Below are 72,089 nucleotides of genomic sequence, written 5' to 3'. Positions count from 1 at the left end.
AGGTAGGCCCATTCATTATCTTGCTATTCGGCTGAATTTCCCTATAAATAAACGACAGAATTATCCTGTAAAGTACTTATTATTGATGATAGCTGGGTAAATAGATTGCGCTTTATAATTAATACGAGTAATTAAGGTAGCAGGATTGAACAGGATATTAGAGGACTCTTCTTTAACAGATATCTAGCTGTTTGTACGTTTTTCTATCTGGAATTGTGACAATAGGAAGCATCATAAAATTGATAATTTAAGCATTATAAAGTATTTAACTAATTCAATTTTTGAGGTAAGTTTCGGATAGTTTATTGCTGATGTGAACTATTAGAGTCAATTTTGCAGCTTAAGGAATAGCTAGCTACATACTCCCAACAGAGTAAATGAGCATTTCCTTCTTGCTTCTTAACGCTTAGGCGATATCTCCCAGCCGATCTTCTATTCTCGACTGGAAAGTAAAAGAAATTCAAATATGCTAAATTTCCGGAGTCATGTTTTCTGGAATCATGCATTATTCGTTTATCCGTAGTGTAATAACAAATAAGAATGACCATTTTAGGTTCTTGTTGATTGCTCAATCCTTAGTGATGGAGATAGATCTTAGTTATATAGCAGGTCAAGATCGATTGATTATACTTGCACTTACATTGTAAAATTATCCCATTAGATATGGTTATGGCGGAGATATATACATGCAGTCCTTGGTTGAAGAATAAGTTTATGTCGTAAGGTGAAGTGGAACAAGAAATCATTTCTCGCTATTTAATTTTAGTGACGTCCACGTCTATAGTACAAAGCCAACCAATGCCGATAGATTATCTACTTTCACTTTACTGATATTAGCGGTTGTATATTTTAATTCCTTTAAATTGCCATAGGGTCGCCACTAAAGGCATAATTACTGGCTAGATTTTATCTAAACTATCACCTATCTTAATGTTATATCTCAAGTCTAAAGTCTAATCAAAACTTTTGAGCTCTATTTCTATAAAATTGAACTGGGAAGAGTTTACATGTTGTCTTGGCTAGATTAAGGGTATAGTTGCAATATAGAACTAATCTAAAGTAATACATTTCTTAATGATATCACAAGCGTAAAATCTGGCCAAGATCTCATCCTGAATTTCCATAGCAGTCAAAGAGATATTTTACATGTTGGCAGATCTGGTTTAAGGGATCTAATCTAAATTATTGCACGCTTTAATGCTTTTGCGAATGTAAAAATCCAGCTAAGATATCCGTCTGTATATCCATTAAAAGTAAAGAGGAGATAGCTTAAATACCGTTATACCGGAAATAAAGGCTTGACTAAATTTAGAAAAATCGAAATTATTACATGCGCCAATACTATTACAAAGGTGAAATCTAAGCAAGATATCAGCCTACATGGCTGGATTAAGGGCTTGATCGCTACCATATTTAGACGAGTCTAAATTATTATACTAGTACATACTAATACTGTAAAATCCACCCTAGATATTGGTCTTACGTAGATAGGAGTGAGTATATAATGGGCTATTATTCTACAAGTTGGAACAGATATTAATTGTAGAGCTCAAGTAAGTAATGAGATTAACACCGGATCTTTAGAGAAGTTTGCCGATTAAATAGTATCTTATGCAATACTATGGAATCTAATTTGTGCTATAATTCTAGCAAATTGATCATATATAAGTGAAGTAAGAGAGATCTTACAGTATCTAATCTAAGTTAAAAAAATGAAACCTCTGATCTTAGGAAAATAATTCTCTTAATTCACTTTATATTACATGGTGTGCTCACTCACCAACTGAGATAAAATCTCCGGTTTATATACATTTGCATTTTTACACATAATCAACCTTGTTAATTATTCCAGCACGCTTTGCACCCTTCATTGGTGTTATAACACCTTAACAAGATATTTCTAAGCAGAGCTAAAATACTTACTGTAACTGGTTAGTCTTAATAAACTCATTTACCTAATTAGAACCTTATTACTCTACAATCTCACAACCTATCGTTTGCTACTCACAATTTTCACAATCTATTTAGCTATATTTGGGGCTACGCCACAGGATGCAATCGAAAGCCTTTACGGTACTACCCATCTCAGTCAAGTCAGATATTGATATCATAATGGATAAGAATATTAGCAGCTCTTTTTTTACGGTTACATTGTTCAATCTCATTGGATCTAAGCGTAATCAAATTCTATTCTTTTTCTACATTATCAGGTAATAGGTATCATAGGATAAGTGTTTTTGGGGTAACGACATCATCAGCACTATCCTTTTGGAGGTCTTGTCCAGATAAATAGCCATTGTCTTTATTACCTTTATTTCTTACGTCAAAGTTAAAAATCAATCATAGTCGATTTAATTGTGATCATTTCTGTTCCTTACAATCATCATAACCAATTGTCATGCAAAAATCTTCTATGTACTGATAATTATTTTATATTTGCAACATACAATTATTGAATTCTATTTTGATGCCTTCTATCTATTGATAGTTCGTACAATCGAAAAATAGTTATATAACCACCGTTACTTTTCAATTTTTTAATCACTCATAAAAATTTCGCTAATAGAATCGCCATCTATATTTTCATCTTAATCATTCACTTAAATCATTTGATATTTCTGTCTTCCTTGTCTTGAAGAAGAAATCTCTCGTTCCATATCAGGTAAAAATAGTTGGATTGTAAAAAGTACGGATAGGATGATTTTGAAATTATTACCTTTAAATCAACGGATGAATGATATGTCTAATACTGCGTGAATGAAGTAAACGATTTATTACGTTTCCATTTCTTTACATGAACGATTTCAACAAAAATTTCTATCCGTGTAATGATATTCTCAATTTCAAATAGCAAGAATAACTTAAATACGTCATTAATCAGAGTTTTAACTTTAAATTAGCTTGTACGGGAATATATTCTAATATGTATATTGATCACGATAAATTTTATATTACTAAAGCACTTCGAAGATTAATATTTATTTCATAGAATCGCAGATTTATGCCAACTTCTTCGTAATTTGATATAACGACTGTGTAAACCACCTTTACCTTAGGCAAAATTCATATTAATATACGTTCATTATATACTCTGAAAGAAGTATAACTAAATTTCTGCCAATAATGCAATAAGCAGAAGTTAATTAAAATTTCTTAAATTAAACTACTATCATGTAAACAATGCTATAACACTTGTTTACAGGTGTGTTCTCTTACATTTACCCCATTTATTTACGTTAAATTTATTTATGTCAAATTTATTGCCATGTAGTGAATGTAACTTGTAACTGGAAGCTAAGTCTTTCCGTCTAGTAGATTCATTCCTTATCGAAGATAAATTCTAATACAAGACATTTCATAATCATTCATACGACAGAAGTCACAGATTACAGTTAAAATTAAAATCAGAAAATCTACGGAAGTGGATATATTAGTAGATTGGATCAGATTTATAAATTATAGCTTACAATCTTTCGTGATTCTTGTCCCTATATAAGTAAAATAAAAACTATCCTTTATGAATTATAAAATGGTATATCATTAGTATATGAATCGTAATACTGGTGATACTATAAATTTATCTAAAGTATGATAAATTAATAACAATTCGTATCCGGTTTTTGGAGATCAGTTGGAATAATCATAATTGGTTATCGGTCAAATTTTAAATATTTACATAACCTCAGAGGCTCTACATCATTCAAATTTACTGCTTAGTTTAATCTCTATTCGGCTTGTAACAGAAAATTTTTGCACTGATTTGGACAATTTCATACTTAACTGCTACCAAAGTTGTATTTTAATCCCATATGAAGTAAATTAATACTGTGTGTGAGTGTGTGTACTTATCACTAAAGTTGTTTAAGCGCTTCATGAAACAGGTATCGAGCTTTAAAACTATTCTTTATCTCACTTATAGGAATTTATTACTGTAAATTAAAGTTGAAATTAAGCTTGAGCTTCATCTTGAAAGCATACTGGTATAAAATGAAAAGACTCAGATTGAATAGTACTACTACATTACTACTAGAAGCAGCTGAACGCGGTAATTCTGCTGTTGTTTATAGCCTACTGAAGACTGTTGCGAATGTTAACGACACTGATGGTAAAAAAAATACGCCATTATTGTTGGCTGCCGCACGAGGCCGTACTAAAGTAGTGCAAGTAATTATTAATTATAAAAATAGCCACCCCAATATTGATCTTGCAATGAATAATCTCAATGGCGATACGGCCCTTCATGTAGCATGCGAAAATGGACATGCAGCTATAGTCCAGCTACTACTGAGTTGTAGTGATTTTATTCGTGATATTAATGCTCAGAATGTTAAAGGAGACACTGCTCTCCATTTAGCTGCTCGTAACGGAAATCGGGATATCGTTCAAGAAATCTTAAAGATTGATACCCTCGATTGTAAAATCAAGAACTATGATGCAAAATCACCTGCTCGGACTGCTCGTCTTCAAGGTTATCTCTCTGTCTATGAACTCATAAAGCAACGGCAAGATAATAAATGTATCATCATGTAACAGCTATATAGCAACATGGAAGATGTATCGAATTAAAATTTTCTCTTTAGCATGGATAAATTAGATTACAATTAGTAAATATTGTATTAAAAATGTCGAAGTCAAAAGGTTCATTGCGTATACTGGCAATGTATCTAATTCATGGCAAAATCATAGGATGATAGCTTTCTATAAATGAAATTTGAAAGACAGTTATGTGATCTATTTCAGTTAGAATGATATCTTCACTCCCGCTAGTCTAATTTTATTGGTATAGATCAGAAGGATAGAGAATAAGCGCAACTATAGTTGATTTACCATGTAACGTGAAAAATTTAATCATATTACCTAAGTTAGTATTACAAAATTCTTATAAAGTATTTACGAAAAATTGGTATAATAACAATAAGTTTTTTATAAATGTAGTAAACAGCCATTTGAAGCTGTAAGTTAACACTATAATTTGTACTACATTGATAGTGATAAATTACAATACAATTCCTGTAAGTCATTTCGATTCATCAGTAACATAATATTTAGCAATTTTGTGTAATTGTATAAGATTGAAAGTATTTCTATGAGGCTATAATAGATAAGCCTTGATAAGTTATATGGAAAGTAGATATAACATTTCTATAGTTTGTGTTACTGATGCTTTTTAAATTTTCTTCATCGAAATATCCAAAAACCAAGAATGAAATCGCCAGTTAAGGTGATAATTGGTGTAATTTGCATTTACAACAAAGACTAAAATTTCGATGTATTAATGCGATACAGTTATCAGTTTATATGCATCATTGACATGGTGTTTAGTATTTTTTGCCTGTGTGGTAAATCATTACATTGCGTATCCTAATCCTTTTCGAATCTCAGATACGTCAATTTTGCTTTTAACGTTAATGGCACAGGTACTCGTAAGGAGTTAATAAATGCATTGTTACTCTATTTTGGTGTTAATAATTAATAAAGCTCTTATGCCATTGTCACGGTACGAACTACCGTGAAGAAATAGCCATCTAAATTTGGTTAATATAATATAGTGATAATATATTACAACTAGTTACTTACAGTAGGAATTACTCTAATTATAAATGTGTTACAGTAAATTTAATGCTGTGCTGTAATGTGTACTGAAATGATTCTGTGAATGGACATATTGTAGCCCGACTGTGAAAAATTAGTTAGTAGATGTTCTTACATAAGAATTTTTATAAGATGACTCATGAATGTTAGCTGCTGTAGAAGGGTATATAAGCCCGTCAGATAGTTGAATAAAGCAGTTCTCAATTGTCTAGTTGAGTTTAACGTAGAATCAAAGAGGTCTAAATTCTTGTGAGGTAGTTAAGGGATACTGAATCCCGGAGACTATAGTAATTTAGAGATTTGTTTTACGTTATCCTTATCACGAAGCTGGTTTGTGACAGCCATTCATTTTTTAGAAATAATATTAAGGTTGAGTTGCTTATAAGTATATGTCTATCTGAATTTGATTATAACTAGATTCATAATTTAGTACAAAATCATACATATTAGATAATAACGTAACCCTTAAGCCCCTTCATGATCGTTGTGAAATATTCCTTCCGTAATTGGGTATCTACTGAGCAATTTCTTAATAACGATGATTCTAATTGTGTCTAATTATGTTAAAATAAAAGGAAACTCTTGTTATCCCTTATATTATCCGGAAGATATTTTGATGACGGATATGTTGATTACCCTATTTATATCAGTATCATTTCACTATCACGGAAACGATTTTGCGTGGCATATTCTATTAACTATCAGTAGTATGTATTAGCTACCGCGTCTACAAATTTAGCCTCACCTTTAGATACTGTATCGGTCTAATCAGTCATGACGACTATTCGAAAGATGACTAAATTTTAAATCCAGTACAGTATAAACGGTAAGGTAATAGTATAACTAGGTCGCCTTTGAATTGTTTACTAAAAAAATTTATAGCGAGATGTGATATATACCAATCACGAAATTCCAAATTTTAGAAAAATAAGGGCTTTATTGAATCTTATACAAAGATCAACTACACACAGCTCTACTTTAGCCGAATACTGTTACCGTGCAAGTACGAAATCCAGTGATTTCGCGAATTGCCTAGTCAGTTCGCGAAATACTAAAGACTTCTAGAACAAACTAACAGAATAATCTAAAGTTGCATGCTTTTATACTTTTCGTAGCATTCGCAGCTACAATCCGCATGGCAACCTTTTACCTTATTTTATACATAGTTAAATTATTCTTAGTAAGACTATTCTACTGCGGACCATCATTAATCCAATATGGATACGATTACAGTATTTACGTAGACATTATTCACACCAGCCAAAGTACGATGAATTAACCATATTATAATATATGATTTACAGTTCTGTTTTTACCTATAGCCTTATTAGTAACTCAACACCTTACTGTATATAGTCATCTGTACTCTAGCATAGAGTCTCTACCACTACAGTCTATAGTTATAGCTACCAAATATCTCTTAGAATAATATCTACCGTACATTATACTAAACATGGCTAGCAGTCTACAATCACAATACTAGTTACATTACACGAACTATACCTTACACTATTTTAAAGTAGCTACATTATTTTTCTACTAGCTGGTACTATTACTATATCATATCTTCCTGTTTGAAATTATGGTCGGACTCTTATTTAGCGCAATTTTTGTTATTTCATATGTAGTAATAGTAAAAGACTATTACTCGATCATTACAATAGTTGAAATAAATCGACACAGTATTATCTACCAGTTGATATGACTATAATCCTAATATCTTTCTGCTTGAATTAAGAAGAAAACTTCATTTGGTTTTAGCCTCTGTTGCACTCTATAGAAGACGATAATAAAAATATTTATACTAATTTGCTTAATGTCTGAGAGTTTTCTACGTGGAAATTTTACGTTAAAATCTATCTTGAATTGTTCAATACTTATGTATAAGTAATAGAACCATTGCAGCTCACCGATAAAAGTCTTCACCTTGAATTTTAATATTGTCTATGTAGTTTTATGTGATTCGATTTACTAATGTAATTAATGAGATCATTTATATTAGAATTAAAATTTGTTTTCAAAGTGTATAGAATACACCGTAGATATTACTTATTGTTTAACCCTAACTAGTAAGTCAGTGAAATTGACGAGTAACATGCACTAAAATTGCTGGCAGCGTTTATTGGATAATTTTATTTCAAGATTGACAGTTTAGTAATGTATCTCCACGTAGTGCTTGCTCTAAAAAATATTCTTTATACTATTGATTAATTGCATATAATGTAGAAGTTCCTTAAAGATGAAAGAGAGTCAGCTAATTACTATAACCTACAAATTTTATTAGCTAATTTCAAAGTTGATAAGGAATATCTACGCTGAGTTAAGTAATATTTACTTACTTATGAAAGTAGTGGCTACATCAAAATCCAATCTTCGAATTTTAAAGCGATCAATATCGATTTTGTTTATTTTTAAGTGGAGAGTAATACCATATCATATTTTAAACGCAAAGTGAATTATCCAGAATATCTAATTTTCAGCTTAGGAAAGATTATGCTAGTAAATTGAAGGATAAGGAGAATATAGATAAATAGGATTCAATTATTAATATCTGATTAAACTAAATTGATTGATAGTAAGTACAATATGAAGTAATAAAAGGAGCTTAAATTGCACTAACTAGCAAAACCTAGAGCTAACCGTAATATTGATATCATGAAATAGATAATTAGACGGCTACTAGCTAAATTAGTTTCATGAACTTCTCTTATACTAGCAGGGAACTAATATCTTAGCGTAACGGAAATTAGTACATTTTTAATGGATACCTATTAATGATATAAATTTATTCCAAAATATATTGTTTTATAAATGAAGCGTTTAATACAGCCTTTGAATAAGATTTTTCATTTAAAAAATAAGATTTAAGGTCAAAATACTGGGGCACTGCAATATATAAATTAATGAGATAAATGCATCTGATATCAGTAATGAAATAAGAAAAGAAATTTTGTCTATTTCGTCAAATTGTAGGAAAGGATTGCTAAGTAATAGTCTTTATATGATTTAAGAGTGAGTTGTGTTAATCCATTTGGCAGATAGAGCTTAGAATAGTACTCTTATTATAATATGCAATTTAGCTAAATTTGATTGTTTAGGTATACCACAGACTACTAGAAATTATAGACAATTGTAATTTCTAGTAGTCGATGGATATACGTACTAAGGCTAAGAAATAGCAGAATTTTTACGCTATTTATTTACAAACAAGATGTAAAGTGAAGAATAAACTAATTACTGCTATTTATTTATTTACATCATTAAATCGTAAACATATACTGTACTTGACCTTAAGTGATGTTTAAGACAAGTCATATCTCCGTAATATTATATTCCTACTACTGTAGGTAAAATAGAAGTAGAAAAGAATCATTTTTCTACTGTAGATTACATTCTAACTAGACTTATAGTCGATTTGGTCATTATCTTTTCTAAATCCATGATTATCTTAAATGGATGTAGATAGAGAAAATCGAAACCTTATTCCTTTAATTTTACTCATAAAATCCAATGATTATAGTCGCATAAAATTCGCTTGACTATTTTTTCTTAAGAATTGATATTTATATTCTCCAAGGCTAGGTTATTAATTTTTATCCGTTTATATTATTTTCATCAATATATATATATATATATGTCAAAGAGATATCAAAGATATTTCTCGGTCTTCTTTAATCTCGAACTATTTATCAAGATTAGTTCGCCGCGATAACTATAAAGTTCTTCCTTAAATTTTACAGCAGAAACGATATAAAACTTCTCTTTACGCGTAAACGATAAAATAACCAACTCTTTCTATTATAGAATTTAATTCGCTTTTATACCTTTTATCTACATTTGCGAGCAGCTACAGAGCTTATACCTGGAAATTAATACTAATAAACGACACGGCTGACATTCATCGTTAGACTTAAATTTGTACAATTTCATGCTCTAATTTAATTACGTTAGAGCACCCATATAACACGACTACAACACGAGACGATCATGATCAGAACACAAACTAACCTTTGAGCTCTCTTGAAAATTAGGTATCTAACTAATCCACTTACTCTTATAGAGAAATGAATTAGCTTTACAATCTATAACTTAATGGCAAGCTAGCAAGTGTATAACAATCAATACAACATATTTATGCTTGATGGTAGTCTTTAGCATCGTGACAATTACTGTACTGTATATCCAATCTACTACTAGCTAAAAAGGTTGTAATCATAATCGTAGTCGTCTCATATATCCTTAATTCATGCTGATGGAGAGATAGGATGATAAAGCTAATCACGTGAAAATCGCTAGACTCATTTTTCTCCTGATTTAAGATCTATACTCTCCATGTCTTGGATTTTAAATCTTATCCGTTTATATTATATCTAATCTGCCAGTAGCTTAAAAGTTTTGATCATAATCGCAGTAGTCTCGAATAACTTTAATTCCTATTAATGGAAAGATAGAACAATGATGATTCGACCAATGAACTGCCAATTTCTAAATTTAATCATACACAAATAAACGATAGCTGTGTAGATTCTTCTTCCTTATTTCCCGTACGATGTTTACTTTGCATTTGCAACATCTTTGCATTTATAATTAATTACAAGGAGAAATAGCACAAGGACTGAGAATCAATTGGCAAGCAGTATCAACAGCATGCGTAATAAAATTTCAAATTTTGACACATTATTAATTAATAAAATTGTATCCCACTCTAATTTTATTAAATGTGCGGCGAAAATGGCATTAAGGAAGCAATAATCAACTTTATTTTTTTCTATGCTAATGTCAATACTTTATAACAATATAAAATGGAAAAGGTGGCATTGCTTGAAAATTTAATATAATGGTAATACTGTTTTCACATTCGATTTTATTACCATTCAATAGCATTATGAAATTGGCGAAAAAAGTATTATCATAGGTATTATAGAATAAAGTAGTCTATCATGACTATTCTAGTTGTCTAGTACATGATGTTGATATTGATTCTACACTAGGGTATCGAAATAGTTTGATAGCCGAAAATAAATCAAATCATTAGCTCCTAATAAAATTGTTAAACAGAACACAACTAATATCGAGAAAGTGAAAGCTACCATTAAGCTAGAAATAGTGAATGAATCAAGATGGTAGTTATAAGAGAAGAATAAAATTAAAATGTAAATAGGCTATAAGAAAATAGTTATGGTACATTATCCATCTAATGGAACCCAATCGTAGCATTAACGCAATCTTGTATTATTTGATATTAAAAATCGCCTGAAATTGAATTACATTGATCACTGATCCATCTATTACATCATGGATGAAATGAAGCAAGGGCTACCTCAATTATAATGACTAGATTACTTAGCATGGATCTAAATCAACGTTATAGAAAAATGTACATGATAAATGGGTCTAACACCTTTTCATTTTTCTTAAATTCCATAACATGGATATTGGTGAAGGGTAACTTGACAACAGATAGAAATAATTGAAAGTCGGTTGGATAATCTTGGGGATAGTAATACTATTCTAAGATTCGAAAGAGATTTTTGAAATACCTAGAGAGAAAATTATTGGATAGCGATAACTGCTCTATAGTCAACTCTTTTTATCCCATGATAAAGTGTAAGAATAAAATTTTCTCTCTTTATAATAAAGAATCAATAAAAATAGAAACAATCAATATTGACAAGCAATAATATACTAATTAAAGTAGAATCAATAGATGATGATATAATTAGGAAAATAAATGGAGGGAGAATATAATCAAGAGATCATTTTCAATCCAATACCGGTACTGTAAGAAATAATGTCAAGATAAAGGATAAAATAGAATATTATTCTTATCAAATATTAATCGCTTCACATCATGCACCTGTTTTTTTTATCTTCTATTATCGAATGGATATTTATTTTCATTTGTAATACTATTAGTTTTAGGACGGACATCATATTGTTGCCATCGTTATTGATAGAGTATCTTTTTTATTCTTTCACTTGAAGACACTCAAATAGCGGATGGAATCGATTCTCATCGTTTGCTTCTTGTATTCAATTTTCAATCAATTAATATTATTCTATCTACAGTAACGATGTCAATGTACACATTAAGTCTAAATTGCAATTTAATTTAATGGAGGTAAATTAAATACAATAAAAATATCTTGTGTTGCCTTGTATTTTCCTCTCTATTCTCTGCTCTGGAGTATTTGTTGTAGCTTTAGTCTTACTTAATGAAACACCGGATGAACAGTAGAAAGTAGAATTGAATGAATGCAATACTGTTCCACTTTATAACTTTTATTGAGTTTGACTTCATTATAATGATATCCGAAACATCAAAGTAAGTTATACTTTTTCACATCGTAATCAATCATCTCTATCCATTTGTAAATGAAAATTATGTAATTATCTGGATCATTTGTCTATAAAAACGATAGCAATATCATTTCGGTCATAATAGACCTGAAAATCTTGCAATACGGTAGTTTAACTTAATTTTGTTCCTGATATTTATTCCGATTATGATTCATGCTTCACCGCTGATGACACAATTTAGTTCAATGACGACTAATTACTTCTAGGTCTCTTTTCTAGGAGTAGAAGGGAATGAAACAGCCAAGATTAGTAGATTGTTTAGGCCTTAAAGATACCGAGGAAAAGTTTAAATTGAATAATTATTGATAAGATTGATTGATAATTCTGCTCTTGCAAGTATCAAAGTAAATCACTATTGATTAAGAATACCATGAGTTTAAATCGAAGACAGAAGTTACTGAATTGTCCATTCGTGACTCAATTTCGTGGCAAGACCAAATTAACTTCAGTTGAATTTATGCATATTTGGAGGCAATATGATCAAGATCGTAAGTAGATAAAATGATCCATCATTCCTATTTTTTATTTTTTTTTGGATTAGAATCGTTATTTTACCTTTCCTTCGTAGAATAATGACGCTTTAATTTAGGTATTACCGTTAAAACTGATCTATATTTCTGACTATGTACAAACAATCCTTCTCTATCATCGTAGTCGTTGATACATATATTTTAATCCAGGCCTAACCTTTAAAGTTGATTCATATTTCTGAGTATTTATAAATCATAAAGCCATTGAAAACCTCATCTAAAAACTTAAAAACAGTAACAAGAATATCCCTTTCTGTCATCATAACCGTTATGGAATCGTTATTTTATACTTTCTTAGTGAAATAGTGACGCTTTAATCCAGGCATTACCGTTAAAATTATCCATATTTCCGAATATTTATAAATGATAAAGCCTTTAAAATCCTCATTTTAATACTTAAAAATAGCAACAAGGGTCCTTCTTTGTCATTGTAGCCGTTGACACAGAGTTGAAGATATTTAAACTAGGCATTACCTTTAAAGTTCACTTCTATTTTCGAAAATTTAGAAATGATAAAGCTATTGAAGGCCTTATTTTAATACTTAATAATAGCAAAAAGAATCCTTCTCTATTATCGTAGGCGTTGATATATAGTTGAAGGTAGTTTAATCTAGGTATTACCTTTAAAGTTGATTTATATTTCTGAATGGTTATAAATGATAAAGTCATTGAAAAGCTCAATTTAATACTTAAAAACAGCAGCAAGAACCCTTCTTTGTCGTCATAGTTGTTGATACTGAATTGAAGATATTTTAAATAAGATGAAATTTGATATTACATACTACATGTAACTATACTGTGTTTGGATACTAATCAACCCTAAAATAAACTATCCAGTCCTGTATTTGGTGTGGTAATCATTGATGAAATAGAATAGGCAACGTGACTTACCGTGGCAGAAAATTGCAATTTTATTTCTTACTCGATGTTAAATTAGCTTATTGTAAGCGGACTTGTATAGTTCTACAATACAAATACAAAGTATTACCTCTCAACATGATTTTGTCCAAGCAAAGAGCTTTGGATTTACCCTAATTTGTACCCGCACCGCTTTCCAAAGCTATAGCTAGAATACAAAGACTTAATAATAATACATTTAGGTTCGATTTTCACTACTCTTCATTCTTTTATTCTTCCATATTTGACAGTGATCCCCGATCTTATCATAACAATCAAGTCGTTAAAAACTTATTTTAGGAAAGGCGATGGTAGTTCAAGTTGTTTCATAGTAATTAATTCAACAAAGGTGTTATGTGCTAGTTTACCGTATTTATGATCGAATTTAGAAAAGCTAATTTCCTCTGGCTATAATGCCTTTCCTGTTCAATATCTTAAACGATTTCTTGATCAACAAACAATCATAATGATGGCAATCAACTATCGTAATTTTAATCTTAAGTTGGACCAGCTAGCTATGTTTTCAAAATAGACTTGATACGGCTAGACTATTCTATTTAAGACTCTAGCTTAGGCCATGCTATGAAATCGGGTAAGGAGAATAAACTTCTAGGTAGGATGGATTTAGTCAAGGAACACGGTTCAGTAGTAGATCGATACTACTATATTTTAGTCGTAGTTTCCCCTTTTATATATACAATCCTTGAGTCTGTAGGGAACTATTTCAATAATTAAGAAGAGAGATTTAATTTCTAATAGATGAAACGAAAGTTGCCATGGGCATGATCATGATCAGTGTTATAACTAGTACTTGATCATTGCTGCTATATTCTAATCAAAATATTTCAATTCTACGGCAATCCTTGAGTCTATAGAGAACTAATATTATAGTTTAGACTATGCTGTTAAATCTAAAACTGACAATCAATTTCGAGTTATTAGATATTTGACAATGGCCATGATCTTAATCACTTTTTTATAGCTGGAAATACTAAGTTGTGTTGTTATGATTAAAAATTTTCACTCCTTATTTGATCATAACAGATGGGCTGTGATCACTAGCGACAATGCTATACATTGAAATTTCTAGAGTAAATAATGAAAGTCTGCGACCTCATTATAATCGCTAAACTTGAATTTCTTGTTTCTAGCCTACTTACAAGTCGATTGACTACATTTGATCCATCATACATTAAAATTAAAGTGGGATTGGTTCAAACACATTATTTTTTTCTCTATAAGTTTGCATTAAATCCCTTCTTATATATTATTCATTGATTCCAAGCTGAAATCTTCAATTGAAATTTACTGCTGTTTATCTTATTAAATGCAGTAATAAAATGAATAAAAATGCAATCATCCTTTCGATTGGTAAATTGAAATATGTAATTTTTAATGGAATACGCTATAGTATAGTATACAGTGTCGTCCCCATTTTTAAATTTACAAATTATTCGCATATCACAGAGAACTGTGTCCCTTGTGATTGTAATATAATTGGATCATTTATTCTTAGTTAAACTGAATTATCTTATTTCCAAGAGAATATTTATATAGTAGAGTATAGTCCCCATTTTGAAACTTAGAAATGTCATCATTTACCCTTTATGATTATCATGAAAAATTGCATCATTCATTCATTCTGTTACCAACCTAAAATATCTAATTTCTAACCGAATATCTAAACTTTAGTCCCTTATTCAGTTACAGTCTACGTTTAATTCTTAACCTATCCACTGAAATTCTTCAACGGGATCAGTGAAAGGTTTGCCTTTATGATCATAATTGGATATTAGACGATTCATTATTACCGAATTGAAATAAGTTATTTTCAATGGAATACAGCAGAATTCCCCTTTTGCTAGTAATCTATTAACTACGTTATTACATTCTTCAACTACCTAAATAAAATTTAATCAATTACAACTTTACCTTGATGATTATCATCGATATTAGATTAGCTCAAGAAATCATTTTTATGATACACGATAATAATGGCAGTTAATGGATAAAGGCACTTTAGAAAAGCATTATCTAACAATATGATTGTTGGAGAAGATAATTTTTGTAAAGTTATTGTTCGGTAGTTCATCACTCAATTAGAAGGTTATAAACTCTCAAGACTGATTCCAGTTCATTTTACAACTGGCGAGACTGATAAATTAATGAACAATACTAGTATTACCCTTGAACATAGAAAATGATCAAAATGATCAGTCATGATGGGCTGTAGTTGATCAACTCTGTTGTCATGAAATGACAGAATAGATCCCATCTGAAGTACACCTGGAATCATGACGACTATTCACATCATGAGACTAATTGACATCAATTAAAATACTGTCAAACTTTGAAAAATAGATTGGATCCAATATTAAACAGAGACAGAATGTCATGCTAGGATTATTTATCTGTCACAATCATTCTTTCACGCTATTGAATTTCTTCTGCTGTAGAAATGGTTTAGTAAGCCACAACCCAATCATTCGTGACTGATTCAAGAGTTAGGATTATAATATCCGGTAAATGGCAATAATGCTATGTCATTAGAAGCGTATGACCATATTCAATTTTAAAAATATGATTTAGAGTGGTTTAAAATTCAGGCAATTTCAAATTCAAGATACTGGATACAGCACTTAAAGAGTATACTATAAGCCATTCTAGGGGCTATTACTCTTTCTAGAATAACATAATGACAGTTTTAATGTATTAAATAATAGCAATAGCAACATGACGATATCATGAATCGATCTTAAAACAGATGAACAGTCTTAAATTTTGCCTTAGAAAGATCTAATTTCTATAGTAGAATCATGAATTGCTATCTAAACTTATTCCGTTGCTATGATGAAGATTTCATCTTTCTCTTTATGGTATATCAGTATGGATAAGATCATTTATCAATGAAGTAAAACGGTGATCAGTAATTTCTACATGGTATTTTTATGAACATAAAGAACTGATTTATTTGATGCCTAACCCTTAGTTACGTAATGCAATTAAGAACAGAATTATTTTAATTAAATCAAGCATCTTACGGCTAAATATGGGTACTTTTCCCCCTCAATTGACCCCAACTATAAAGTAATAACGTCAACATTGCTTTCATCTTTTATAGATTTATTTTCGTAGACACTTTACTATTTGATCTGTCTCCGTATTCTATGTTATTATATCATGATATAGGATTATAAAAATCAACTATTGATAAAACGATATTACTGCTGATAGATCTACACTATTGCCTAAAGTAGACTCCATAATAAATAGATCTATCTGAATAATTCTTCAAGAGACCAGCTTTCTCCGATGACTTTAGTCAGATATAAAAATGATTTCTATATCGTCTGCTCTATTCTCAGTAGATTATTTTGTTCTTTGCCGTATCTATTGCAGTTAAATTTATAGTAATTTTGGCTATATTTAATAATAATCTATATATCGCCTGCTAACTGCTATTCCTATGCAGTAATTAATGAGATATATATCTTAAATTACGCTTTCATCTGTTACGTATAAGCACAACTTTATTGAAATAGTTAAGCATCAAAGTCCTATCTAACTTCTTGAATCTAACTCCTTTCTGTATAACGAATATACACCTTATATATGCTCTTTATAAATACATATTGGTCTCCTCAATACCATGTTAAGCTACAATACTGCATCTTAATATGACAGTAGCAATATTTCTTAATTATGTATAAATGTGTGGGTATATATGGATATACGTCCAATTAGTTATACCATGTCAGCATATCTACTGTACATATCAATTACATATTTATGGATTTGATAGCGTTACTCACTACAATATCACACGTAACTAATATTTACTGCCAGTATAAGATATACAAACAGAAAATACTAATCAAGTCAGTAAAAATTGACTAACATATAATTAAAATATTCATAATGATTTTAAGACAGAAGATAGTATCATAAATGAGCATTATGTTAAATCTTTCAACGTTTTCATAAATTTTGGATGAATATTCTAATATGTTTTTATGCTGTTGGAGGGATTTTATTTTTATCTAAATTGATAAAGGAATTATTATTCATTTACTTTGAGTTCTAAAATCTTACTTAACCACAGAAATAATGTTAATTATTACAAAATAGTTCCCTAAGATAGTTTTCCAACATTAAAATCTATATTAGCGTACCCATATTTTTAAAATTTCTGCAGCTTTACTGTCTAATAACATATGGGTATGAAATTTGACGATTTCTAGCCAATTTATTCAGTTTTTTAATTCTTAACAATTTTAGATAATGGATATATCGAAAGCCAAGAATTGCAACAGTTTTTAAAAGATCTTATTAAAGAGGGAATCAACAAAGTAAGACACTCTTGCCATAATGTGATTATTACATCACATTAAGAAGACTAACTTCTAAGAAATACATCGAATAATGCTATAGTAATAATATGAGTCAAAAGGATAATTTAATAAATAAGTTATGACTTTAAATATCAATTCTGTAAAATTTTGCTAAATCAATAGGAAGTCAACGATAATGATAAGGAATTCAAACGCTATAAGAATGATCTATTAGAATTTTGTGATTCAAATAATGACGGAAGAATTGAAATGGAAGAGGTATGATAAGATAAGCCAGTAAAATTAGAGCTGGCAATAGTCCATTCTCGGATGGTCTAAATTAATTTACTTCTATGGCAATTTTTTTATCAGCTTGCCTTAGTCTTACCTGTTGAGGAAAATTTCTTACGTCAATTTCGAAGATCAAGCGAATTATCTGCGAGTGATTTCATGAAGGTAAAGTTGATATTAAAACCCTATTAGCGCTTTAACATAAAGCGTTTAATATTCAGTTTAAATTAAGTTGAAACAGTCATCAAAACGGAAATTGACCATAGTAACAGAATATTTATTCTGAATAAGCTAGATTATTGAACAGCAATATTAACATCTACCTACCTGATCTATTTTCATCCTTTTAAGTTAAAAATCGCCTCTTTCTAGTAGCGACAGCTGTTCGAGACTGCATTTGATTTCCTTGATACTCTAATTATTAGCAAATTTATCATTGCGGCTGTTCACTGCCGCTTATGATTGATACAGTGCATTAGTTTAACATTGCTTACTCTTGGAAATATTAGCTAGTTAAATAGCGACTATAGGAGAGCTTGGCATTTCTTATACGGATATAATATTAATTTTCATATTATATATGGTTGTAGCTTAAAGTAAAGGCACAGAATGCCTTACGGACTTACGTCATTAGCTACCAAATTTATATGAATCTTACAGTACTGGATCCTCACTTGCGAGGATTAAAGTTAGACTTTTTTAACCGTTCATTAAATCAGTTGAATATCGATTACAGGTTTGGCACCACTATGATGCGGATAACAGTGGATATCTTGAAGAAGATGAAATGAAAGTGAGTCAATTTTGCTATTTAGCCAACCTTAATCTTGCGCTAATGAAGTATCTATTGGTATACTTGTATTTCATTTAGGGATTAGTTCGAGACGTCTTACGCCGTGGTAAAGATTCTGTAAGCTTAACTGATGTTGAAAACTATACCCGAGGAGCCGTAAGTACCTGATGTAGATACTATTGCTGTAGTAGTTGAGTAAATTAGATGCTGTATAATTCACTAATCTATTTCGATATAGAAGTGTAATATATTGACTAATTACATTGATCATTACCAAATTTGAATCGAAACTGATGTAGTGTTAAACAAGAAGGCTTAATGGGAAATTTTCTTGTCCTTTTCTTCACAGCTAGAAGTGTTCGATCTTAATAATGATGGCAAATTAGATTTGAAGGAAACACAGATGTACAAAATAATTTGTCGACATTAACTGAAGATGTTGTCATTTACTTTACCCAATCGTGATGTCGATTAAAAGTGCTGATTTCTAATATTTTCTCCTTTTCAGGATGCTGCCTGTTGAGGATAACTTTTTTCTGCAATTTGGGGTATATATAGCTAGTAGATAAATGATTTTATTTTGATTAAAATGTACGTCTGATCCAAATATCCACAATACAGCATTTGTTATAATTAGAGCTCGACTAAATCAAACATATTAAGCAATTAATATTTAAATATATGTTATAATTTAAAAAAATTTTATGTTAATATGTAGCTGTTAGATAAATGATTCTATTTTGATTAAATGGACATCTAATCTAAATACCTACAATATGGTATAATATGTTATAATTAGACCAAGACTAAACTAAGCAGGAAAGAATTTCAAAGTGTTTTCAATCATTATGACAAGGTCAGAATTAAAATGCCACATTAACTGTAGTCGATTTGGTAATTTTGTAAATTATAATTCATTTTCTTTGCTAATGGTCATAACTTCATCTTTGAAAAGGATAATAATGGTTACATTGAAGATTACGAATTGGAGGGATTATTAAAGGATTTAGTTCAAGTTGATGGAAAGGTAATTGAGCAACGCATGGGAGCAATGAAAGCAAATTAGTTTCGCTCCTAAATTTAAATCTGATATCTAGTTTTACAGTATTTCCTATATATTTTCCACGTGATAGTTATCATCTTAGTTGACTCTATCAATTCCATTGCAGGATATGACTGTTCGAGTAATAGAAAGGCTGAAAAAGGATTTATTAAGTCTATGTGATAGAAATAAAGATGGTCGCTTACAAATGGACGAACTAGCCTCATTTTTCTGTTATGATAGATCTAAATCACTACCAGGTCGCAAATAGAGTTGCACGATATGAAGTCTCTCTTATCTTCATTATTTTGGGCAAAACGTTTGCAATTATGGATATATATTGGAACTTTATACTAAATAGCAATTATTGGTGATGAATTGGATCCATATTATGGAGAGATTTTTTATTCTATTACACATCTATAGCAAGCTTTAGGTCATTGATCTACCATAGCAGAGTAATACATATAGATACGCAATTCTAAGTAATGATAAAAATTCAGATACTTTTCCAATCGCATGGACCAATAGTCTGATCTATACCAAAGAATAACAAGATGCATGAGTTTGATACTACTATATTAATGATACCGATGTTCCTATTTAAGCTATATCTCAGCTAGATATTAAGACTATCAGTACAAATACTAAAAACTTGAATTCTAATTATTTATGAACATTGAGATACATAGATATATGTACTGAAGGATATTACTCTGAACTATTTTAATTCCTATAAAATTCGTAAATTTTTGAATGATATTTCATCCTATTATTTTCAGTTTGGCTTGTAAAGTTGAGAAGATTAAATTGGCAATCTTATGATTAGGCTTAGTTAATTATTATTATTTAAACTTGATACTGACTGTAAGATTTATAGATTATATAATTTTATCCTGATAATTTTTGGTAAGATAAAAAATGATTAAAGTTACAGTGGCTGCATATAAATCAGGAATTCCTGTAATTACTGAAAGATTGTATTTTGAGTTAATTCTATAAGCGATTGTAACGGTACTTATTAATAAACGATCAGGAGTGATATTTAATTCCCAGAAGTAGTTTGTTGTCACGATTGTGTAAAAAATTATTTATTACAATATGACCTTGTATACTATTAATATGTAGGTGTTCATTAGCAGCACTTGAAGGTTACATTTTGCATGTTGTTCATCTGATTAAATGAGTGATTCTAACTTATTATAATTTAGTACAATCAAGTTATGTAATATACGCCGAAGCTGGTATTATGGGCCTTTAAAATTTTGACTCATTGTCATACTCTGATCAGAACAAATAGGTTATTGCAGAATAGAACGCAATGCAGAAAAACTGAGAATTTATTTCTTTCATGTTATTTGCTTCTGCATTTACCTAAGAGGTTGACGTATTTATTCACCAGAAGCAACTTCAGCTATGTAAAGACTTTTTGGATCAATCTAAGTTCGAAAATTTACTTTTAATGACATTGTTTCGTCTCCTAATAGATCTCTTATTTAAGCAGCTCTAGCATATATTACCAAGAGCATAGTCTGTCCGAAAGTACATCATTATGTGATAATGGGAATAATTTTGGATTTCTTCATGGCGCTCTATTTAGCTCATAATGCTATCTACCCAAGCCAATGTAAATGATGTTATGGATGCATATATTTTTGACGTAATTTAACTCTCTTGATTGACATCATGATTGCAATAGTAGACATTTACATCATACTTCCTCGCATAAATTACTCATTATCCTATCGTATGTAATATGGTGATAATAACGATAGCTATAAATGTTATTACAGGAGCCTATTAGCATAATTTTTGTAAAGAATTAGTTGCTGATTGGCATAGTATTATTTCGTCGCATTGGTAAATGATTCTATATTCAACGCGCTGAAAGTTGCTATGGCAACATTCTATTCTTGATTAAATATAAAACATAACTACAACATGTCCGACCTTAGTTAAATTGTATTAGTGGCAGGTTCTGTTATTTACACTACTAGAAGCTATTAACGTAGTATTAATTAAAATTGATACAGGTTCTACTAGATTAAAGTTACATCCACTTATTGTGAAGTAATTCGTATACGCATAAAGAGATAAAGGACAAGATAGACTACCACTAGATGAGATATCGAATAAAAGATAGAAAGCAATGATAATGGAATCATGCAATTGAGATGATTTGCTAGTAGTACAATAAAATAGTATTAGATAAGTATTTTTTTTGCGGTATAAACGACTTTGAAATTGATTGGCAAAATGGGTAAGTACGCTATATTAACAGAATGTTGATAGTATCTAAACCATTTTTTTATAGTAAACTTTTCGAGAGTAGTAAACTACTGTAGAGTGGAGTATTATTTGTAAGCAATGAGTAATATACAATTTCACATGACATCAGAAATAAAAGCTCGTTGGCGATTGTTTTAATTTTAGCTAATAAAGTGATGAAAATAGATTTTAAAATTATATAGTAATGTCAAGTCGAATAGGTAGAAATATGTTCTAGACCTTAATTTTAACGATGCTATGGTGGTGTTACTTAGAGTATGTTTACATATATTATCGTATGCTAGCTTTTGTAAGTGATTAAATTGGTTGCTACATCATGCTGTGTTCTATTGTAGTTGATTATCAGACTAAGCCAAGACCGCAGACTGTATCCCACACGACGCAGTTATATTATGGGCCACATCAACTTAAAAACATCAAGAGACAAGTAGAAAGACAGTTTACTAGGAGAAGGCCAAAATCGGAACCTGCTCGAAGAGTATTTATAACACAATCAAACGGCGATCCCGAATTGGAGATACCAGATGCATCGATGGTTCATAAAAGCTTGCCATATACAACATATTCTGCCCGACTTGAAATGTCCAGACGATATGCTTCAAGTTCCAGCCATAAAAGAACAGCTTCTGCATCTACTGTGCCTATGAAGGTACCAGTATCGCCACAATCCACCATTACTTCCCTTCCAACATTCCAAACAAAACCAATAGAAAGAGAAGAACCAACGCTTTGCCCAGTGAGTGAATTAATGCGTAAAGGATGCTTATCACCGTCAATTTCAAGAAACTTTTCATATTTTTAATTCTATTTCGATTTTCAACATCACGATTATAGTGTAATATTGTCAGTAGAAAAATGCGAAATTTCTCATAATTATAATTTGACAAATTATGGTTTTAGCTACCATTTGCTACTCCTAAAAGTCCAATCCAATTCAAACCAGATACATTGCCAGGATATTACAAGTACGCTAAATTGAATTTTCTTAAGCTTGATTATCATTGAAATCATGATTTTTATCCAATCTTGAAAGAAAGAATACTTCTATAACGTTCTAATATTAAGTGTTAACGAAATGTGTTAGTGAACCGTGGCTAATTGTGGTCTATCTCTAAATTATCATTTATTAATAACAACGGTGTAAAATTTCAATATGGGAAATTGATAAAATTGTTTATTTCTGTAGATCTTCTCCTGTGAGAACTCCAAATTATGACATTCCGGATAAGGTAACCATTAAACCAGAGCCTCATCCTTCCTTCACTAAAATCCAACAAAAAGTTAAAATTAATTATGTGGTATGTTTATTGTTGATACTAACTTGTATAGCTTAAAACGATTAAGGTGTTGATGAGGTTGTTCATTTCGTTATGGTGAGAAAAAATTTCGTCTGGTACAAATTTTTTATTTACGCTGAAGTTATTACTTGTGTTACTATAAATTAATGCCAGAATAGTGGATTTTGTAATGTAGAACTCCTTCTAATATACAATCAAGAAAGAAAAACTAGCTGATATATTCTTTATAAGGAAAATTCTGACTTAATGTACTTGGCATCTGCAATTATGTATAAGCTAGTATTCAAGTATCGGCAAAATCAAAGTGATAATTTTACTAATAATTTTAACCCTATACACTAGTCATCTTTCATAGTCGCTAAGTAGAATTGAAAAATTTTTTCGCCTATTATAAATTATTTTATTTACGTTGAAGTTATTACTTCCATTACATTAAATCAATGTCAGAACAGCAGATTTTGCAATATGGAACTGCTTTTGATGTTCAATCAAGGGAGAAAAGCTATCTGATATATTCTTTAGAAGAATGATTTTGCCTTATCTTGTAGAAAATCAGAGGTCAATTTATTAATAGTCGTAATTTTCAATTTGCATGTTTCAAAACTCCTGATCCAATTGATTAGTCAAATTATGCCTCAAATATAGCGTGGAAAATAATAAATTTGATTGCTTTTGGCAGCTTCAGTTATTTATAAGCTAGCAATTAAGTACCGGTAAAATCTAAGTGATAATTTCACTAATAACTTTAGCCTATACGCTAGCCATCTTTCGTTGTCGATAATCTGATATTAAAGTGCTAGCTCAATGATGGAATTGTTGTAAGATATAAAATAAGCTTCTTCGTTAAGCTACGTAGTAGGATAAAATGAACTTCATGTAAGCATCTAATGAATTTAGTAGTCCATGACTGCCCTCAATCTAACGGTAGCAGTAGGTTAAGCTTAGTTTCACATCGATTCGTGACTATTTCGTTTATTCCCCCGGCTTAATTCAGTCTTTCTGTCTTTGTAGCAAAATTTAGAAGACTGTAAAGACGATAAAGTCCCAAGGTAAGACTGAAGAAGAAAAATAGTAGGCTTTGAGCTTAATCAACGTTAACTTTAATCAGTAGGTCATTCAATTTCAATTTACCTTGCTTTCAATCTATATGATTATAGCTATGAATTGTTACCTACTGAAGTTGTCAGGAAGAAACCAACGGTTGCACAGCCCGAACGATTTCTTGCTCGATATTCTGAATTTAATAATAGTCGAATGAGGCAAAAACTAATGTTTGTAAGTTCAAGAGTTAATTTCAGACAGAAAATATTCCCCTGAACTTACCTTATTATTATGTCATCCATTTTAACATCTTGATTATTATGATAGGTTAAATCGCATCGAGTTGATCGGTCATATTATATGGCAGGTACCGGACTTGAATTAAAGGCTAGGTAATTCATCCTCTAAATAATATTTTATTTTAGCTCCTTTCGCTCTATTAGACAAAATTTCTTACTGATTGCTATACCTTACTTAATTTAATTTAGAGCTTATAAACCAGCTGTTTGTGAGTCGGAAATTTTAACTTGCACTCCAGTTTCTACTATAGGTAAGTAGGATTAAAGCAGCTCAAGGTTTTAAAAATTTGGAGATATTTCTATAGCTAACGCTACCTGTCAAGAAATACATATCGTTGTAACTTGGAGAATCTTTCTCTTCTTTTCGTCATCTGTATGTAATCGTAACCAAATTTCATTTCTTTTAATCCTATTTGTGATCCCTTAGAATCTCTTGAATTTGATCTAACTACAGAAGATGGCGAGGTAAATCGAATTGCTCTTGGATATTTTATAGCGAAAATTTAGGAATGATTAATTTTACGAATTATTGTCCTATAACAGTCTCTGCTAATTTAAATGATGCGTATAGACAGTCATTTCTCACCAAATAAGGCCAAGTACCAACATAGTGGTTATAATTATAGTATATAGCCGTGACATATATAATAAATTGTAGAGAGCGAAGAAAATTAAATTACTTCTAGATATTCTATCGGCAAAATTTAAAAATAATCAATTTCTCAAATTATCAATCTAAACAGTCTCAGCTAATTTAAATACGCCTATACAGTAATTTCTCACAAAATAGAATAAAGTACTAGGTCAAGTGGTTACCTTAATTTACTTATTCTTAACGCCGCTTCCGTGTAATAATTATACACATATAATTTAGGAATTACAATATCATGTTATAGTGAGTATTAACTCTCTATGTAATTTGGATTCAACTATTTTAGAGTACATTGAATGAGTCTAAGGATGAACGATTGCGAGAAGGTGCCATAGGCCGGCTATCAGAAGGAACAGAGGAGTCTGATGTCGAAGATCAAGAAAATGAAATTGAAAATTTGGCGGAAAGTCTTGCTTTACATACTTCTCCCAGGAATCAGTATGATAAAAGAGAAAATTTAATCTATCTCGATATCAAAAGAAGGGGTGGGAAACCATTAAGAAAAGGTCTACAGAGTGTTGAGTACGGACAGTTTGTACCCGAAGATCCAAGTAATACAAAGTTAAATCAAGTAGAAACCAAAATTGTTACTGAAAGCTATCCTGAGCCCCAAATCATAGAACAAGAACCTTCTAGTTCGCTACCAGTAGATGAAAAAGAGATTGAACCCATTAATGTACTGCATTCATTAGGTATTCAAGGTAGAGCAGCTAAGTTTGTTACCTCCAGAAGAAAACCTACCATTCCAAGAAAGTCAAGAACACAAAAACTGAAACAAAAATCGAAAAATCAACAGCACAATCTATCATCGGTTGCACCGGTTGTTGATCAGCATGAAATGGATCAAGATGGAATGCCAGCGATATCACCATCTAAACCAGAAAAATCCATTCTAAGAAAACGTACTTTTAAAAAATCAATTACTTCGTCTGCTATTCAAATTAAGAAAGGTCTACGATGGACTCTTGATGAAGATGAAGACAACAATCCACATAGTTCTAAGGAAGAAAAAGAGCCAGTACTGCCCAATTACAATCATGATGTTTTTCTCTTTTCCAAGAGGGCTGAGTTTCTTCGAAATTTACGCAAAGATACGGTAACCTCTGATAGTAGTAGTAAACTACCGAAATGGAGTCTTGCTAGCGACGATGAAGGGAGCGCATCGAGATTGATTTTGAAGAGTGCTCAACGGCATAGCGATAGCTCTTTGAACAAACTGACTCAAAACCTTGCTACATCATCAGCAAAATCCAAGCGAGAATTAAGAAAATCGGTTAGCCCTTCTAGCTTAAGGGCAATTGATGAATTGAGTATCAGTAAAAAGAGTAGTTCCGATGGAGAATACCATCGAATTTATGATGGTGAAATTGAAGTAGGCAAAAAGAGTCCTTTGAAGAAAACTGGGCATAGAAAGAGTAAAAGTGGTCGAAGTTCTTCACCAACCCATATTTTAAGTGGTACCATCGTTAGCAAGCATAAAAAAGAAGATACTACAAGACGTCGCCATCTTTCTAGTACTAAAAAGTAAGAGGAGGATGATGATCATCATGAAAGTATTAAGAGAGCGAGATCTGATCATTACTTTAAATATTGATTACTTTCAATTTTTCTTCCTATCATCTCTATTAAATGTCATTTCAACAAAGGTAACAAAGAAACGATCAAGAATTTTATACTAAAATTTTTTCTTTAATTAGTATTCGCATAAGAAGTATTGGAGAATTAAGTAGTGCTGGTTATGATCCAATTAAATTATTACACGACAATCCCAGCGGACTCAATAAATTAGAGTGAGTAATTCAGCCAGAAGAACTTTTATTATCAGATGATTCATTGATAGCTATAATACCGATGGATAGCATCGAGATAGACATTTATGAATTAAACTAAATGGCCTATTTGACTAAAAATGAATTTACTAAAGCTGTCATCATCATGTTGATTTATTTCCAGGTCCTTCCTTCGTTTGCAATCCAATAGCGGTTTATACGATGATACTGCTTCCACTATTAGCGATCTTAGAAGTGAACTAAGCTTGATGATGCAAAGCGACGATGATGATGATGAGAATTTCCAAGTAGGGCTATTGGCCTTTAGTGTTAAGGAAGACGGCTATCTCTTCCATATTCGTTCTACTTGCTAATAAAGCGTTATTATCATCCAAATTGAATATCATTCTCACAATTATGAATTATTATTTCCAAACGTTGTAGTTGCCAGCCATGTATACCTTTACTAGCGAACCGCAGCGCAAGGCATTTGAAGCTAAATTTGAGCAATTGGATGTTAATGGTGATCATCGCGTTTCAATAGAGGAATTAAGGCGGAAAATGTTTGCCTCTGTCGATGATCATGCGGTTAAAAATTTGATGAATGTAAGTTAGAGAGTCTGTAATTAAAAATATTCCTATATAAGCAACGGCAATATTTTACTTTCTGATTTTATGCTTGATATTATGATCAGGGAATACCATTTCAGTCTGCAGTTTTTTCCACTACCGTAGTTTCATGCTTTAAGTATCAATTTTAGCTTTTAAATCGTTTTGAAGTAAAACAGTATTGAAAGAGAGGCATCGACATGCAAAATTGAAACTAAAATTTTGTATTAAATTTATTTTATATAACGACAAAAATTTTTCTCCTTAGTTATTTGATCTTGACGGGGATGGTGAGATTGATGTGCGGGAATTTATCGTTATTGCGTCTTTAAACGATAAGCTTTCGGGCTCCAGGTTAGTTCAATCTAGTCTATGATAACCAAATATCGTCATCGTCGATTGCTGATACGAAACACACAGAAGCATACTGCCCATATTATGATTTAGAATATATAAATAAATTTAAAGAGTGGGTACAGTCTGATCCAATTTTCTAACAAGATCATCACTTTCTTTGACCAGAACTATCAACGAAGAGGCGCTACTAGAATTCGACTTGGATCGATTAGCTCATTTATTACGTAGTTATAGGGTAAGTTGTCATTAAGTAAACCATCGCCTTAGGGTTGCTATTGATATCTATAAATCATCATGTCTGTATATACCTCATAAACTTGGAAGCCTTAAAATAGTAATGAATACACTTGAAAATATACAAGTAACAAATCGATATCAAAGTTAAAACAATCTGACAAGAGCGTGCCCGGATCATAACTGATTTTCCGTGTCATTTTCGAAATTTATCATTAGGAAATGTTCTCCTTAATTGATCACGACGAAGATGGCTACTTGTTAACATCTGAATTATCCATTATGATTTCTGCTGCTATTGGTATCAAATTAGGAACCAACAGAAATTTTGTTCGCAAATTAGTCCATTTAATTGACAAGGATCATAGTGGTGAGATATGAAATACTTGGACAAAGCGACATTGATATCGCAATCGATCTAGATTCAGTTTCTCAGCGCTATGATGTAGTAGTTATGACTATCAAATCGAAGCAGTATCTATTAACTGTTAGCTTATCCTTATTGTTAAAATTATAATTAAGAAATAATTAAATGAGTACAGATAAAATTGGGATCGAACTTCATTTCTTGGCATTTTCTGAACCAAATTTTATCTTTCTCGATAGGAACGATCGATTTTGTGGAGTTTATGACCTACATACCATTTTTTGTTCAGCTTCACGAAGCTGTCGTCAATAAACCAGTATTCGATGAATCTACAGGAAAGGATCAAAAAGCATTAGAAAGAGAGTTCAAGAAAAGCATTAAAAAGCACCATCATTAAATTTCTCGTCAAACAATATTTTGAATATTTTTATTTACGACAGATTTATATTATTATCTATCCGATTAAGAGCTAAAAAGTAATAAATTTTTGTATCATATCTCCTCAAAATAGTTCTATCATTGGTTCAATCTTGATGGATCACATTTTCCTTCATGAAATTGGTATTACTAACTTTAATGGACAGCAGAAAATAAAATTGATAAATTTGATTCTATACTGAATAAGATTTGTATGATGGATTTTAGATGCTGTAGTTGTGGCTGAAAAATGAATAAAATTATTAACCTGTAGATTTTAAGTTGTATGATATTATTTTGACGGCAATATACAAACACCGGTGCTGTATTTAGTTTGAATCAAGGATAATTAATCTTGGATGGAGAAGAATGACTTAAAAATTTAATTATGACAGAGAAAGATTGAATATACTGTAATCTGTTAGTACCTTTAAAGAATCATGATTAGATTGATACGCAATACCAAATTTCTAAAAAAACGGATAAATTTGCCAAGAATGAGTATGCTGTATTCTGGATATAATCATAAATTATTGAAATTTTAATATTGCTATTTTGCTTATAATAATTATAATTACAATATTTGAATAGAAGCTTTAGTAGTTAATTTTATAATTACTATTGGAGATTTTCCTTTTAAATATACTGATAAGCTGCATATAAGGCACAAATTACCTGTGCAACGTTAATTTAACTACTGCAGACTATATAGCTTCCGTTAGGCCTCAAATTCGCTAAAATAGTGTACCCTGATTCTAATTCGCTTATGATAACTGCAATCAATTTATTTAGATAAGGATTAGTAATAAGTTTTGTAGTCGTAATTCGAACAGGCTCATAAATTAGAAGCAGAGCACAAACTACCAATATAACTCAATTTAACTACTGGAGAGTAGGTATCTTCTGTTAGGGCTCAAATTTGATATATAGGGTACCTTGATTATAGCAAAATTGATATGGTCTTGGACTATATTCTCAATGCCCTACAACATTACTGTGTTCAGTAAGTTCAAAGTGCAGCAATATTGTAGAAAGATTGTAAGGCTAAAATTAGCAAACTAGTTTAATCATCATACGGTATAATTTTATGTCATGAATAAGTCTTTGCACTTTAGTGATCATAAATATGTAGTCTAAATGATATGTAGAATATTACGAATACAAAAACTGACTTCTCTCTAATATTTTTTAGGTTGATACCAACTGAAGGCAACTATCTTAAGCAATTTATGGTAGAACACATATATAAATGAACGATTCTACTTTAATCGAAGTGTTTATCTAATTCACTAATCAGCAGTACTCTTTGCAATTAAAAGAATGCTAAATTGAGCCAAGAAGACTTTCAGAATATCTTTAATCACTATGATAAGGTTAGCAAGTTGAAACATCAGTAGTTTCTCTAGTGAATATCGGAATAGCAATATCGATTTTAGAATAAGGAAAATGTTGATTTTAATTCTTGATAATTCAATAATTCTGTAGGTAATCCTTTCTCCATGTTAATAAATTTGATCTCATTAAATAAGACAATAATGGCTATATCCGTGATCACAAATTAGATATACTAATAAAAGATATAGTTCAATTTCAGGCAAAGGTAATTACTAATGTAGTAGAAAATAAATGAAAAATTAGTTTTTTTATGGAGCTTTACCTGATATTAACTACTATAACAAATATTTTCCATACGTGTTAATTGATTATCATTACGCTTGACTTTTATCAATCCCATCAGGATGTGACCATTGAAACTATAGAAGTATTGAAAAAGGCGATATTAAGTAAATATAGCAAAGATGGCTGCATACAAGAGCACCAACTATCTTCAGTTTTATGTTGCTAAGGATTGTAAACATAATGTTGCGGATGATCGATCTGCACAGTACCAGAAGTTTCCCTATCCTATCGATACTATACGATAGTTATTCGATTGTTGCACTTTACCATAGATTAAATAGTCTATTCTTAACAGAAGTTGGCTTTGATAACACTATAGTGCAGTTGGGCGTGTGAACGATTTATTTTTCACAATTTATTAGGTAGAATTCTATTTCTAATATGGTTTGATGACGCTGAAGCAATATGTAACTTAAAAGTAAGCTTTACTAATCTCTCTTTTTCAATTATAACAATACCGGTACTCTTCTGCGGAGCTTCTTATGTTATAAGTGCGATTCTTAGTCGTCTATTTGACTATTTAGTTCTGCTAGTTGCACGATAAATTTGCACATTTTACCCATTTTATTTGCTATAGCCGCTCAATGGGTCACGCTGTTTTCACCCTACATCCTGACATGATTTTTCTCAATATTAATTGTAATAAAGGCCTTATGAGGTATTTTTTCCTCTTTATTTTGTGTAATTTGCTTTTGCTACGATGGACTTTTAATCTTTCGGAATGTCAAATTGGTCATAGACTGGATCTACATTATCCAACTACTCTTTAGTCCCTTGATATCAATTCTAATATCTTGACTTGTTCAAAGGGTTAAATCGCATCGGATTGATTTACCTTATTCAGGTACTGGAATCGAACTGAAGACCATGTATTTGGCACTTCAACAGTGTTTATTTTATAATGGAGATAAAACTTTATCGCCAGCACCTTTTTCTTAATTAGACGGCTTTCTATTAAATTGTTGTACCTTCACTGATTTAATTTTAATTTAACTATATCTTCATATAATCAATCTGTTGTTCTTCGTTAGATTTAAAACTAATAAATTCTTATCACATATTAGTTTAATTTTAATATTAGCTTTTAAACTTTCAACAACTGTTTCAAATTTGAGGGGATCATACATTATACTACGGCGAAAGTAATGATTTTCAACTAAATTCGGCGATTACTCATTACAAGATAACAGCTGCTAATAATTTAGCTGCAGTGGTTAATAATCGACATTCTACGACAGCAAAACCAAGTAGCTAAGAATAAGATATTCGCCTCCACTCACTAGACAATTTGCTAAATGTTACATTAGTACCGACATTTGGGCTTACGAATGAACATTAGTGAAAGAATTAATTGCCAATAATTTCGCCCTAACTTCGAGATTTTGGTGTCTTCGACGATATTGCAATCACCATTGCGGAAGGTAAGCAGCAATAATTTTTCTGAAATTGGCACCTCTATTAGCAACTTGGATTGAAACAACATTTAAGAGGAATTAGTGCCGTTTAATAAGTTGCCTTCCTCGATGGCGCCTAAGACATCGTCGAAGACACCCGATACGCTGAAGTTCGACTAAATTGCGGTGTAAATCAACTATTTATGCGCAACTTTTATTGGAAGTGCACTCCAATGGCAACATTGGATAAGTAGGACTATAAGCAGTCTACGGCTTTAGATATATCATTGGCCATATTATATTAGATTACGTTCTCCACAAAATTTTCAATCAAATTTTTAATTAATCACTGATATCAAAACCGATCTATTCAGTCAGATCACAAAAATTTACATGATAGATTTACAGAGTTTGCTTGTTGCTGAAAGAGAATTGATAAAGCTATCAATCTGCAGTTCTTAAATATTGGTCGCGATATTCTGTTTGATGGCTGAATACATACATTCAGCTTTACCTACAAAATCATACTTGATCCATGATTAGTTACGGCAACTTTAGAATCTATTCATGACAATAAGCCAAGAAAAAATTTTTTACTTTATAAGACAACAATATTCGATTTAGGATTGCCAATTAAAATACAGTTGAATCTATAAAATTAGCATATAACTTTCTAATCATGTGTTCAAATTATTCATTTGCTTCTATTAATCCAAGTTTTTGACTATAGGAATGGGGATTTAACTTTGTCAGTATAATATGATTTTCTCTTTCGAATTTAAATTCTGACTAAGTTGTTTTGATATCAGAAAATGTAAATTCCTTGAGATCTTCAATGGAAATAGTTACAGTTACTGGGTAGTCATGATAGCAAATGAATTTTTTATGATGCTGATACTCTATAGGATTTGTTTACCTGCAAAAAGTTTTATGATGCCTTAATGATTGTTTGTATTATTTTACTCAGTATTTTCTATTAAGACTTCAATTTGCTAAAATAGCGTGGTAGCGAAATTTATGTACTCCTAGAGTGTATTCTCTGCTGTAAATAAAGATTTGTTTATCCGTAGAACTGCTTTCCTAGCTTACGGTATAGTAACTGGAATCCTTGCGAAGTACTAACTCGCTCAACACAATATGCAATATAAAACTATCACACAACTTAGCCATAATCTGTATTACTTTATATTGATCACAGTCCTTCTTATATACTCTTGCAGTAGTTATAAACATATTTACTATGCTGTTAACTTATTTCAATAACAAACATGTTATTACGATTGAATTATCAAATACGGACATTCGAGGTAATAAACAGTTTCAAACGTAAATCTACTTCGACTGTAAGCCCTGTCAAGTTCCTATGTTCTCGATACGTACTTGTAACATATTACTATTTCATCATAATATCATAATAACTCAGGTTATTACTAAGAATAACAATTCCTAAAGTAGTAGCTCGTACTTCTAAATAGTTCAAAACAAAATATTTTTATCATAAACTACACATCTATATCTATATATATATTAATGACTGTGACCAGTTACAACAAAAATTTGATTATGTTGATAGCTATTTTTGACAGAATTTGGCACCTAATATTAATAGAAATGATTTCATAATTTAGCGGAATTTCCTTGTCTTACGAAGAGAAAATTGAAACGAATTAGCGTTGCACCCGCATATTTGCATTTTATATTCGCTGCATCAGCCATACTCGATACTACTGTAGCTCAGTTTCAGATGGTATCTTTGTCATCATAACAATTTAACCACATTATAGTGGAGATAATGGAAATGGAAATGATCGTTGTCACGAAAGAAATTAAAATATAATAAGGGAGAAATCGGAGACAGTGTTAGAATGAAGATTTATTACTTGTATGTTGAATTATAAGAAATGTTATTTATTACAATTTATTTTATAAAAAATAATTATTATTTTTATTTGATATATTTACTGTAGAGTTGTTTTCTATTCAAATCTTTTCATCATTGATTTCGCTAAATATAAATTTGTATTAATCATTTGCTGACGTCAAGTATTCGGTTTATGGAGAGTTGGAGGTGGAAAATATGATTGCTACTACTTCTATACATACTGCAGTTGGAGGATAGCATAAAGCCAAATGGGATAGCTGGAAAAGCATTTTATACCAAACTGTAAATACACATAAGATCGTGTTTTCGTTTGACAGTCATACCCATAATTTTGATATGATATGAAATGAATGGCTTATGTTCTAATCGATTAAATATTAGTAGAAATTACTATAGCTTAGCGTGACCAATTCGTTAGACTCCAATAGATAAATATTCAACAGTAGAGATGTTCAGAAATGCATCAAAATTGAGTTAATGGTAGTTTGACGAAGGAAATTATCTTTGCACTTCAATATCATTATGCAAATTAGGAGCATGAAATAACTTGTCGTAGAATAAGTAATCACCTCATAAGGAGACTTAATACGGATCTCTATATAAGAGATCTACTTGCATCCACATATATGGGCTCTACTCATATAGTGGTGTATTAGTTGATCAAAAGCATCAGAATTTGACCTATAAATTGTCAAGTTTGTTCATCCTAGCTGAATGGTAACAGGGTATAGCTGTTAATCAAAGTTGATGGCGATTTTGCCGTGTATTCAAGAAGATCTAATATTAAAAGAATATTATTGCAAACTGTGAGTATCAAGCTAACACAATACTATAATCTTTTCCAAGATCGATCCTTACCACAGTTTCAGTATGCTAGCTTGAATCTTCGTTGGTTACTACTAGTCGTAGCAAATATTAATATCCTATTCTATCTACCACTATTTCAATTAGAATCCCTTGTTCATGCCATTGTATTGATTGCCGTCGATGAATAAAGGTTGGACATTACGTAGAACAATATGCAGAAGCATAATGACGATATATGAATGTTGTGGTTACGAAGGAAATTAATCAAAGAGAATAGAGAAAAGAGACTAAAGGAGATTTATTAATAGAACTTTTATTCATTTCAGTTAACAATTGACTACAAGTATCCCTTGCGCGTAATCGTTTTCGTCACTTAGTCTTACAGTAACGATAATCACTAAATACACATTCTACTTCGATTGCGACAGGAATTATTTTTAATCATTTATCAGGCCATTAGGTAAGTTTATAAGGATAACTTTTAGCTTTAGAATTAGTGGAGAACGATGATCGATAGCAAGAAATTGATTTGATGAGATTTAAGTTCAAGAAAAATTGTCATAGTAGTCTTTTGGGGAATAATATAGCCGTTAAATCATACATGTTCACGATTTCTATTAATATCTCGATAGAAATCGTCATTTTACTGATTTACTCTAGGCAGTTTTATTCGTGGATAACTGTAATAGATGGTGCGAAATTGATTTGATGACATTTTAAGTGCAAGAAATACAGTCGTAGTAGTTTTTTGCTAATGCAACCGTTAAATCACAGAAGTGCACGATATTCTTAAATATCTCGATAGAAATCGTAATTTTACTGATTTACTCTATGGGGTTTTATCTTATTTTTAAGTTGTGTATCTATTTTGGAGATCCTTTCACTAACAGATTTAAGACAGTAGTTAGGATCACTACTGTACTGTATATCTGTTCTGTAGATTTTATTTTTTTATGACCCTTTGGCGATTTAAGGATAAGACTTTATTCCTCTCTACTGTGTACGCTTTGTGATAAATAGGCAATCCCCAAGGAAATGATTATTTAAATCTTCAGTTCAGTTTTTATCCTTGATAGGAATAGTTATTAGCTTGGTAGCATTTTCCTTTTTCGTTTTCTTTTCTCGTCAATTTATATTTATACGCGTACATTCTCTTTCTCACGTAATGATTAGTATGAATATAGTTTGATAAAACATCGCTACTGTAAGAAAATTATTAACTTCTACTAAAGGATGTTGGCGGTTTCTCACCCTTTCCATACATTGGCATAGTTTGAGACTTCCCTTATACAGTATACTTAAACACACGAACGAGCGAAAGGCAACAAACCTATAATTGCCCCGTAGAAGATTTACTCTTATGATTACGGCCATTTTAATTAATGACTTTTTCCTGGTCTTATTTGTTTCTCAAGTAGATTAAGAAAGAGGAATAAGTCCATTAACTTTTTTACTGTCATGATAGACAATAATAGGCTAGATAGAATTGCCATATTTTCGTCAGACATATCTACTAAGTAGTGTCCTGTATGCCATCAAGAATGATCGGAATAATTTTTCACGATCATTTTTCCTATCGTTGAAGATTTCGTAAACATCGTCACATTTACCTTTCTTTCGCATCATTTGAATCAACTTGCTTCTAAAGTCAACAATTCTGGAGAAAATGATATCCATGGAAAATGTTGTAGCCATATTATAAGTTATGGTAGGAGTGGAAAAGGTTTAAGTTATTAACAGAAAATAGTATTATGCATTTTCGGCAGCATTAGTATAAGAAATCAATATTTAAAGTTCCCTCTATTCTTTCTATAATAATTCATGTTGACTATGAGCTGTTTAAGATGCTGAATAGTCAATAATGTCTGTCTCAGAATATATTTTCTACTATGCTTTAAATATATTTTGCCATCCTATTGAATTGGACATTAATGATGTAGTCCGTCCATCTATCGCTCTTCCAATATGTCAATAGTAGTCCTTATTGCCCAATGACGGATTAGGATATCATCTAATATTTGCTTTAACATGGAGTTGATTTGGACATGGAAAAATAGGGAAAAACACAGTCAAATGCGTATTGATTTTATCGTATTGCCGGCAATTAGACTTCATTCTTCGCTATAGCTAGTTAAAATTTCATAATAGAAGATTAAATAGCTGTAGAACTAATATTATAATTGAAAACCAGTTAAGCATTTCACGCATTTTATCAGTTCAAAATGTCTCTTCCAGAATCATGCTAAAGGTAAATTTACGAGTACTGTATTTGTCGGTTATCAAGCTTATTGTAGTGATGAATTGGGCTGCAAATTAGTAATTCACCTATTACCACTGTAATTTTTCCGTGCTGCGTGATATATCATTCGCTGATAGCATTTTATATGATCAAAATTGATGAATTTATGATTAATAAGAAGGCTTGATACCGAATCAACCGAAATTGCAATACTAACGATTCTGTACTAAACAGCTATATTCAATCATAGATGGGGTTAATGTTGTTACCGGTACTATAATGAATAGCTATATTCAATCATGGATGAAGTTAGTCATAAATAGATATTTTTACGATCGCACAGTTAGTAACATTAAATGAGGAATAATTTACAGTTATTAAGAAAGATGAACGCTGATATGTGCAATGTGAGAATTGAGTAATCATTAATACTTCAAGTCTACGAATATGACGCTACTAGGATTAAGACATGTATCAAATTATCGACTCTAATTGATATTGTCGTAATTAATAAGGGAGTGGCTGTAGTAGAGCTTAATTTATTTTTATTGATCTCATCCTTATGATCTGATTTAGTTAGACTCCTTACAGATGCAATAAATTTAGAATAGTTACAACTACATAGAGAGCAGATACTTTAACAGCAGTACATGGCCTCTTTATTTCATTAGTTTTGAATACTTATTCGTCCATGGTCTGGTAACTAACTAACTGTTCGATAGATGGAGCAAAAAATTTTCATTTCTCTCTCTCTTTAATGGCTAATAATTTCTATCGTTAGTTTCATTACATAGATTGAACAATAACTGCAGTTAAGAATTATCTACGCCTACATTCTATTAATTACAGTAATATTAGCTTTAATGTTAGATAGCTAAAGTATTATACATGTTTACGCTAAAAATTTATTTATAGCTAATAGAAATGACTGCGAGGCATCCTAGATTGAATTGTAGCTAAGTCAGATTGTTACTGAATATTTATTTAACGCTAATAACTCTAAGCTAGATCGAATATGTGTCTTTCCGTAAGTTAGGCTTTAAATTGTCTAGCAACAGCATATACTGAGCTCATTTTAACGAAAGAAGTACACATTAAATTGCCTTTTAATCTATTATTTTAATATTTTTTTTCCTTTAATTTTTAAATATGAGCCTATGACCAGCATTATTTCAAAATACATTCACCATCGTGGATAGTTTACTTTACTTAAGTGATAACTGTAATTTATATTTTATATTCTGACTGAAATTATTTGTTTCTATTACTATCATGATTTAGCGTATCTAATAAGAATTATTCATTCAAAATTCTCTTCAATCCATCCTACAATAAGGAGATGATTGACGAGAAAGAATAGCTATCACAGATAATATTTAACTTATTATAGACCGATCTTGCATTTATAAATGGCGATACTTAATCCACTAATCATTATACAATAAAATATTGATGTTGAAATAGATGACAGGTGCATCTAGTTATATCATATTCATTCAGTATTGTTAAAGCTGATTAGTGAGTATTTATAGTAGCCTACACTGTATAAATTTATATATCTAAATCTCTCTCATAAACAACCCCCTTATTTTGTATTGATGTGGCCGATAGAAATTCTATTTATAACTCGATTTATGATTCACTTCCTTATAAATAAGTTTATCAATTATTGATTATTATTATTATCTTGATCGCAACTATTTTTCCTTATAGTTTTATCTGTTTTATCTTTCGATATATTTTTTTTACTAGTGGGTGAATTTGAAGAACGTTCATTTGGTTCGGTACTTTGTTGGCCCTTTTATTAGCCAACGCTGCCTAATTTAAAGTTATTGTGATAAGAGAATTGACGCTATTCGTACGTAGGGTAGCCCTAAAAATATTACTACTTTTTATTTGTTTAGAAATACTTCTAATTAGCTTCAACTTACACTTTTCTTAGGAATTCCTGACAACTGTTATAATTCAAAATACTAAGATGTGGAAAGTATTTCAAATTTGCTTCTTACTTATAACTGCGGCTTACTCTGCGTCAGTTGCCAGTTCCAGTTCTAATGATTTCGTTCATCATAATTACGACGCCATGATTGCCTTTATGGAGAAAGTTCGTAGTGATTACCCTCATATTACCAGGATGTATAGTATTGGAAAATCAGTTCAAGGCAGATCGTTAATGGTTCTCGAAATTTCTGATAATCCAGGAATTCATGAAGTTGGCGAACCAGAGGTAAAATACGTAGGTAATATGCATGGTAATGAGGTTATTGGTCGGGAATTGATCTTGCATCTTAGCCGTTACCTATGTAAAAATTATGAAAAAGATGCTGAAATCCGTCGATTCATCGATAATACTAGAATTCATTTATTACCTTCAATGAATCCTGATGGTTATGAACGAGCTATTGAAGGCGATGCCCAAGGAGTACGAGGACGTCGTAATGCTAATAATATCGACTTAAATCGTAACTTTCCTGATTTTGTCTATCGTTACGGTAGAACTGCAGAAGAAAGCTCTAAAAATGCAGAACCAGAAACACGAGCGTTGATGAATTGGATTGTCCGTTCCCCATTTGTTATTTCTGCAAATCTTCACGGTGGAAGTTTAGTTGCCAATTACCCATATGATACTAATCCTGGATCAGTTAGACGTTATTCTGCAACAAACGACGATGATGTATTCCGTTTTATATCTAAATCTTATTCTCTTACACATCGCAGAATGGCTAAAAGTGGACCAGCATGTCCACATCAACGTGATGGGGAAAGTTTCAAAGATGGCATTACAAATGGCGCTAATTGGTATCCGGTCAATGGCGGCATGCAAGATTTCAATTATAAACGTTCAAACTGTTTTGAAATCACATTAGAATTAAGCTGTGTCAAATATCCTCTAGCTAAAGAGATAAGAAGCTTTTGGGAAGACAACAAATATGCGATGCTTAATTTTTTGAAGCAAGCTCATCGCGGTGTTAAAGGTGTTGTGAGAGATGAAAAGGGATCAGGTATACCTAATGCTAGAATTATGATCGAAGATCGTAAAACCGTTACAACCGCCAAAGATGGCGATTTCTGGCGAATCCTATTACCTGGAACATATACTATTCGAGTTGAAGCCGAAGGATACGAACCTGTTGAGAAAACAGTTACTGTGACTAATGAAAAGCCAAGTGAAATATCTGTTACCCTCCGACGCTAAGGTCGATTTTTTATGCGATCATACAACTTTACAAAGGTTGAAAAGAATATTTTACTAAAAAATCAACAATCTATAGGAGTAACTACGGATCCAAGATATTGACAGCTTGCATTTTAATTTTAGGATTGGTATAATATTGAATGTTACTATTTAAGTTATTTTCTAGTTTTATTCTTACTTTGAATTGTGGACTATGGTATCATAAATTATGGCTACAGTAAGGAAATAATTAGAATTCTCCTCGTAGCTGGTTTTAGTTTAAGTTAAGCTATAGTACAACACAGAATTAATCATTAAATTTTAGATTAGTATTGAGGTAGTAATAATTGGTTAGATTACGTTAAAAGATCATATTTTAGCACCATAAGTTAACTTTATATTATCCTATAGCATTGCCTAATAATCCTTGGATCGCACTTAAATATTCTCATTGCCGTATTAAAGGAATCATGTGTCTAAGTTATAACATTGAAATTTCAAAATTGATTTTCTGTTATAAATAAAGAGCATAACGGCATTGCATTTAAAAATTCTGTTAAGAAATAGGATATCAATTTTTGCGACTTTTAGAAAATTTTAAAATTTATCAAAAATTTATGAGATTTTCCATCGATCGTAAGTGAACGGTAGTTTACGCAGTACTGTGCTTCATACATTGTAACTCCGCCTAACGAGTGGAATATTCCAGTTTAAATAATTGTTTTCTCAATAAATTTTACTATCAAACCAAAGGAAAATGGAAGGGATAAGACCATGAATTACGAAACTTTATCATATTCTATACTGAAATCGATGATTAAAATTTAAAATTTATAATGTATTTATCCCTAGAACTGGTAACTTGCTAACAATTGTAGCTATTTTGATCTAAGGTATATAAAATTCAGGGCTATAACTAATTTTAAGAGATGTAATGTGTCTACTGTATACGGAAGTTATAGTACGGGGAAAATGTCTTTCTTATTTAAAGCAATTTACTAGACAGACATGAAAATTAAGCTACACTACTTAAGTGATTAATACCATCTGGTAAGTAGAGGCATAATTGCTAATCAGGCAGAATAAAGAGGTCGATAACTTAATGGTAGGGTATATTTAATTTATCATGCGGTAATTTTGCGAATGATTCATATAGAATTATTGTTGAAAAAAAATAGGGGATTAGTTGTAGGAGAGAATCACTTTTTTTTGATTGATAAAGTGATACGGATAATTTAAAAATCAAAAGAATGAACTACGAACATAACATGCAGGTAGTGCAAACATGTCTCTATACGGCATAAAAGCAATCTACCGCGTCATTGATAACCCTGCAAGTGTTCCTAAGTGTCAACTTAGAACATAGATGGATCCAATCCTTTTTTCTTAGCCTTCGTAATATCATAGGCACAAATTTGGGGATATTTAGAGGATTCTTACCCGATGATGTGCGTTTACCTGGATATGATAAGTAAATTTTATAGATTTATGACCCTTATTACAACAATAGTCATGTGCTCTAAGTACAGATTCAGATATAATGCAGTATCATAACTCAAGGATAATGTTATTTAGTACATGGCAGCTGATTAGTTTACATGAAATTGGTCAATGGATATACTGGCATTAAGATATTTCATTTGATATGGCATATCTATTAAAGTGGCTGTTGATGGCAAATTAAGATATGTCTTATAGAAGTCAATTGTGCCTAATTGATGCTAAAATAGTGCTGTAAAGGTTTGTGATGAACAGATTCTTTGTGTCAAAATCAAGCATTTCAACCTTTATTAAAAGCTCCCTACTTGCTTGGCTTATTATCCGTGGTAATATATTCTTATATTTTTTATACACGTGTATTAGTTCCAGTACGCCATGGTAAACTAAACTCTATCGTTCCCCGTTTTTTCCACTGTACTTTAAAATAGGCCTATTTTGCTTATTGGTTCATCCAAGCCTATTCTAATTTGTAACTATCATCGAATCTTATCTAGGTCGTATATTCACAGCAGCTATCAGAGCTACTGTAGAATTTCTGTTCTACCAAGACACGATGCTAAAATATATTTTCCAGCTTATTGGAATGGTATATTATTCTTAGTATTGAGGCTAAAACTTAATCATAAAAGACTTGGCTAATTAAAGGAATTCTTCACATGTATTACATCATACGGTAATTAAGAATCACTTTATTGATGGAAAATACTTATGACTTAGTACTATTACATTTTATCATAGTATTACATATCTACTATGACGGAACTGTGGTAATGCCTTAGTCGCTGTCTAATAAAATATACTTTAGTATCATCACTTTAATTGCGTAGTGAGCTACTCCATAAGCATTAGTTCAATCATGATTCTCTATAAACAGTTCAAGGATTTAAAAAAAGCTTCCATCTTGTTCTCTCGAAATAATTGTTAATATGAATACTCAAATTGTATGTATTCATATATTAATTACCATGAATATTTGATCCATCGTATCACTGATCAATTTTAAAACAATATAAGTGGGGTATATGAATATAGATATAAAATATTAGAATGAGAATAGAATTGCTGATTATATTATACGCCCTCATTTTTAGCTGAAAGAAGTTATGTTAGATATTGTTGTTTGTTCTTAATTTTTGCGTAGAACTTGTTTGACCGGTTATTCTCAATCCGAGATATTAAATTGATACAGAATGCATCATGATGGACCGAGTTTATTGACTTAGCAAGGAAGAATTTGAGCCTTGGTAAACATTGGATCAGATACATGTATCGATTTTTGCATACTTAATTATTCCTTCACGGCTATTTAGAAATACAGCGCTTTGCAGTACTACTAATTCATTAATTCATTAAAGTCAAAGTGATATTAATGCGTGTTACATTCATGTTAAAGTATTTATTGATGATGCAATGCATGGCGTTACTATTAATTACCAAAATAGTGTAATTGTCTTAAATTTAGTAACTAGTCCTTTAGTAGGACTGTATAAAATAGATAGTATTCAAGGCCGTGCAAGCTAAGCTACAGAGGGAGAGAGCTGGGAAGATCGTAGAGATTTTGATCGTAGATTTGATCTAGTTACTCGTTGTTAAAGATATCTGCTTCGGTTTAGTTTTGTGTACAGTTACCCGTTGGCAACTTCTAATTTTGACTTACAGTTAATAAATTGGCTATATTGACGGTGTTATGGTCCTGCTGACTAGTTTGAATGTATTAATTCTCACATACTAGTCCGTAATGGATATTGAAGTTTGCTTTGCTAATTAAGGCATCTCTTATATACTTGCAAGAATTACTCAAACTTTACAATCTACACTTTGCTTACATTACATCGGCTAATACATCTAACTGTTACATGTACATATTACAAACTTTACAGACGGATCTACAAGCCTGGTGATAATTAATCCCTCGATCCCTACAAAAGAGTTTCTGTAATTATTTCGCTTAATGACATTCTTGATATATCATCTTCAATTTAGACTACATCTAGAGAAATATAGGGCAATAGTAGCATGTTTGCTACATGAAAAATGATATGACACTTCTAGTTGTACTATATAGTATCAAACCAATGTCATTCCAGTGTCCTGATCATAACGCTCGAATTCTACATACAACATAATTGTCTTATTACCAGGATAACTCCACTTTTGACCAGCACGGTAAAATTTCAAACATACTACTTGTATCAGAGAAAGGTGTTGGAATTCATCTACTCCCTCCTACCCTTTTAATATGGATTCTATGACAGAATTTCATATACTGGCGACCCCTGGCAGTCACTAACATGGTCTACTTTGAATAGTATTTTTATGAAATCTTACATTGACTGATTTAGTGCTAACATATAATGTAGCCGAAAGAATACTTTATTATATTAAAGTGTTGTTCTATGCCAGAAGCTGTTACATTATTAATTCATTTAAAAAAAAATTTTAATAGGAAGAGACTAAACCAAAGAATGGCTGAAACAATTACAAGTTATTCTTTTAGTTTAATCTCATTTCTATACTAAACTAAATAACGGGATATGTATTCATTACTGTTACATAATTTCTTCTCAATATCGATGTACAATCCTATAATAAAAACTCATCTTCTACTCCTTATTCTCTTGTAAATGCTGTCAAAGATTGAATTGTCTTAGAATACTTTTAGTCTGCGTAATTTATACGACGAAAGCTTCTGTGGTCCGCGGAGAGCCGGCTAAAATCCAAGCATGCATAGCCATGATCAAGTCCTCTCTTACTTCTCACGTAGTTTGCTAATTACTCTGCTAAACACATCATCATACGTGTATTCTAATCTAACATTAATTATCGTTGTCAGCATGATAGTGTACGCGATCAGGTTGTATACTAGTATAATTTTATTAACAAACCGGTCGACAATGAGCTGTTATATGCTATATCTGTGATGCAGATGTTCGACAACAGCCAAAGTAGCCTTGTAGGCCAGTTCTCTCATTTTAGACTGCAACTTATACGACATTAGAACTAGATAGCGTTACCGTAGAGTAGAGTATACCTTATACAAATAGTTTATTGGCGATAGTGACGATTGCATCAACGTAACAAAACATTGATTTGGCCAAGGTTAAATTAATTAATCAGAACAATTAGCAATCGTAGACCATTCTATATCCTTTCTTGATGATGTTTACGCAACATGGACTATTGTCCAGTATTAGTACTAGTTACTACACCCTGGTTCAGTGGCTAGCGTAAGCGTATTTGACAAGAGGAATTAATTATTAACCACGTTAGTAACCATTGGCGTTTAGAACAACATCTCTTGGAAACCAAATAGCGAACAACTGCACAGATTGCAATCACTGCCACGGTGTATTTATTAAGGGTGGCTAAAATGAATAGCTCCATTATCATTCGCAGAATGTCCAGCAACGGCAAAGTCATCAAGTCATTGTATGACTTGACGGCCAAGACTTTGTCTGGTGAACAACTTCCTTTGGCTAAATTTCGCAACAAAGTTGTCCTGATCGAAAATACTGCTTCAGCATGAGGTACAACCACTCGCGATTTCCTGGAGGTATGATCATTCTATCTATTGAATTATCTTAGGCAATCTATATCATGGAGATCTACGTTAATGGTTGTACCAGTAACTACCGTATTTAAGTGCCACTTATTGAAGTAGTTGATGGATGTGTGTAGAGGGATGAACGATTAGTTGGATGTGAAATGATCGAGAGTGCTATGATACGGCAATCGATCTCCCTTTAGTAGCTTTGCATTTATAAGACGGATTGCATTGATAGACTAGACTGCCGATCAAGAGAAATAAATCTAATGACTGCTTCAATCTTGGATTAGCTTTGATGTTGTGTCCAATTCGATTCGATTAATGATAGACAAACTAAAATACTAGGTACAAATCTTGAAATCAATAGTTATCGTTCTACGTCGATAGATGACATCGATCGGCCACACTTGATCGATACTATAGAAACGATTAGGATAACTCTTACTCCTGCAATCGTACACTTTCCTTGCTGCTGTGTAAAATTACTTCAATGACAATGTGATTCAGTACGGCAACTATTAAAAATGGAATTATTTGATGGCTCATTAAGTTAATTCGCTGATCAATAATAGTCATAAATTGCAGCAGTAGACGTTATCGACGATCCAATGTCTATCCCTATCTTTAGAAATAGATCTATCCCCGAGTAACCTGACTACTGCTTTACGCATAGACTGTATCATGAAAAGGAGATTGATCAGGATGAATGTACTTGCCTGTCGTTTTGTAACTGTACAACTAGTCAATTAGACTCAAAGATCGATCATCTATTGCATCCAATATTGCAATTACAGTACAACAAGAATAGATCATATTACGACTCAGCATATTATTGCAGCGAATTTTACCCTAGTTTTTAAAGTAATTATTTTTAGATAACGAATTGAACGTTTATGAGCTCATTGTGCTGCTACGTGACTGATGACTACAAATTCCAAGTTCCAACATTTTAAATGATTCAAAATTGACTCTAGACAATCTTATTATAAAATATTTAAAATATGTATGAAGGAAACATCCAATGGAATATTTCATTCTTGAAAGTATTGTGTCCAAATGCGTTATTGAATAATTAGTAATTGTTACTCTTAAAGCATTTCACATTTCAAAAGTTTTCTTTGCACTTACTGGGCTATAATTCATTGTTTGTCTTCTATCTGAATAGTTGCTGTTTATCCAATTTTAAGGGGAAAAAGTACTGCATGGCGATAACTTTCGACTACCCTATATATCGTTGAGTTACTCCGATCGATTTCTTGAATAGACACTTGGTTAAATTGTAATATAGATAACCGTTAGCTACTTTTAATTCTCTGGAATCCGTCATTATGTTAGTTTATGATGATTTTACAGATCTTGACATTTTCAACAATACCCGAATCACGATTTCGATTTAATTATTTTTCCCGAGTCTCTCATACACAATCTGGTATATGTATGTTGATTCATGGGCACTGGGCAGATTTCATATTAAATTTACATTTTACTATGGAAGTGCCATTGAAAGTTGCAAAACAATGAATGAGCAACGTCTAGACTATTAAAAATGGATAAAAAATTATAAACTATAGTTAGGAAGGGCTAGAGGTTGGGAAAGCCCTGCAAATTTCTTAAACCATGACTTTAAGTTCTCTTGAAAAAATAGATATACGAGTAAATTGGAGACTGTTAGAGATCAAATTCAATATCGACAATTACATTAGGTGTTTCGTGATTGATTTATCAAATTGTGGTGCAACTACGATTAATAATACTTGACAAAGCTTATCGGATACAGTGAATGCGATGTCAATTTTAGTTCGACAAACAACACTTTCAGGAAATTTGATTGTGTTGGCATCATATTTTTTTACGGGCTGCTACTTTGATAGATTAATTATCGATACCATGCATTGATATTTCTCTAATCTATGTTATCGTATTAATAATCTGACAGATGAACCAATTGCAAGCTAAATATGCTCATCAAGGAAATGGATTCGCTGTTTTAGCTTTTCCGTGCAATCAGTTCGGCCATCAGGAAAATTTAAATGGGGAAGAAATTCTCCATTCACTCAAGCATGTTCGACCAGGTGGTGGATATCAACCTGATTGTGTGGTTATGGACAAATGTGACGTAAACGGTTCTAATGCTCATCCACTATTTCAATTCTTGAAAGAATCGCTACCTACTCCAAGCGATGATGCGGATAGTTTAATGAGCGATCCAAAATTTATTATATGGAAACCTGTCAAACGTAGCGATATATCTTGGAATTTTGAAAAATTTTTGATTACAGCAGATGGCAAACCGTATAAGCGTTACAGTAGAAATTTTCGAACTGAAGCAATTGCTAATGATATTGAACATTTACTTAGTGTTGCTTCTAAAAAAGGTCGTAAATAAGGATCACCATGCAACTTATTTTGCTTTTCCATTCACTAGTACTTTGCCAATGATGGTATAGCCTAAAGACTGCTTACGTTGTTCTGAACATTTGTTAACTTGGCCTTAAAGCATGAAAGCATTACGAAAAACCTTTCTTAAATGGATAGTAATGCTTGAAAGTTCAATTTCGAACATTAGGCTGTTAATGATTTACTAAGAACAATAAAGTCACATTGGCTCTGATAGTAAATAAGCTCGTTAATGTTTGAGCATTATAAAACTAACTGGCTATAATAGGATTATTTCGCTATTAAATAATCGTTACCATTTATAGAAATAAAATTATGATAATGTTACAGTACTTCCTCTGCGTTCGAGTAATGAATTTATCCATCGCCCCCAAAAAATGAATGTACGAAATATGAAAAACAATTTACCCTACACATCTATGAGGTCAATTTAAAAAATTTGTCAATGTAGCATCAATGCGCCAGCTGTAATTTAATTTATTAGATAAAAGAGATGAAATCTATTACAGTTAGTGTAGTATTGGGTTACACGAAAGTTATACGTCAAGCAAAGGTTTTCGTCATAACAAATATTTATAATTAATTACTTGTTACGCACAAATTCAAAACTTTTCATGGTCGGTAGCCATCTGATAGTTTTCATTGTGTGAGATTTGAATAGCATTATAGATGTGCGTCAGTCACAATGATTTGCAATTCTATATAATTTTACTAAATCAATAGCTTGCTGGATCTAATTACAGGTATTTAGCTCAACAAAGACCTTACCACTTCGTATTGATCGTTTTTATGAATAGTAATAGTTCTTAGGTTGCTCGATTTCCATGATCGCAAGAACTCCTCATAATTCATACATTCATCGTATTGCTTCGCTATTGATTAAAAGACTTTTAATACAACACCCAACAATTATAGATATGGTTTCTTTTTATTACATTGCTCAGCTGTATTAAGTATACAAGCCTTTAGAGATAGAAAAGGATTATAAAACGAGGATACTATAGGTTAAGCTGAACTGCTTTCCCGAACATTGAATTGTCAGGCTGAAAATTTAATTGAACTTCAAGCATTTTTAATGCCTTAGTTACGACTATCAATTTACAACTCTCAGTTATGAAGATGATAAAACGGTTAATGAATAGTATTAATATCAATAGTGATTAGTCAAAGGAAATTTTTCGTCCAAATGGTTGAATAATTAATTAAGATAAGTACGGCAGTTGCAGTTAATTTTTATCTTACATGCAAACCTTTACTAAATTACTTTATCAAATAATGTTATCTTAGCTTGGGTAATGGCATGCTTAACCACAAAGTGCCATTACTGTAGCTCTTGGAACTACGCACAATGGCAATATTTCTGCCCTTAATAATAGAACCTGAAAGCTCTTACGATGTAGTCTTCTTTCTTATATTCCTATCGGGAGCTAGTGTAGCAATGGCCAAAAGATACGTCAAAAACTTTGCTTTGCTATTTCTACGTTGCACTGTTCGAATATTACGGAGCACCTTCTTTTATCCTTCCCAATCAGGACGCATTCGTAGGATCCACTTTCTAGCATTCTGTAGCCAACCACTTGCATATTTTCGTAATCTGGGCTATCTTGGCGATGTTGATTGTTCCTGCTTTTAACCTTGCTAATCATATTTATGTTACTTGCTATAAGGTCAGCTCTACTATCCTCGTTTTGTACACTTTTCGATTTACGTTTCGATCTAGTTGACTTCGCTCGATTATCGCTAGTGGTAGTTCTTGTAATCGGTTGTTCAATAACCTCTAAGGAATCGCTAATACGAGTGTCTCTCTTATCATTGTTACAACTATTCCCTGAAGATGAATCAATAATGTATATTGGAGGTTGTTTGGTGCTAGTTGACTCTTTTTTCACTATAATATTATTATTTGATTTCAGAGGTAGATTTAACGGAATGGTAGTATCAGCTTTCACATGTTCCGCTACGTCTGTTTTGACTATAGAAATGTCTTTTGAATTACCAGATAGGTCTTTTGATAGAGTGGCCATAGTAATCATCGCTTTACCTATAGCTTTACTGCCTTCCATCTCAGAATATGTACTGGAGCATGCAAGTAGATCCTGTAAACATGCCACATTTTCATCTGTAACTGAGGATGCAACTACATCTTTGTTTTCCGTGGTCGGCATAAATACTGATGTAAGGTCTGTAGCTTGTAGCATATCCAATCGATCGTCCTCGAAAGTCAGTGTACTTGATTTATCGTCAATTGAGAAAGTGGCGTAGACACTAGACGTTCTACTATTCCCGATACTAGCAGATTTATTTGTAAGTAATTGTCGCTTTGATAGAACTTCGTTACTTTTTCTATCATTAGGTGTAGTAATAAACGTTGCCGTAGATGATGATTCAGATGCAATCGCAACTGATGTGAGCGGACCCTTTACAATAGCCTATTATTTGTTTAATATTACCAATGATATAATCATTAGCAGCTGTGCAACGGCAAAGTAGAATTTTATAACTGATAATACAATAGTAAAAATTGCATTTCGACTCAATATTGCCTTGCTTAAGGGCAGAGTGAAATTCACTAAGTCACTCGAAACAATAATTAAAATATATTTATTAAAACAATGTAATACCATATAATCCATAAAATCATTTGAGTTATAAACAAGTCTTATTACTAACATTAATACTCTGGTCATAATTTTCCGCTTCACCATCTCCTTTGATATCGCATAACTTTTAAATTAATAGTAAAATTAAAAAAAGTTCGCAGTTTTAGTAGGAAATTAAAGGAAAGTGTTACTACGATGCATCTACTGTACTCTAGAAAATACCTGCTAAACTTAAAATTGAGTGTTATAGTTACCTTTTCAATTAATGCACATTCTCCGAGCTCAGAGTTAATTTTATCAGTGTATTGTTCTACGAGCTGTTCCAATGGTAACTTTTCTTGACAGTCTTTCATGACGTTTCTAAAGTGTTCAGAAAAATCTTTCCGTAGTTCACTTTCACTAATCATACATATAATATTATGACGGATTAATAACTGCTCCTTGTGAAGTGCCTGGGCTTCTTCGTCAGACTACACGAAATGTGATCCAAGTGGGGTTAAAATCAATTAGATTGCGGGTTATTATATTGTATAAGCAAATTTTAATTGCACACTAGTGAATTGGTGCAGGCATTGATAACCATAATGAATCCGGTCGTTTACAATACGTTATAATATTTACCAAATCTTCTCTATCTTCTTGTTTTCTCGGAAGCATTTTGCAAGTCATATCAATAATCTTTAAGTCATCGCTACACGATGATAACAAATTTAATATTGCCTAATATTGGTGGGGCATATGAATAGTATACATAATTAATTAAATAGTTTACTCTTTATAATAACACATGATAATTATTCAATCGAGTATAAACTAATCAAATCAAAGATTTTTAATTGTGTTATTTAGGCGACTACGTTTCATACAAAGTATCTATAATGATCAATAGTAAAGGAATAAAATATCAAATTTGATCTAAATAGAATCTTAATTACGCAACATGGTAGCATTCATCGGGTTGTTTGCATCAGCAACAATTACTAAGAAATTAATTTAAAACAATATCCTTAGACTATCGATAATATTTCTATAACAGGAGATATTTCTAGTACCCGCAGTTAATTTAGGTCTTTGAAAGCTCTTATGTATTCATTTATAAGATATAAATCTTAATGACACCGACCTTTGTTTTCATTTCAAGTAAGATTCTCCTATATTCTTCAAAGGTGATTAATTTCGGCCACTTTGAATGCAGCTGTTGTAGTATTTCAATGGCATCTACATACTTATCTAGCTCTCTTTTACTAACAATTCGCCATAAATTATAAGCCATCCATCGCTCAGTTTTAACAGTAAATTTCGCACTTCCATGATGTTCCTGCAATCCTGTATGATGTATAATGCAACAGACTATTCATACTTCTTTAAGCAAAAGTTATACATCATGACATTCTGCAAACTTGACATGAGAAAAATAATTAATACTTATGGTATGAATTGAAAGTTATTAGTTCCATTATACACTTATAACTTGTACAAATAACTACAGTGTTCGTATTGTGTTATTGGAGTTAGTACATAAAAATTATTTCGCTTTGTCAAGCTCCAGATTAAAACTGTAGATAGGACATGCCTATACGGCTTGTACATAGTATAATGATACTGTTAAGTTAGAACAGTCGTTGCGGTACCTTGATTATATATTATGAGAGCAGTTTCAGTAAGCACTGCCACTCATATTGTAGGTAGTATTTGGAGTGAATTTAGTAAAGAAGCGAAAGACGGAAGTTGTTGTATTAATTGGTTCGTACGCTGATATAATTATAATCAAGGACTACTAGAATCAGTACCAGGGATTCTAGTGGTCCTTACAATAGCATACTCGTTCATTTATTTCATATTCTTTTACTAGTGTTTGCACTAGGAGAAGAATAACAGAATAAATTCTTGTCGACCAGAGTATTTAGTTTAGATACGATTGCTGGTGGGATAGGAAAACATTCGTAAAACAGCACAATTGTACAGGGTTACTTTTATTAAGCAATCATAACTACAGTAGATTTATATCATCTATTTAATGGACTGCAGGTATTCATTTGCTTTAAACTGTAATAATAACTTATACGCTAGAATTAATCAACGGATATTGCCTGAGATAATACAGTGCATTTACTAAGTGCCAACTGCAATATAAACCGTGTAAAGAGTAAAGTAAGTTGCAAGAATAATTTTCTCTGCTATACAATACAGTGCTATACCTCGAAGAATAGAATAATACCGACGAGAGCAAGCCCATTCCGCTACATAGCCAAACAGTTTTCGATCAATATCATCTAGTATTTCCGTAGTCATCCTTTAGGGACGATTCTTACAGTATATTACCTATCCCAAAATTGAGGAGATAAAAATAATGCATTACATACAAAAGGCCTAAATAGGAAGCGCTCTCTCGTACGCTGTATTCGAGTATGCAATATCAGCGAGGTAGTATTGGCATTCATACTCAAGAAGCATCCTTAAAATATAGTGATCAAAATACGCAACATCTGTATCAGACCTAACCATGAAGTTCTCCCTTTTATATTATCGAATTTCTTTAACAATCCAGTTGATTTAATAACGACTAGATATCGGATCGGCAACCGGCATGAATATCGTCACTTGCAATTGTACGAGCGGTACACTTACACTTCGATAAAGTGATCCTTAACTGTTAAATCATGGTTCGCAAAATTTCTATATTGAAAAACAATTGAGGAATCGTAGACCAAATTAAGCGTACGGAGTTACCATTACAGTATTTGCGCCGCACTCCAAAACAGCAGATTGCATAGTTTAGAAAGAGTATCGACTTTATATGGCCGTATATTAATATTTGCTATGCTATCCTGTGCAATAATACTGCCTCGGTTGAAACTACGTGCTGCTATGCGAGAAATATGATTCATCCCGGTTCCTCATCGATGTCAGATAGACATACAGTACCGCTCTCAATTATATGGTCCACAAACAGACCTAAGGACTAAAGGCCCCTGATTTCTTCTTGACCGATAGCAATGCTGCCAAGTTCGGAAACAGTTTCTACTTTTGCAGACCCAGGGACATTATCCTAGATACGAGTAACTACCTTATCTAACCGTACTAGTCATTCTTTATTTTTATTTTAACATTGTATCACTTGCGCTACAAATATGACAGCATTCCATTGCTGCCAGTCATTTAAATACTTCCTGTTTACTCGTGTTGAACACCGCGACTGTTTATAGAAGATAGTGAAGTAAAACGCGTTTCTGAGCTTCGCGTATTCCTAATTTACTGTAAGCTAACCGAGGCAAATTTGAGACTGGATTGAATGAGGTCCATGCAAAGCACGTCAGCATCAAATCAGTGTAAGATTAAGGTTAACAATTGCAAGCTGAAAAATTATTCCTAAGCTTGCATAGATCATTTGATTCGTCTTAATTTTATCCAGAATATGTAACCGGCTGATAGCGAGAGCTATTCTTACCGTGGCAAGATTCGTATATCAGACCATTTCCAATCAAGTGCACGATCATTCAGTTAATCAAGAAATGGATCGGAATGCAATGGAAAAGGTTCAAGAGTTGCTAGTTAATCTTGCACGAAAACCGCTCCGGTGTCCCTTCCTATGTTATTGCGTGGTGCAGTTTTACTACGATTTCCGTATGTGTCACACGGTACGGTACGGTCAAGGTCTGCCGGACCACTTTAGCAGTACTTTACACTGTACACTGTACCCGGACATGGGCTACAGTACTGTACAGTACTGTAGACTAGAGACTCTGGCCTTCTCTAATAAAGGGTCTTTACAGTACGTACTCTAGTCTACTGTATGTACTGTACAGTACTGTACTGTAGGCCATCCTAAAATGTCCAAACTGCTGTACGTACGGACAGACGTTAGCTAGAGGAGTCGGACTGAGATGCCTATTTGGATATTATAGGGATTGATATTATAGTGTTAGACTAGAGACCCCAGGCCTTCTCTAATAAAGGATCTCTACTCTAGTGTACATTACTGTCCATTCGCCATCCTAAATATCAAAACTACCTACACTATTTCGTTACCCCTTCACTGTTAATACTTGAACTACTCCACCATAATATCAAAATAGGCAACTCCGTCCGACTCCTCTAGCTGTAGACCATCCTAAAATGTCCAAACTGCTGTACGTACGGACAGACCTTAGCTAGAGGAGTCGGACGGAGTTGCCTATTTTGATATTATAGGGATTGATATTACAGTGTTAGACTAGAGACCCAGGCCTTCTCTAATAAAGGGTTTCGTAGGGTTTCTACTCTAGTGTAGACCATCTTAAAATGTCCAAACTGCTGAACGTACGGACAGACCTTAGCTAGAGGAGTCGGACTGAATTGCCTATTTCGATATTATAGGGATTGATATTACAGTGTTAGAGACCCAGGCCTTCTCTTATAAAGGGTCTCCACTCTAGTGTAGACCATCCTAAAATGTCCAAAATGCTGTACGTACGGACAGACCTTAGCTAGGGGAGGCGGACGGAGTTGCCTATTTTGATCTTATGGTGGAGTAGTTCAAGTATTAGCAGCCAAGGGGTAACGAAATAGTGTAAGTAGTTTTGATATTTAGGATGGCGAATGGACAGTAATCCGTGCCATGGACGACTAAATTGACCGCTGTAGTCTATGGTTAATTCTGTACGATGCTCTGATAGTATAGACGCTGGATTGTTTCAATAGTAAAGGTTTTAGCGCTTGTACGCGTATGTGCAATTTTTGTACCTGGAAATGAACTACAGTATTAAAGGACTTGCACAATTTGCTTGTGGTAATAATACAGAACAAGCTTACATGCCTTAGGGTTCGATGGAAGCCGATGTTGAATAAATTGACAGTATTTGCAATAAGCTTTAGGACTTTTCCAAATTTCACCTGAGGGTAAATTGCAACACAACAAACGCGTACGTAGAATATTCAAATTCACGTCATTGAAGTTGGAACCTTGAATAGTACTCACTAGTAGTCAGTAGTACTCAGTACTGTAGAGGTAAGAAAAAACCTCCATGGCCAGTACGGTCTTTAATTTGATGACCAATATCTTACGTTTATCCACTAGACAGAGTCCATGGTACAATAGATATAATAAGTATTAGAACTATTGCAATTTTATCTGAGGGTGGATTGCATTAGTAGTAACGCGCATTTACTGTTAATAAAGTTGATGTCATTGGTGTTGGATCTATGAACATTTGGCCACTTTTAATTTGGTATCGCTTTAGCTCCTACTGAACCTATATGCCATTAATATTCAATACAGCACTGCATAAGGCTGTTGAAACAACATTCCAGCTAATGATACGGTACGCAAACATTGCCACAATAATCCTTGCCGAAACTATCGTACCTTCATTAGCGATTCGCCTTATATTGCCATGTTGGATTGTACAATTGCGTCTATTGCAAATAATCTACTTTTTCATAGCAGTTAAAGGGAATTTTCGACTTTTCATACGGTATCTGAGTTAAAACTTCAATAAATGCGCCTAATTGCTACCAAAGAACCATTTCCAAGACAATGATATCAATGAAATCTTGATACTATACAATTATTGCTACATTCTTGACCTCTATTGCGTGAACTATCCAATTGCACAAGATAGATAAATATTATGAGCTTGTTCTCCTAATTGATTGTAGAAAAAGGTTCGCAAAGGTTATCAATCAGCAATTTCGTAATACAAATGTTACAAAAGTTTATTGTCCTAAAATCAAGAATTTACAAGAATCATATTTTACTAGGAGATCTTTGTGTTAGCAAGATCCCTTTCTTTGGAACGATGCACGTGATTAGCATATAATCAAATGTAAGATTACTTGAGATGCTTTATAAGGTTAAAATACGAATAATCTGATTAAGAAACGGCCTTTATTGAATATTTGGAAAAATATCCGTTAGAAACCTGCAATGATTGCTCGCATATAAGCCATCAGTACTATAGATATGTGTTCTGTATACCTATCTTGTAATTTATTGCAATTATTAACTACTAGTCGATTCCTCGCTCGTTATACTTCTCGCCTACCAACTGCATTTATACCTTTCACTAATTTTAGGTTATATCGTAATGCTCTGGTATTATTAGATCCATTCAAATAGATTTTAATGATTAATTTGCTCGTGGATCGCATGTGCATATATCGTGCCAGGGCATACTTCTAGGGATAATGTTCCTAAAGTGCGTTACCGTGATTTGAATAAGCAAGCTGAAAGAGGCCGTTGTAATCTAATATATTCGCACTTATTCATCATTGACAACTATTTATACTTTGCATTGTAATACCTTGCTACAAGTTCCATGATTATCTACATAGTATATATTAATGTCATAGTATCGCTAGTTCGTTAAGTCTTGCTGAGTTATATTGTTTTCATGTACAAAATATGGTAACGGAAGTACGGCTTGCATTTGATTGTTTAAAATGCCATATTAACATCTGCTTGATTATTGAATAAGATTTTTTAAGACATTCTAATTTGAATACTATTTTACCTCCAGTAACAATTCATTATATCAAAGGTTACGCTATAGAACAGTTACACCTTAGTGACGGGCTCATAAATATCTTTATGGATTGAAAAAACTTTATTGGCTTACAATAGATCCAAGATTACACTAGTCCTTTGTTTATTTAGTTATCGTACATCTGTTCTTGTAGATTAAACTGCTGCAGCACCGTACAAGTTCAACAGCAAATATGGATGTAGGCAGCAGAATGGTTAATGATGGACATACTAAACATTGTAATATTCTGCATGTTAAGTGCAAACACTGACAAAGTATCTTGATAAGAGATATATAGCTATGAATGCCTTTAGAATGTGAATTTTATTCTTATTGCCAATAACAATCGCATCATTTATAAACAAATTCGCGGAATGTTTAATCGACATTCTCTGAAAGTTATCATGCATACGCTGATACAGTAAAATAAAGTAAGATTATCTGATTGAAAGGGACCAACTACACACTATTCTATAATCCAGGTAGCAGACTATGCAAATATTCTTTGGTCATGCAGGTAATGAAAAATTAATGAATTTTACATGAAAGTCTATTATCATATCATTAGTCTAAAAGATTTATACTAGAATTATCTTTCTTAGAATTTCTTAAGATACATTACACTCCCTACGCATACGATAATAGCTTTGATCTACGACATTTGTTCGTGCCTATTATCGATTCTCGTTCAGATGAGCAGTAGTATGTAATTTATGAGTATTATCTAATAATGAAATTCTAAAAGGCAGTCGACCTTGCGATATTGAATTACAGAACTAATTGATAATGTAGGCTAAAATGTATTATAGTAGAAATTGCTGATAGAATAAAATTTTATAGATTTGAGGTCTCTAGCCACAATGTTACAAATAGCATTATGCAGTCAATAACTAGAAAAGACTTGAAATATTCTAGTCTATTACAAAAAAATATACTCGACACCAACATTATGAGTGCAATATGCATATATTCCTGCGATAGAAATGTAGCACATGCTTAAAAGAAAATTCTAATAGAATCTTAGTCCAATAATATCTTTTTATAAAATGATACAATATCTAATATTCAGATACCTTAATGACGTAGATAGCTACAAATAAAGACCAACTATAGTGAAATAACTAATGTTACTAGAATTACATACCATAGCCATAAAGGTAATGATAAAGAAAATCTAGGTATATCGCTGTAAAACGACTATTTATAATAAAGTAGCTACTTTTACTAGAATTACTATAAGGTAGAAATGATAATGAAGATAATTTACATGGTCTGGCTTTAAAATAAATTATTGGTTGTAGCAGAATTACTATGAAGATAATGTATAATTAGTAAATTAATATTAACGTACCATACTTATACACTGTAGCTATTAGATAAAACTGCTAATTTTATTAGGATTACTACGAGATAAATCCGAATTTAATAGAAAATACAGTATAGTCCCAGATATCTACTTCAGATATCAGATCAACAATTACCACCATTATGACATATTACACAGTATATGAAGAGAAATTTCTATGCTAAATTATATTGCTAACTTTGAAGGAGAATTTAGTTATAATAATTAAGTACGACTATTTCATATTCATCTCAACACAAGTACAAGTTTTAACGCGTAAAGAAATTATAATTATGCATACAAAGGAAACAATGACGGCTGTCATAACCTCTTTAATAGATGCTCTAAAACTATAATTCGCATAACTAGAATATTATTGATTTGCAAGAGGTAATACACGACAAATTCTATAGGTTCTAGAGAGCTTATTTAATTATCTGCTATATAGTAAGGTACTCTGGCAATTAAATACAGTACCTAGATTGTGAATTGCTGAGCAATGGTATTAGGAATGCTGTTGCGTAAATTAAACCTTGATAGTATTTGAGCTAGTAAAATTATATTAATTATTCAGATTAAAATTGCATTATCTCGTAGACTATTAATCACTAGTATGTAGTATATGGTGATTGGAGCTATTAATTAATTTAGTAAATGAATCGAAAGGCAATAAAGCTATTACATAATTGATGAAGAGTCGAGTCTAAATGTCTCTAACATCTTTTGATTGATTTAATTTATAAAGATATTCACAATAAAGCCATGATCCAATAGGCTAGCTATTGATGTTAGATCAATATAATAAAAAATGATGCACGGTATTTATAGTCATAACAAGACTTAGCTATTTGATATTAACTTCCGGCAATTACTATATTAATTTATAAGAGGAAATTCAATTGCATGTTAAGTATGCAAAAATATTACGTAAAAGAATTTTTCACGGATAAAGCTTCAACAGAAGTCACATAATATAATATTCCTTCCAGGACACCTGCTGGCTATGCTAAACCAGGAAAATGAAGATATATTCCAGCCTGAGTCAACACTCTTAAAATGCATATTATAAATGAATTAACGTAGAGCTTATGTGGAAATTGATATTTATAGAAGTAAATGAGTACTACGAATTGCTTACAGACCTGCAATTTGGGATAACGAGAAAAATCCATTGAGCGATTTTAATTCGAGGTTTCCTGGTCTTAGTTAAAGCCCCCAACTAAGTGGCTAAAGCTTGATGATGTAGACTGAGGTACTTTACTTTTTAAGATAAAGCTTCAGTTCACCACCAAATGGCTAGGTCAGTAGTTAATTCTTGAACTATGGACTTTGTTAAAAAGCGTTTTGTTTTACCATAAAGAAGTTGTTGTAATGAGAACCTATGTTGCATCATCTAGTTTACAAAGTGAACGTAAAGGGTTTCTTTGCCCATAATTAATAAGTAAAGGTAATTGACCAACATTATTAATATCAAATTAGATAATGTAGCTACAGAAATAAATTGAATCAAGCTAGCAGCTAAAGTACTCTAAATATTTCTGTACAATTTTTAAAAAGTAAAGGTCATAAAATAATAACGCAAGCCAGATCTTGAATAAACTTAGTTAAACTTATGATGCAATACCATTGGCAATCCTAGATTTTCTCATTTACGTGACATGAACCCATTACTTTGACCCTTGACGCTTAAATTATCCACACGAGAGCTAGGACTACTGAAAAGTGATTTTCAATTCAATATTATCGACAATTTTTTTAACAGTCCAAGCATAAACCTTTTAAGTTCTGATTATATTAATAATCATACAAGTACAATGTAATGTACATTAAACATTCTCGTAAATTAATTTTCTTTGAATGATAAATGAAAATAAACTAATTTATCAGTTCTATTCTATAGCTTTAACGTATGTTATATTTTCAACTATTATACTTCCCTGTATCATAACGGTACTTCCTTATTGATGTCATTTATCAATAGTTGAAGTAAGTGTGCCGAATAAGAATTCGAATCAATTATTCTAAATGATAAAGTATTTAATAAATTACCATATCGTATAGTCACAATAAATATACGCTGATAAGCAAGCAATACTGACGTAAGGTTTTTGGTTTCTAAAATTATACTAGTCCCGATCTCCTAGATGATGCAATAGATTGTATATAATTTATGTTTAATACGGAAGGAAAATACAATTTTGTAAAATTTTGTGGATCATACTCCATACTTACCTGTGCTATAAAAACAAGATTAAATACTTAACTAGTAGCAGATCTTTTAACTTAATGTCATGGTGAATGTCACCAATTGAGGAGTAAGATTATTGGTAAATTAATGAATGGGTAACATTACTGTATGCTAAAGGTTAGTGATTAAGTTTATATTCTTTCTTCATGTAGAAAACCGACTCCTATGATTAATAATTCGATATGATTCCATTTTATAACCAATTCGGTTATAGTATAATAAAACATTTACTGCAGTGAAAATTATGCGACTTAAAAATTGATGTAGTACTCGTGATTTTTTTAATAAGCTTATAAAGCATGATAGCTCATACTAGCTATACATATCTTCATAGAATAAAATGGAACAACCTTTAAAGCTTTGCCTTAAACTTAAAGCTAACACGAAATTAAATTGTTTTATGTGATGGGCTAAGGTTATTACCAAACTCACTGAGTAGCGCTTTCTATTCCTTTAATTAGTCAACAATGTCAACCTTGTTGCATATGGTATAAATAGTAATGTAATATAATACGTGTATTAACATACTAAAGAGATCAATATGAATATTAATTCATTCACCAATTCCAATCTGCTGTTAGTGTACTTAATTCTAAGCTACGGGAATCAATTTAATCTAGTAGACAATTTGGCGACAAACAGATTTTTATTTTATTCATGCTAAAGATTTCCCATTACTTTAATTTACACAGTTGCTTTACCAGTAAATAAACTTAGCAAATAAAACATTTTCACGATACAACAAGTGTAAACAAAGTGTAATATTTTTTTAAAATTATTTATCTTTGTACACAAGGTGAAGAAAATGTGTCTATTCATATACTTTCGTCATTTCAAATGGCTAACGTAAAGGAAGAGATGAGAAAAATTGACAAATTTTAGATTACAATTATGAATAAAGATATGACGGGTGCTAGTAATATCATTTCCTAGACTGCTGTAAACCATTTACATCATAATTTCGGTACGTGTTTCTGTAAAACTTTCCATCGCTGTCATAACTACAATAAGAAATATATCTTATGACATGATAAATACCGTCATCAAGCTACTGTATCCTTCAATTGTGATGTTATAAAATTTTTATTATGATATTGTTCATACAAAATTACTGTAATTTTTAGTCAGCTGTTATCGTATTTTGTTGGCCTTAACCTAATATATAAATTAATAATCATAAATTGTATCAATTGTTCGTTGCTTTATTGTAGTAGTGATTGTTTAATAAGGAATTAAAATGTCCTCTTTTCTTTTTTACCTTATCCAATTTAATTTTTAATGATAATCAGTAATTACACAAAAGGTATGATTGAATTTTATAATTAATAAATACAGGCAATCGTATTCACTATATTTTATCCTGAATTATACATTGATAAACTGTCCTAGGACAAAAAATGAAAGATATTCTCGAATTCTATCACGTATAGCCATTGTCATTACTATTTATTGTTGCTACTATTCAGGCTATTTATCTAAGATATTAACATCACGGTAGGTGTTTTTAATAATTTATTCCCGACATTGCGCTTAGTAATATTAATGAAATGAACCAGATTAATTCCTATACAATAGATGTGGGCGAATGGGAAGTTTCCAGGAAACTTCTGTACGGAGAGTTGAGCAGCATTTGTAAGGTGGATGATATCGACGATCAAGAACTGCTATTGTGATTAATTACATAATTAAATGAACCGGCCGAAGAGTATAAATAAGTAAACGCAGGTTCATTTTCACCATAACAAATTCATTTAACAATTTACGGAGAAAAGCTCAATTTAATTATACCTTGCTATTTTGTTGCTACTTCGTCTGCAGTTAAAACTTCAGCAATATGGCCAAACAATTTCACCCAATCTGTTCAAAAGTGATTGCTCCCCAACCGCAAGAGCAAAATTATCCTGTTCAAAGCGAAGATACAACCTATATGTCATCTACTCTGCCAAGAAAAACTGCAATTTACAAGCTTTGGAATGCTATCAGGTCTAAATTAGAAAAAAACAAGAAGCAAGCTCCAGAAGAAAGTCCACGAAAATATTATGCTGACTACACTATCTTTCAAGAATTTCCCTCTTTATATTAGAGTAAGGATGCTAGCTTACTCGTATAACTCAAGTGGCAGTCTACAGCAGAAAATTGTTTCAGTGGAGATGAAGAAATTCTATGGTGTGCGCTAGCAATGGCTGCAAATCACAGGGTTTCGGTGACCAATTTAAAAGATACGCTTATGCCCAAAAGCATTTCTCCTACCTCTCTGATATCTGGATGGAAAGAGATATTTGATTACTAGTGCTCGGGCTAATCTTGTCAGAAAGTGAAAAGAGGCGGTAATAAAGAGAAAATGGCTATATATTATAGTCGCTATCATACATTGTATTGCAGCAAACTGTAATACATAGCGAACACTTGCGTCAGAACAGTTTTTATTTAGTATCATAGTTTTCACTATGATCGTCAATACTAACACTTTTCGTAGCCAGCTCAGGCATATTTTCATTATCCCTACTTCTAAAACTTACTCCTGTAATATTATGGCCAATAATTCTGTTATTTAATTATATACCATGTATCTAATTTTTCAATTAAAAAGATTTTTCACATTGTATCTAATTCGAAGATCATCATTTATGCTTGAGTAATATACTATTTAATTTTTAATCCGTTAATTTTCAATTTATCAAGGCATGCGACAATATGGTTAGTCGTGTGCCGTAATCCTGTGTTAAAGGGAATCAACATGTCAAAATGATCAGCAACACTAGAAAATTTCTGTTATTCCAAAGTGTTATAATTTTAACCGATGAAATATTTATTGAATTCAATATCTATATTACACTTGATAATATTTACTGCTAATCTAACGTCGTCAATAGACGCCAATTTTAACATGCTGTCTGGTTGATTATTCAATAGAACAACATTAAACGTCAAAATATTGAAAATGAATAAAAATATGAAGTTAACATTATTCTTTCTCGGTTCTAATTTCATTGCGCCTAATCGGCTATTGTGAGCAAATTAAATTCAGAGACTAAAACTGTCCCTGCATTGCATTAATAATGCTAGATTAAAAATATCGGTTAATACCGTATGACAGTAGTACCTTAATCTAGATATACATCAAATATTGATTGTAATTACGTGACTGGCCAAAAAAAGTTTAAATCATTTCAGACTGGTTCACAGTATAGTACAGTAGTAGTTGTTTCGAATGTATCCGTCGTCGTACTGCTACCTACCACACGTGTGCGTGTCGTTAAGCTGATTATAATTATATAATTTATTTCTAGTAAAATACTTTACTGGTTATGGGCTAACTTGATCTACTATAGATATTTCTACAATTAATTACTCTGACAGTTTATTTGCAGACAGGAAAGTTTAACTATTTCATTCAATTAAAAAGCGTCGCCTTAGCGAGTAATTCCGGTTTTAATCGATGCTCTTCTACCGGCATTGCATAGAAATAGTCCTTCCATAATTACGCAGAAGAACTTTGAGATTTTCTCTATTTTCTATTTAACATTGTTGTCGCTTTCTATACGTATTGCATGCATTGATGAAAATCCCACAAAATATTCTCAATAGATGTATATGCTTCACTAAGGTTATTTGCAGATGATATACTTCATTGGATTTAGGTAGTTTAATGTCACTCCTGTGGTATTGCTTGTGGCAAACACGGCATGAAATGTTTTGGCCATTTCTTCACTGTTGCCTCAATTTATACTTTTACAGTACTCCACTTTTCTCTCTATTGCAACACTCGTTCACGATAGCTACTTAAACGAGCAATTGAAACAATTCTATGTTATAGTAGAACTAACACCAAAGGAAGAATTCTAAGTAAAAAATGAATTCAAATGGTCACAAAATACAGCTAAGACTGAGATTAGCGGACTTCATTCCTTCATAGATCGATACCAATGGCATTCTTGTATCATAAAGAGAAAAAGTTCCTATTTTAAGGCAAAATAGGAAACTATGACGATAAAATCTCTTCATAATCTCTGTCTCGGCTCCATCTTTTACCGCCGAATAGTCATTAAAATACCTTCGAACTTCCTTTTTACGATTGTGCATTCAAAGGATTCTATCAATGACGGAAAACAAACCGATCTTGATCATGTGACCACGCGTCAGTCTTGCATAGTGAATACCAAAGTTTCGACTGGAAGGTTTGGTAAGAATATCCGCTTGCAGGTCCCTGACTGAAGTCGCCTTAAATCATACAGTTATTACACTCAACTTCACCGATTGTACTTGGTTTTATGCGGCAAGATCCTCCAAGTAGGTCAGTAGCTTACTATGGGTAAGAGTGAATCCAATGAATTTGAAGGGATGACCTACTGTAGTTTGTCATCATGTGACCACGCGTCAGTCTTGTATAGTGATAGCAAAGTTTCAACTGAAGGTGAGGTAAGAATATCCACTTGCAGGTCCCTGACTGAAGTCACCTTAAATCATACAGTTATTACACTCAACTTCACCGATTGTACTTGGTTTTATGCGGCAAGATCCTCCAAGTAGGTCAGTAGCTTATCATGGGTAAGAGTGAATCCAATGAATTTGAAGGGACGACCTACGCCGTGTCACACGCACACGCATAGTCTGACGCAGTGGTGTGATTGAATTGCTGAAGGCGTCATTGCCTATGATTATTTTTTGGATCGCTCACTGGACAATTTCTGTCTTTCTTTAAAGACAGAAAATGGCGCCTAGAATAATTAGAATTGCCTTCACACTTTACTGTTACTCCATGTTAGTCATTCATTTAATGCTGTATTTACAGCTTATTTATTTCGAGGCTGGATAATTGCGCTATTTTTTCAGTCATGCAATGGCGAATAGGATAATAGCAATTGCCATCTTGGTCATACATCGAAATGATGTATTGACAGCTTATTTATATGGAAGCTAGATGATTGCGCCATTTTTTTTTTAATCATGCAATGGCGCCAGTAGAATTGCAATTGCCTTCCCAGTTTACGATTACTCCATGTTAGTCAATCATTTAATGCTGTATTTACAGCTTATTTATTTCGAGGCTGGATAATTGCGCTTTTTTTCAGTCATGCCATGGCGAATAGGATAATTGCAATTGCCATCTTGGTCATACATCGAAATGATGTATTGACAGCTTATTTATATAGAAGCTAGATGATTGCGCTATTTTTTAAATCATGCAATGGCGCCAGTCTAATTGCAATTGCCTTCCCAGTTTACGATTACTCCATGTTAGTCAATCATTTAATGCTGTAGTCACAGCTTAGTTAGTTATTTAGGTGAGGGATGATTTCGCTAGTTTTGAACTATGGGATTGCGCCTAGGATAATTGTAATTCCCTTTACAGTCTACTGTTCCTTCTATGTTAGTCATTGATTAAATGCTGTAAGAGTTCATTCAATGCAAAGCTATCGATAATGATATATAATCGAAGAAAATCTACTTTCACGATGATATTCACGGCTTATTTTCCACTTAAAGCTGGAGAATTTACCCAATTTCAGTCATGTAAAGGCGCCTAGGATAATGATAATGATATCATCATCACAAATTCCTATTAGTAGATGTTAGTCATTGATGTAATGCTGTAAGTAAAATTTACAGCTTATCTTTATACCTGGATAATTTCCCTATTTTTCGGTCGTAACATATTTATTGTATGGTGGAGGCAATTATCTGCACAGTTTACCTTTACGGCATGATGGTCTTTGATTTAATGCTGTGACAGTTAACTAAACGCCTGCTTATCAACAAGGTAAAGAAATAGAATCTACTTCCAGGCAGAAATTCATTTCTTGTTTTTTCGGACACGTCATGGCACCTGATTACAATTACTTTCACAGTTTACTGTTGCTAGATATTATTCATTGACTTAATGCTGTAATGGTTAACTGAATGCAAGGCTTCCTAAAATCAAATAAATCTACTTCCAGGACGAAGTTTATGACTTCTTTTTCCCTTTTATAGCTAGATATTTCTTTATTTATCGGTTATATAATGACGCCTAGGATAAAATTGTAATAATTTTCACAGTCTCATATTATTAGACGTTTGTCATTGATTTAATACTGTAAGAGTTAATAGGAAGCAAGACTGTCTATAATCGAATAGAATCTACTTCCGGAGTGAAAATCATGGCCTATTTTTCTTTTTATAGATGGATAATTTCCGTTATTTTTCTATTCCTGTTATACACCTACAACAGCACCGAAAGGACTGTAATAAAATACAATTCCTTAACAGTTTAGTACCAGGTGATAATAATTGATTTAATGCCATAAAGATTAACTGAATGCGAAGCTATCTAAAATCGAATAGAATCTACTTCCAGGCAGACGCCTATACTTTATTTTTCTTTTCAGAGGTGGATAATTTCTTCCTTTCTGTCCTGCAATGGTGCAACAAATATAATAAAATAAATACAAATCCGTAACAGTCTACTGCCCCTAGACGTTAGCAATAAATTAATTTAATGCTGTAAACGGTTAACTGAATGGAAGTTTATCCGTAACCAAATAGAAATCTGCTTCCAGGTTGTTTGTTTCCGAAACCAATAATAATAAAATCTGATTAAAAATTCTATCTTAATTATTGCCTAAGGGGAAAGATATTGTTTTCGATAGCTGTTTGATTAGTACCACAAGAAAGTGTCAGGACATATTGTAAGTTGGAAGCAGTTTATCAGCTGAATCATTCCAAGTGAATTATCGATCTAAGTTTACTTTAGTGTTAATTTTATGCCGTTCATGAAATTTTACTAACTGCAATCTAATATTTTATCCCTTGTAAACAGTATTTAAAAACTACACAAGCTCTAATTTGTACTCTTTGTTAATAATATCTGATAATTAATATTAATAGAGTTATCGATACTGAGAGTTAATTCGCTGTCATGTTTATTCCGTAGCGAAATTTACATTAACAGAAAGTACTTATTTTCTGGAGGCATTGGATGAGGATAGCAGTGGTATCTCGACAAGGGATGGAATGAAATGATTTTAATGCTGATCTATTCTAAGAAATCATCCGTCTAATTTTTATTTTTATTGTTCATTTTGTGAAGCCATTAAAAGATTGCTATCATTCTAGGTATTACCTATACAAGCAATATTGAAATATTATACATCCCCAATTTAAAGTAGTTACCAATGATACCTCAAAGTATAATTGTGTTGTTGACGTAAAGCTAATAGTGAGTTAGTTCATTATGTTATATTTTCTGTGGCTAAATTTAATGTATTTTTGCTGTTTACTCCCTAGAATATAAATTTCAAATGGCTAGCATCAAGATTTACTATGATTGTCTATGAAATAGTTTATTTGATGCAAAATCAAGTTTAAATAATTCCTCACTCTACCTAACCGGTTCTACAGCTTGATTTAATAAGAATCTGCTAGACATAATGCATTCTATAGAATACTCCTGCTTATAGCTAAATTTTAATAATTTAGTAATTATTATTACTAAAGGATAATAATAATAATAATAATTCCCTTTCCAGCCATAATTTATTTATCCTGTCTGGAAATTTGAACCTTGTCTGCTTATTTCGAAAAACGGTTTTACTGTTTAAGTCAAGCTCATTTGATTCAATGATGTAAACAAGTAAAAGAGTTATATTAGTACTAGATACAAGGCAAATTACGCTTTTGGATAGAATTGCTACAAGATGATATATAGCTAATAATTGATTTTCACGGCATTTCTATACGGGCTCAGTATTCACCTAGCCAGTAAATTTCCATGTAAAAAGTCAAATATTTCTGTTGCTAGTGGGATTTCATTATTCTATCATGCTCTATAAGATCTTACTCCTTTCTGTAAGTAATCAAAACCATCTTAAAGGATACATTGATTATATGTAAATGGCTGAATATAATCGCTTCCTTTCTACAAAAAAGTAATGCTATGATTTTCCTTGCATAAACTAGTATTATAAATTTTATTTATCTTCAGATCCTTCCCAACTGAAAAGCAGTTAATTTTCTCACTACCCATATACCATCTCGAACAATCTTCTATCATGCTCGATCTGAATATTTAATTAAATGGAAAGCGCAATACGCGTATAATTAAAAATTTCGCCAATAACATTTCATTCGAACATAAATTTTAATATTACAGTACCGTATTAATCCAATCTTACTATTTATTTTTCAAACTTAATTGATTTATTTCGATCTATTGCATATTTAAGCATAGTCTGGAAATGTCAGCAGGTTTCAGAAAGTGTTATTCTATTTTCCTCTATATCTCTTTTGCTATATTAATTATGCAATTATTGATGCAATACATTTTATTTACTCCATCAAAATTAACCATTGAACCGGCAGTGATGATCTAGAAATGATTTAAGTAGATAGCTACTGCGGTATACGCATATGAAATATCGAGTTTCTTTTCTATTGAACAAGTATTTAACTTTTAGGACGACTTCAATACGGGTCATTGCGTTTCGTCAATATTTTTTTGACTGTGCTATAAGTAGTATTGCTTTACCTTATCATCACCGCATAAATTAATCGTTTTAAATTTTTTCTACAAACAAAATGAACTTTCTTTATTAGCTACATCATTATCACTTTTGTATTCATAAGCTGGTTCAACTCCGTATTGATGACTATATTATCAGTATGTAAATGGAATTTTTATAGGATTCTATCAAGTTATAATTATTTAAGCCATAAAATTTCGATCGTGTGAGTGCATTTGTAATAGTCCTATTTTGTATTAATTAAGCAGTTGAATATATTATGGTACTGTCAGAAGCTAGGCGTATAAGACTTGTTTGCTTTTCTGTTTTCATAAGCAAGACAATAACACGGATCTTAATGGATTTTATTTTTTCATTGAAGCGTTTTCGATTTCAATTGTGCCAATTCTAACCCAAGTCCAATTTTCCTATAAAGTTTTATCGCTATTATTAACATTCACGGAACGCTAATATTTTGATAACGAAATACTTATAAATTCAAAGCTATTTGTTGGTTGAAGTACTTAATAATTAATGCTTTGAAATGACTATCAAGCTACAACTACCTTCACTTTCAATTCCAGACCAACAGTCAGAGTTTTACACCGCGAGTATTTGTTATCAGATAGATATCACATTTCTAAAAGGCTACGGTCCTGCTTGATTTATTAAGTGACTTCTACCTTCAATTGATAATTAATGGTTCAATAATTTAATGCTTGATAGCATTTAATATTAATTAAAACAATTGTAAAGAATCATGTTTACTTTGCATAATTTAATAATAGTGTTAAGATAGTAATTTATGTCGATTTCTTTCAACAGCTACAATACGTCAAAATATTATTGATTAGAATGAACCTCAAACCCATCATTATCAAATATTGATATTTTGCGGTAAAAAGTATATCTAATTAAATTTTAAATTTATTTTACAATTCTCTTTAGAATGTTAACACAAACGAATCAATAGTGAACATCGTACGGCTTAAAAAGAAAGCTGTTAACAATTTACAAGTAGGTTTATTTACTCTATCCATTAACGTCATCATCATCAATTTAAGATATAGTATCCATTAATTAATTTTTACAATCGCCATTATTATCAATTCTAGCTGCAAGCCTCGGTTATCATAATAATGGTGGATCGATTTAGTTAGTTACACCTCTAATGCTTTTATACCTATTAATATCGATGAATAGAACAATAAGGCATAATTTTTGATCTGCGCTAAAAGCATAGAATGATAGATCTAAAATTGTAAATAGCCCTTTGCTGTAATATAAAGATGATAAAGGATGACCACCTCATATGTCTTAAGACTAATTTATATAGATAATTTTGGTATAAAATGAATAAAATTAATGATTACAAATCTATCCATGGGTAAAATTATAACTTAATTTAGACTTTAATGTACAGATAAGCAGAAAATGCAGTATTTTGATAGAATTAACTTTTATGATCGTTATTTCCTTTTTACGTATATTACTAAAATTATAAAATTAGTTACAAAATAATGACTACAAATAGCCGGCTTCAGCAGTATTAATATTTTGGTAGTTTTTACTATGCATAGCATCAGATTATATCAAATATTAAGATTGCAGCTAGGTGTCCTTGTCTAGTAACAGATTACTTTGATCCAATACTAAAAATAAAATCATGTTACTGTCCTAGTATGGTATAAAATGTATATGTGTTTGAAAATGTAAATAATAATATGTTTATGTAAAAATCTGCTGTACATATATGAAAAATCTATTCGTTCATAAATAAAGCTGTAATGGACTACAAGACATTAAACAACAATGGGTGCTAGAACTAATAATAGTAAGTCTAATGCAAGAATATCAATTACAAAGGTAGAAAACATAATCATTTTATCTATTTGTGAGCTAGGAAATTAATCATTTGTAAGATAGCTTTATTAACTTCATTTATGTAAATGAAACCCTTTTGTTCCTATCATCGCGAAAAGGGCCAACGTTAAGTGTAAATATATTGTATTGATCGTTACACAGTTGGTAGGCTGTCGTTAAGTTGTAGATTATAAAACTAATTCATTTTCTAGTAAGGTCAAGTGAATTAGTTAGATGCCTAATTTAAAAGAGAGCTCAAAGGTTAGATCGTGTTCTGATCATGACTGCGTCGTGTTATATGTGCACTGAAACGTATTTTAAAATAGAGTATAAAACGATATAAATCTTGATTTAAGAATATACGACAGCCGTATCGTTTATTAATATTAATTTCTTCGTATGTATATATATACAAATTGTAACTGTTCGCAAATATAGATAGAAGGTAGATAGAAGCGAGTTACTTTTCATAATAAAGAGAGTTCGTTATTTATCGTTTATGCATAAGGAGATGCTCCAAAGCACTCCTGCCGTGAAATTAAGGAAAAAGTTCATAACTGTCACGGAGAATTACTCTTGATAAGTAGTTCGAAATAGAAGAAGACCCAAAAATATCGACCATGTACCATTGTAACGAGAAATCTACGGGCGTTCACATATTGGTAGCAGTTCCATAAAGATAGAAAAAATTAGCAAACAGGAACAGATGAGTATATTAACAAGAAAAATACGAGAGAATACTATAGTTTATGCCATAATATCCAGGTATAATCATAGATTTAATAAATAATGACCGCATAAAATTTCCTCCGCAATAGAAAAGTTGCTGAAAAAGTGACTTTATGTAAGACGAAATAGACTTGTGCATTATGAACTAAACTAATTTAGCCTATGGTAGTCTATAGCCAGCCTAAAATGATTAAATTCGTAATTTATCGAATAGATTTACGATTGTAATTTTTGAAAGCTATAGATGTTATGAATACCGCGTTAAACTCAACTGGCTGCTCGCATATTTTTCATTTATATAATACAAAATAGTCTAAGGTGGAATAACTAACAACAGCAGCAATAATGTACTATAGTACTACACAAAATGTAAACAATGTAGTAGATGATAATGAATATTGTAGAAAAATTGACAACATCTTACGGTATATAAGTTACCAGGAACTGGTACATTTTATTCATTGTTAAGAACAAAGTCTATCTCCTGTGAGATGTTTCAGCAATATTTTAAACGATAAAGTTGGATGCGTTT

The 72,089-nt window shown here is 31.7% G+C and overlaps 6 protein-coding genes across 6 annotated transcripts; 5 read left to right on the top strand and 1 right to left on the bottom strand.

The window, feature by feature from the left end:
- Positions 1-4,032: 4,032 nt before the first annotated feature.
- On the top strand, positions 4,033-4,416 carry TRIADDRAFT_6735 (uncharacterized protein; the record flags this gene model as incomplete). The annotated part of the gene is made up of 1 exon (XM_002112070.1): positions 4,033-4,416. A coding segment is annotated over one exon (384 nt), but the record flags the coding sequence as incomplete, so codon positions are not given.
- A 13,177-nt stretch (positions 4,417-17,593) lies between these two features.
- On the top strand, positions 17,594-20,107 carry TRIADDRAFT_55805 (uncharacterized protein; the record flags this gene model as incomplete). The annotated part of the gene is made up of 9 exons (XM_002112069.1): positions 17,594-17,597; positions 17,658-17,728; positions 17,894-17,989; positions 18,083-18,166; positions 18,738-18,794; positions 18,873-18,950; positions 19,594-19,650; positions 19,750-19,821; positions 19,964-20,107. 9 exons carry the CDS (start codon positions 17,594-17,596, stop codon positions 20,105-20,107), a joined length of 663 nt encoding a protein of 220 aa, XP_002112105.1.
- A 1,985-nt stretch (positions 20,108-22,092) lies between these two features.
- TRIADDRAFT_55804 (uncharacterized protein) lies at positions 22,093-29,148 on the top strand (the record flags this gene model as incomplete). Its single annotated transcript, XM_002112068.1, has 17 exons — positions 22,093-22,096; positions 22,461-22,861; positions 23,026-23,090; positions 23,312-23,423; positions 24,435-24,472; positions 24,581-24,698; positions 24,792-24,856; positions 24,953-25,014; positions 25,191-25,228; positions 25,702-26,939; positions 27,113-27,205; positions 27,369-27,492; positions 27,629-27,790; positions 28,062-28,147; positions 28,316-28,385; positions 28,604-28,754; positions 28,991-29,148. 17 exons carry the CDS (start codon positions 22,093-22,095, stop codon positions 29,146-29,148), a joined length of 2,985 nt encoding a protein of 994 aa, XP_002112104.1.
- Positions 29,149-39,148: 10,000 nt separating this feature from the next.
- Positions 39,149-40,366, top strand: TRIADDRAFT_55803 (uncharacterized protein; the record flags this gene model as incomplete). Its single annotated transcript, XM_002112067.1, has 1 exon — positions 39,149-40,366. One exon carries the CDS (start codon positions 39,149-39,151, stop codon positions 40,364-40,366), a length of 1,218 nt encoding a protein of 405 aa, XP_002112103.1.
- Positions 40,367-47,009: 6,643 nt separating this feature from the next.
- TRIADDRAFT_63884 (expressed hypothetical protein) lies at positions 47,010-47,778 on the top strand (the record flags this gene model as incomplete). Its single annotated transcript, XM_002112066.1, has 2 exons — positions 47,010-47,045; positions 47,329-47,778. 2 exons carry the CDS (start codon positions 47,010-47,012, stop codon positions 47,776-47,778), a joined length of 486 nt encoding a protein of 161 aa, XP_002112102.1.
- Positions 47,779-49,243: 1,465 nt separating this feature from the next.
- On the bottom strand, positions 49,244-52,681 carry TRIADDRAFT_55801 (uncharacterized protein; the record flags this gene model as incomplete). The annotated part of the gene is made up of 6 exons (XM_002111567.1): positions 49,244-50,218; positions 50,460-50,513; positions 50,644-50,859; positions 51,011-51,109; positions 51,513-51,715; positions 52,588-52,681. 6 exons carry the CDS (start codon positions 52,679-52,681, stop codon positions 49,244-49,246), a joined length of 1,641 nt encoding a protein of 546 aa, XP_002111603.1.
- Between the last annotated feature and the right edge of the window lie 19,408 nt (positions 52,682-72,089).

Source organism: Trichoplax adhaerens, genomic scaffold (assembly GCF_000150275.1).
Source record: "Trichoplax adhaerens TRIADscaffold_4 genomic scaffold, whole genome shotgun sequence".
Classification (NCBI taxonomy): domain Eukaryota; kingdom Metazoa; phylum Placozoa; class Uniplacotomia; order Trichoplacea; family Trichoplacidae; genus Trichoplax; species Trichoplax adhaerens.
Note: the sequence above shows the minus strand (reverse complement) of the source record. Positions and strands in the feature narration are given on the sequence as shown.